The sequence below is a fragment of the Equus quagga genome, chromosome 7, assembly GCF_021613505.1.
Source record: "Equus quagga isolate Etosha38 chromosome 7, UCLA_HA_Equagga_1.0, whole genome shotgun sequence".
Taxonomy (NCBI): Eukaryota; Metazoa; Chordata; class Mammalia; order Perissodactyla; family Equidae; genus Equus; species Equus quagga.
The window spans coordinates 94,262,935-94,335,023 of record NC_060273.1 but is presented as its reverse complement, the minus strand read 5'-3'; the positions used below and the strand labels follow the sequence as shown (position 1 = coordinate 94,335,023).

General features: G+C 35.7%; 1 pseudogene; it reads left to right on the top strand.

Annotated features, from left to right (window-relative positions):
• Positions 1–71,087: 71,087 nt before the first annotated feature.
• Positions 71,088–71,940, top strand: LOC124242636 (serum response factor-binding protein 1-like; annotated as a pseudogene).
• The last annotated feature ends 149 nt before the right edge of the window (positions 71,941–72,089 follow it).

Below are 72,089 nucleotides of genomic sequence, written 5' to 3'. Positions count from 1 at the left end.
CCACTAAAAACGCTCAGTGATCCATAGTATCAAGATTATACAGAATAAATTCTCCAATTATGATGTAATGAAATTAGGAATTAACACAAGGCTATGTTAAAAATTCAGTATGTTTCGAAATCCAATGACATATTCTTAAACAATTTGTATTGAGGACATTATAAAGAACAGTAGAGATTACTAAGCCAACAGCCATTTCAAAGAAAAAACTGATGAAAGAATCATATAACTTTGAGAATTAGATGAAATGATAAACTCCTAGTAAACTATAAATTGCAGAACATAAAACAGGAGGAAACCAAAGACATGAACAGACTGATAAGCAAACAAAGAAATTATATTCAAGACCTGCTAGCCATAAATATCCAAGGTCCAAATGATTTCACAGGAATTCTGCAAAATTTTCGAGAGCAGTTAAACTATTGACATAAATGTTGAAGAAAAGAGAAAAAGCAAACCTTCCAAACTCATTTAAGGAGACTAGAGTAATCTTAATCCCAATAGATAAAGAGGAAAAGAAAAGTATTGGCTGTTCTTACTTATGATTGTACATGAAAAATCTGAAATAATGCAAGAGCTAAATAAAATTTAAAATGTATAATACATAATGATCAAATAATATTAACTACAGGAATTAAAAAATGATTCAGAAATTTATCAATGTAACTCATATTATTCTATGAATATATTAATGATCTCTAGGAGAAAAATGATTTGATATCAGTAGATGCAGAAAACGCTTTTGGTAAAGTTCTGTGATGTTTTGATAACAACAAAACAAATTAGTGATGCTTGGGAACTTATATATTATGTGTATTTGTAGATTGCTGCAGGCCTCCTGGAAAGCAGTCAAGCAATACTCAGTAAGATTAAATATTCATGTCTTATGAACCAGCAATCCCAGTCCTGAACATACAGCCCGAAGACATTCTTACAGAAGTCCACAGGGAAACGTGCACATGTTATTCATTGCAGTGTGGCTTGTGTTGTTAGCAAATTGGAGACTCTCTGGGTGTCCATAATGTCAGGATATATGGGGTGCACACTGTGGAGTACTACACAGATATACTAGACAATAGACTAGATGAAAACAACATGCTTTGTAGGAAGGTAAAAATAACTAGCTCCACAACACATTATATTTTTGTAAGTTGAAAAGAACAAAAACATTTAATTTATAAGACTACATAGAAATAGAAGTATACACATCAAACATACTAGAATAGTTTACAATTTGGGAAAATAAGGAATGGGAGTGGGGAATAGCTAAAATATACTAAATAGTTGAATTGAGAAGAGACTAATGGTAATAATTTGCCATGAATTAAGGTGCATAATTAACTTTTCGGAAGAGAGAGACAGATGTAATATGTAAAATATAAAAGTCAGTAGATCCTGTATTCAAGAGTTTTGTAGTCTAACATTGTCCAGTGCAATATACTGCTTAGAAGTGATCCTTCTCTTGAACATTTTAATAAATTTTTCAATGTTTTAATATTTTGTACTCTAATCACAAGAAAAGTTTTTAGAGCATGGATAAGTTAAAATAATCTCTATAAAAATTCAAATATCATTGAGGTGCAATTAAACCACAGTTTACAAACTGGAGGATAAAGGGGCAAATTAGAGCTATGGATGGGTTTTATTTGACCTGCATGATGTTCCTAAATATTATAAGTGACTGCTAAGACTTAATATTTTTTAAATTTCACATAAAAGTCAAGATTTATGGTTTTTCTTTAACAAATCGCAAGTTCTGGCAACATTGACTCCCAGTTTTTATGTGACAATGCTTTGGTAGTTGCTGAGGAGCAGCTGTGTCTGAATTTGGACCTATATTCTCCAGGTCAGCACATCCTTGCCTGATGCACTATATGCATTTATGTCAGCCACCCAGCTCCTATTGACATTTGGTTTGGTGACGCCTTAAAGAGCGCACATGGTGGCCCATGCACCCAAGGCTCAGCAGAGAGCATTCTTGTTCATCATCTCTATGACCATCTCAAACTTACCTGCCACATCACTAGCTTTTATCTTTCCGCAGACCTTTGGATTGTGGCACAGGACACTGGGCCATAAAGAGAGGGCAAATTGGGAGCCAAAGGACAATTTGGAAGGGGGTAGGGTCAAGAAAAGGAGCTCTAAAAATTATCTGTGTTATTCAAGACCAAGTTAAAGTAGAATAGATGAATTTTATTAACTATGATTATGTGGGTTTCTTTTTTTTGCTGTGATTCTGCACATATCCAGATGATTTTTAAACCTCATTGCCCCCAAGTTAACTTCTATCATGTTTAATTTAATTTCTTTGTCCGTTGCCCTTATTCAGACTGTCTTCATTTTTGATACTTTGAAATATCTTCTTTCTCTTTTTCCAATCTCAGATAATTGCAAACAATATCTGTCAGACTTGTGACTGGGAGCACTAAAACCATGTTATTATGGTATGGAGGCTGGTAACGTTTGTCTCATTTAAATATAGACTAATGCTATGTCTTACATAAGTTTACAAAAGTGTTTCTAGTCTTCATCTCCTCTTAAATCTGTATTCATTCAGCTCTTATCATGAGCGCTCTGACTTTAGGAATGGTATCCATTTTATTAAGCATTATTATTAATGTGAGTTAAAATGATTTTTTTCTAGGTATCTGTTTTTATATACCTTTCTGGCCGTTTATTCTACAGTAGTAAACCCTCCCCAGGTACTTAACATGATACCAGAGGATGGGGATGTCTGTGGGAATAAGGCCTCTTCTGTGCTCCCAGGAGCTCTCAGACTGTAGGAGAAAAAGGTAAAAAACAGGTGCAAAAGCCTATGCAGGCAGGGTGGTGCAGGAAGTACAGAGTGGTGGTTTCTACCTGAAGAGACTGACTAGGGAAGTGAGACGGAAAGTTTTTATGGATTCATTGAGGAAGTGACCAAAACAAGAGCTCTTCTCTGTCCCTCATTAACCCTGGGCCTGGCTCCCTCACTTGCTTTCTTTATTACATAATTTTACTCTCTTTTTTTCACTTGATTAAAATGACTTCTGAGTGCACTAAGCGTTGCTATAATCTAATGAATAGCATTAGTCTTGATAAAAAAAAAAGCACTTATAGAGAAACAAAGAAAACAAATGCTTACGCAGCTATTTTCACCGTTTCACTTTAATAAAAAGGATAATTACTTTGGCCTTGGAAAGTAACAAGATTTCCCTGTAGTTTTCATCACTGGGATTTCTTATTCCTGTATCATTAACTGCCCCAATAAAAGTTGTCTTCTTCAGTCACTATAACTTAGTGTCAGCATCTACCACAACAGCACACAGGGCCTGAGGCAATTTTAGCTGGACCCAGAGCGGGGCACTCTATTTTTTCTTCCTTTTTGAGCTACAAATGTACTTTAATGTCCACTGGAAAAAATGTGAGCTGCAATGCAAACATGCAGTTTTATGAATAGAATTGTGTTAGGCCAGACTAACATGTGTGACTAAGTAAAAAGTTGGAAAGTAACTGATATATGAAAATAAGTGAATAACTGCAAAAGTGGTACATGGAAGTGGAAAAATTGTGAGGGTGGATCTTAGATGACTGAAGTTTAATAAATCCTGGAGTAGGTGCTTTTTGTCACTTGGAACTTCAACGTTCAGTGCTTTTAGGAATCTCTTTCATTCTGGGTGACCCCAGAAACCTCTCAGAGACTCAAGTGCACAGGGGCACATGGGGCAAAGAAACCCACATAAGGACCTACTAAGAAAGCTCAGAAATTTACCTGAGACATAAATTAAGTCCCTTGTGATAATGAACATGGCCCCTAGGAGGTGCACTTACTCCTGCAGGGCAGGAGGGTTCAGTCCACAGTGAGCAAAAGTAAACTGCAATGGTTCGAGAAAAAGAAAGCTTCTCTGAAGGGATAGTGAGGCTCCTGGGAAATGAAACCTCTTACTGCACAGCTGACCTTTCCAGGACAGATCATGCTAGAGTAAATACTAAATCACTTCTGTTCCTTCCCTAGAAAATTGTTTACAAATCATTATCATGCAAAGAAAAAAAGAACAAAAAGAAATAGGAAAAGCCTAAAGGTCCATCAAGCAGTCAATTAATACAAATCTTACGTATGTAGATTTTTGTGATATTTGTCAGTTTTTTCAGTTTGTCATTTGGAATGATCCTTATTCTAAACAAACCATTCACTTTTGTGTTCAGTTTTTTGAGGGGTTTTCTAAAGATTAATATACTTTTCATGCTGTAAGCACATCTCTGAGATACAATTCAGTAATTTCCCTAGAAGGAAGAGAAAGGGGTGGGCTTTCCTCCCTCATTTTTAAAAAAATAGAATTTCTTTTATTTATGCATGCTCTTAATAGAAAATTTAAATCCTCATTAATTATATTACTTTAAAAATGTTATTAGAGCAAAATATAAAACCTGACATTTTAACTAGTTTTTAATGTACAAGTCAATGGCATTGATCGTATTCATGATGTTGTGCAATCATCATCACTGTCTAGTCCCAAAACTTTTTCATCACTCCAAACAGAATTTCTGTAACCATTCAGAATTTCTGTTTGGAGTGATGAAAAACTATTAAGCTATAACTCCCCAGTGCCTCCTCAACCCAGCCCCTGGTAACCTTGGATCTACCTTCTGTCTCTATTAATTTCCTGTTCTTTATTTTTCATATAAGTGGAATCATACAATATTTGTCTTTTTGTGTCTAGTTTATTTCACTTAGTATGTTATCAAGATTCATTCATGTTGTAGCATATCAGATATCATTCCTTTTTATGGCTCGATAATTTTCCATTGTGTGGATATACCACATTTTGTTTACTCGTTTATCTGTTGATGGATATTTAGGTTGTTTCTACCTTTTGACTCTTATGAATGATGCTGAAATAAACAGTAACATACAGATATCTCTTTCATTCCCTGTTTTCAGTGCTTTTTGGGTATGTATCTAGGAGTAAAATTACTATAATATGCTAGTTATATATTTAACATTTCAAGGAGCCACCAAACTATTTTCCACATTAGCTTCATCATTTTATATTCCCACTAACGGTGTATAAAGATTCCAAATTCTCTGCAGCGTAGCTAAGACTGATTTTCTATTTTTTGATTATACCCATTCCTGTAGGTATGAAGTGGTATCTCCTTGTGTTTCAATTGCATTTACCTCATGACTAATGATGTTGAGCATCTTTTAATGTGCTTATTGTCAATTTTTATATCTTCATCAGTCTCCTGGAGTCTTTTGCCTACTTTTTCATTGAGTTGTTTTCTGTTATTGAGTTTGAGGAGTTCTTTACATATTCTGGACATTAAACCCTTATCAGATACATGATTTGCAAATATTTTCCCCAACTCTGTACGTTGTATTTTTACTTTCTTGATAACGTTCTTTGATTAACAAAAGGTTTTTTTAAAAATTTTAATGAAGTCCAGTTTATCTATTTTTTCTTTCGTTGTTCATGCTTTTAGTGTCATATCTAAGAATTCATTGCCAAATCCGAAGTAGTGAAGATTAACTCTTATGTTATATTCTAATATTTGTGTGGGTTTAGCTCCTATATTTAGATCATTGATCCATTGTGAGTTAATTTTTGCATATAGTGTTAGGTAGGGATCCACTTTCATTCTTTTGCATGCAGAAATACAGTTGTACCAGCACCATTACTTGAAGAGACTTTTGTTTACTCATTAAATGGACTTGGTACTCATCAAAAATCAATTGGTCATAGATGTATGGGTTTATTTACAGACTACGAATTCTGTTCCATTGGTCTATATGTCTATGCTGTGCCAGTCTCATACTTAATTTTCTATTATTTTTTCTTAAAGTGGCCTCTTCACTAAATTATCTAAATACATACCCATCACAACCTTTATCTCCTGGTCATATTATCTGAGGACCTCTGAGGGTTATTATTATTTTTTTTTTCTTCTTCTTCTTTCCCAAAAGCTCCCCCAGTACGTAGTTGCATATTCTAGTTGTAGGTCCTTCTAATTGTGCTATTATTTTCTTATTTGTCTTGTGTTTTTGTTTCTGTCTTTTTTAAAGACATAAGTAATGTCATCTATTTTGTATTTTTCTGCATATGCATTTACATATTTATATAAATATTTATATACATCATTGATAATATATGAGGTCTTACTCTTTACAGGGTGCTTATCCTTAAGTTAGAAGTCATTCCTGGTCTCTGCTTTTCTGAACTGGACTCAGCAGCCCTCCAAGTACAATTTTTAGAGACCAACTGGAAAAAGAAAGAACTGAAAGCTTCTAAGAAACATCTGTCTTCAGAGGAAGGAGAGAGGAACTCCTGTCAGAGGTAACTAGGAGGCTGTACAAACAGAGAAGCGTAATGTAAGTGCACTGGCCCTTTCTGATAAAGGGCATAGGGGTCATAATTTTATCTGAAAAGTAGCAGCAAGAAAGTAGGCACTAGGGACCAGCCCGGTGGTGCAGCACTTAAGTTTGCATGTTCTGCTTCTCGTCAGCCCAGGGTTCGCCAGTTTGGATCCCGGGTGCGGACATGGCACTGCTTGGCACACCATGCTGTGGTAGGCATCCCACATATAAACAAAAAAGTAGAGGAAGATGGGCACGGATGTTAGCTCAAGGCCAGGCTTCCTCAGCAAAAAAGAGGAGGACTGGCAGTACTTAGCTCAGGCCTAATCTTCCTCAAAAAAAAAAAAAAAAAAGAAAAAAGAAAGTGATACTAGTCTGGGTTATCTAGTAGGTTATGTAACCTGCCAAGATCTGTCTAAGAAGAGAATAAGAGGGTTACTGAACACTCTTTGATAAAATTAAAATAACAGAGGGTGATAAAGGATAAAAATTACAGTGAAAGATCTTTCAGAATATCTTCATCTAGGCTAAAACTAGAAGATGTCATAATTATTCCATTCTGTTATTTATTCAAAAATGTATTTTGGGTGACCTACTATGTGCTAGGTGTCCTAGGAACTGGAGAGTATAATGATGAACTTAATGTAGACATTCTAGATAATGAGACAATCATAAAATATATAATTATAGGAATAATTATTTAACTATAGTTGGAGTAAATATTACAAAAGAAAAGTAGAATGTGCAATGAAAGCATAAAACAGGTGCCAAAATTAACTTTTGACATTGGAGAAAACTATTCTGAAAAAACGATGTTTATGCCAAGATTTGAAGAATAGGAGAAGCCAGGTGAGAAGGGAGAAGAGCCTTGAAGATCCTGAGGTGGGAAGGACTTTATCAAGTTAAAGAAGGGGAAGATGCTCAAAGTGATCGTTGTTTTTATCTAAAGAGAACTCCATAGCTGGATTCCATATAGTGCAAAATAGGAATAGATTATCCCTAATGTGAAAGGGAAAATTTGAGCATACAGAAACTACTAATCTAGTACACAATAGATGAGTGTGTGTGTATTGTGTTATATTCTGTCTATATTCAGTATATTCTATCTGTAGCCAAATAGGATCCTGGCATGAAAGTCTCTTCACTTTAATATGCTGTGTCCTCTTCAGGAATCTCTAACCAGCAGAGAGAATTCAATTTGAGCTGCCACTTTGGATCAGTCTTTTAATAGCTGTATATTTACGAAGGGTAGATTTCAGGGAGTTGTTTATCTGTGTCTGTGTTTCTCTACCTTAAATGGGCTATTTATTTTTAAAATATTATTTGTTATTACATAGGTTATTTGCTCAAACTCTGCCATTAAGTTAAGAAAGTTTAATTCTATTGATTGTTTAGTTTTCATTATATTCCATTATTTATCTAACTTATTTTTGTATAGAAAATCTTCAGGTGGGTAACAAAAAAAGTTGGTTATGTGAAAGTAGTTGTAGGAAATAAGTAAGGAATTAACTGGCCTTCAACAGACTTTACATGTTGGTGGAAGAAGCTCTCTGGCTATCGCCGTCTCGAGTCACTGCAGTCTACGCTTATTGGATATGAAGGAATTCAAAACACAGCTTTCTCTAAGCCTGTAATTAGGAATACTGCCTCTGCCCTGAATGCTATACCTTCTTATTAATAATATGCCTTTTAAATAGTTTGCATATAAGAGGGCAATTGTCAAGAGTTGCAGCTGTTGAAGAGATTCGAATCTAGGATAGTATTTTCTATCACTATGTCTTCTCCTAATATTTTTGCGTGTGTTATGGAAAAAAAATGTTTTTAAATCAAATACATTTGAGGAAAACTGTTATATAACAGTTTTGATTTTCTTAATTGTAATTTTCTGAGAATCTTTAATATGAGGATGTGTATGGTGGCTGTAAGAGAAGAGAATCTAAAATTAGAATGCAGGCTTTTCTAACTCAGATCTCAGGAGCTGGTCTGCATGGACAATTATGTAACACTATTTTGGATAATGCTGATCCAGAAAAATATATTTAGACCCTTCTAGAAGAGGAACAGATGTTATATTGAGAAGAAGAGAAGAGGAATATTGTGAAAACCCAGAAAGAATGACTTCAGGTTTTTTATAAAGGCAGGACACCCAATGATTATGAAATATGGATGGAATCTGGTCGAAAAGCCAAGAAAAAACGGAAAAACACGGGGGATTGGACCTAAACTGACTGATGATCTTCATGGAATTTGGACTGTCATCTACCTCTTCAGAAATAGAGAAAAATATGGTCCTTGGCCATGTGAATATCACCTCTCCTAGTCTTCCAACCTGCTGTGATTAGAAAGGAAGGCAAGGCAACACAGTTTCAAAGGGTTTTCACGTTGCATGAGTTTGGTTTGTCTTCAGGCAGGTATATTTAATGCTCATATATTTAGTTGCTAAATCTGTATGCAACTCCAGGATTAAAATATGTTTTGCATGAAAGGTTCAAATGAAAGAAAAGGTCACAGAGGGGTCTGGGTAGACACATTCTCTAAAGTTCTTTTGACAGTAAACTCAAAATACAATGCAGAAAAAAGCATAACCTCTGTGAGTTTAATGTAAAACTGGGAATGCTTTCAAGAAGGGCAATGACTTTGTTCCTGAAGTCCACTTTTGTATTGAATAAACATAGTATAAAATTTTATCTTACAGCTGCAAACAGTTTTTGTTTCAAAGTTTACTAATTCTAACTTAAAGATTTCAAAATAACTAATGAATTGCTCAAAATTTCAAGTAGGCCCCATGCTTCTCTGACTGAATAGTATCTAAAAACTTTCAGTGTTGTATTCTCTATGTCATTCAAAATTACAAATTTCAAGTAGGCCATAAAGCTAGCTTGTAATCCTTTTAGAATGCAAAATATTAATAGTTGCAGAATCTTTACCAGCTATACTGATATCATGATAAGTAGAGATAATAATAAAACACTTTTATCAAATAAACAAGTTACTTCTGTTGAGAAGTGAATTTCAGATCACTGTGCAAAATCCATTGATAGTGTTCATTGTCTTTTATTGCTCTATTATATGATTCAGTATAAAAATAGGATCTACATATTATAATTAACTGTTTTATAGGCCACGGTGTTTTTAGAATTTTTCCCTATGAACGCAGGGGGAGTAACAAAGAACTTAAAGTAATGCAGAAGCTTTTCTTTTACCATCCCAAATGTAACAGCTCAAAGTATCAGGTATTTTTACATTTTTTAATAAAGTATTTCTTTTTTTTAATTAATTTTTTTTTTGAGGATGATTAGCCCTGAGCTAACATCAGCTGCCAATCCTCCTCTTTTTTGCTGAGGCAGACTGGCCCTGAGCTAACATCCATGCCCATCTTCCTCTACTTTATATGTGGGACACCTGCCACAGCATGGCTTGACAAGCAGTGCCATGTCCACACCCAGGACCCGAACTGGCGAACCCTGGGCCACCAAAGCAGAACATGCGAACTTAACTGCTGTGCCACCAGGCCAGCCCCTTAATCAAGTATTTCTTAAATTTAACTGTTCGATTCTGGCATAATAAAACAATAGTGGAGTATAATAGTGATTCTCATTTGTCTTCTTCTTAATCAGTTTGGGAAGTAGTTAACCTCCTAAGATTTCCTTGCGTTTTTCTCATCTTAGTGGAGTCTCCTTCTCCAGACCTCTCAGACCTTGTGTCACGCTTTTCTTTCCTCCATTGGCCCTGCTATTAGGAATGGATCTGTAGTTCATAATTCAGCCTAAAGTGTAAACAAAATTTAACCACCCAAAATTTTATAGAGCATCAAACCAACAGAGTAGCTTTATTTTGGAGAAATTTCAGGCATCATCCAGGTCAGTCTAGGCATATATTTGGTAACTTGTCTCTGAAATGTTATTTACAAATATTTTATTTGTTTGCAGAATTCTACCAATTTTAAAGTCAAGACTGTAAGAAACATCTTATTTCTCTGATAGCTATTCCTATGGCTCTAATGATTTAGTGTTCACTTCTAAACAACCATAATAATTTCTAAACCTCAAAACATCATTTCTAGCCTTTTGAAAAGGTCTCTTCTCTCTTCAGCTTCTATAGACTCCAGTTCCTACAGCCCTTCCACAATGGCAGGCTGACTTCTTTTATGGTTTCATTAATTTACTAGTGGAAACTGTGTAAGCTATGAAAACCTGTTGTATTTGACTTGCATTTATTTAACACATATGTTTCATATTTATTGATTCTGGAAAAAAATCTTTATAAGTAAAAAGAAAAAAAATATTTCCTGTAGTTATGAGAGAAGCAAATTAGCCTTTTGGCCAATGTGCTTGGAGGCATGCTTTCTCAGCGCTCATGGTATCCTGGCTGGAGCACAGTGGAGAAAGCTCGTTAGTGGGAAGGAATTGAACTGGAATATAAGAAGCCTGGAAGCAAAGTCAGTTCCTTACACATTTCTCCTCCTGTCACTCATTAGCTGCCTCAGATCACTTTAGCAACTTTTCCCCTTCCTCTCCTGACAGCTCAACCTGCTTTCCTGCCTTGAGACACATTATCTTAGAATTTTAAGCATAAAGCGTAGAAAATGAGAACAAGAGGAAGGTCAAACTGGCTTCATTTGAAGAGGGGGTGAATGGTGAAGGAAGGAAATAGCTAAACGCTACTTTTCCTAAATTACTTTTTTTCTTCCTTTTTTCTTTCCTAGGCTTCTATTCACCAAAAACCTCTCTGTTCTTGATCAATACCTGTTTGATGCTGATGCCATTTATCATCAGGCATAATTTGAGTCTTCCTGCCTTCTGTTGTTTGGTGTTTATTTTACCTGAGGACTAGATTTATTCTTAATCATTTCCCCTTTGGAAATATTGCTTAGAAAGCAAAAGGAACATCTTGATTCAAATGGAATTTAATCTTCTGAGTTCTTCCCAGGCAATACCTCCTCATTACAGCTTGTTTCATGCAGACTCTGGGATGGCAGGTTGAACAAGTCAAAAGAGGTGGGTAGGCATCTAAAAGGTAAATGATCCAATTATAACTGGTTTATCCCAGATAGCTCAAAGCCTTGGGAACAGAGGCAAACTAGTCTAGTGGCACTTGCCTTGCTTCAGGAGATCAACCATGAGGAACAAAATTGTCAAGGGAAAAATAAAAGTTTTAGAAACAACATTTTAAGTCAATCAGGGAAAAATAGCAAATAAACAAATGATACAGTAATGATTTAATCAACTTTGGCTCCTCCGCTCGGGCTATTAAATAAAACATATACTGGACCTGAGGTAATCAGGCATCCATGGAAGCAGTGAAATTTTCTTTGTCCCATCCATTCTGTTTTTCATGAGAGTATATGTTAACAGGGTCAAAGCCAGGTTATATCCTTTGGCTGAATGAGTATACCTGGGTTTTTGTTAGGACGGTGAGGATGGAAAATTCTAATAGATTTGAGAGGAGGCACAATATAAAGGCAGGAAGAGGATTTTTTACTTCCTTTTGAGGAAGATTAGCCTGGGGCTAACATCCGTGCCCACCTTCTTCTATTTTATATGTGGGACGCCTGCCGCAGCACGGCTTGATAAGCAGTGTGTAGGTCTGTGCCCAGGGTCCCAACTGGCAAATCCCGGCCACTGAAGAGGAGCGCATGAACTTAACTGCTTAGCAGGCCACCTGGCAGGCCACCAGGAAGAGGACTTTTGAATGGAAATATACAAATTCTGTCTTTAACCAGTGTTTTCAATTTCACTTTCTTAAGCCAACTAAGGACCTGCAAAATGCTATTTTCCACTTACTTTAGCAAATGTCAGTCTAAGATTTGGTGAAGTTAAATGTGTATTCTCACAAGGTAACTAGCTGAACTGAAAGTGACACCAACCTACCGATCAAATGAGAGACACTAGGAACAATAATATAATCAAAATATCTTCAGGGACTCATTCCCTTTAGGCAAAGCTCAGAATATTCATAAATTGCATGTCAGACAGAACCTGAAGAGTGGGAAGCCATAAGTCACCATTAAACAAAGGAGAGAGAAATTGAAATGTCGTTTAGATTATAAGGTAAACGGAAGAGAAAGCCAAGGATAGAACGCAACTCTCCCCTCTCCCTTTCTAGAGTCCATTTCTCTTGATGTCTTGGGCTCAAGGAGTTTGGAAAAACTAAGAGCTGCTTCTTTGGTGGAAAGTAAACTAAACAAGTTAATTGCTGTATTTTTGTTACTTGGTAGAAAATAAAACATTTATCTCATGCTTATTTTCCTTTATTTATTTGTACAGTCCGTGCAATCAAGGTGTGCCTGAGTTCAAGAGATAATGAATTTATTAGTTGTATAAACCCTAGGCAAGTGATAATATCTCTTTGAGCCCTTTTCCACACCTACAAAATGAGACTCATCATACCTTCTGCTTAAGTTTGTTGTGAAAGTTATAAGAAGATTTTAAGATCACATATGAAAAGAATTTGGACATAGTCTCTCAGTAAATGCCATTGCTGAGAAGCTTCATTTAATTTTAAGGTTATAAACCTTAACCTTAAAATACAAAGAAAAAGAAAAATTCTCAGAATAATATAACTCGCTAGCACAATGGACCAATAAAATCTAACAATGAAATGATTGCTATTATTAATAATAAATTTTAGAAAGAGCCATTTGAAAAATTCAATGTATATCTGAAATAGTATTTTACTTTTGTAATTAGTTCATGGTTATTTGCAAGTGATATTAAATATATAAGCTTTTAAAGGGAATTGGCAAGTAGAGACACATTCATTTTATCAGATGACAGTCTTTCTACATAGGGTTTGGTAATTTCTATCAGGTCTTAAAAGGAATCATTAGAAATCTCATAAGCAGATAAAAACTTGTGACTTTTTGGATCATGAAATATCAGTTAGTTAAATATTGGAGTTATAAAAAAATATATATATATATTTTTTAGGACAGTGAAAATAGTCTGTATGATGTTATAATGATGGATATATGTCATTATACATTTGTCCCAACCCGTAGAAAGTATACCACCAAGAGTGAATCTTAAGAGTGAATGTTAATGATTACCTATGGACTTACAGTGATTATGATATGTCAATGTAGGTTCATCTTTGGTAAAAAATATACTATTCTGGTGAAGATGTTGATAATGGGTGAAGCTATGCATGTGTGTGTGGGAATAGGGGGTATATAGGAAATCTCTGTATCTCTCTCAATTTTGTCGTAAACCTAAAACTGCTATTTAAAAAGTCTTTAAAAAAACTCTCACATTAAATAAGGAAAAATTATGTTTAATGTAATTCTGATTATTCTGATGGTGTGATAGCTTCATCCATGCTATTAGACCACTAACAATAGCAAAAATAATAAGAAAAACTATCGGAGGTGTGATATTAATTTATACATAGATGTGCCTGCAGTTTAGAAATATAAATACAAAATTCTGTATGGCACATTTTCTTTGTTAAGTTGCTTCTGATCAAAGCTGCTTATATACCACTCAGAAAGTAATGTCCGTGGAGCTATTTTGAAATTGTTGTTTAGCAGATGTTTCTCATTATTGACTAGGTGGAGAAGGAGGACAATATGCAAGAAGAAGCCCATTTTGCTTCAGGAGCTCTCTGATTCATACTGTACTCAGACAGCCATACAGTGGTTTGCAAAATGTAGAGGTGTTCTGGATAGAAACCTCTGTCCAGTCAACAGTAGTTAGTTTGGGTTAGAATTCTTGGGACATAAATGAACATTGTAAACATACTGTCTCTTTGTTTGCAAATCTATGTTCATTTTAAATGTTGATTCATCTTAAACACATTATTTGGGAGTACCAGTTTGTAAGTAATTCCTTCTTGCCACGTTGGATGTTAGGAGAGAGAAAAAGAAGCTTGAAATACCTACTTTTAATACTGGAAGCAGAAACACCTGACAGATAGAATAAGAATGTGTGCTTCTCATGCCACTGGCATCATTATCAGCTAGGGACTTGTTAGAAAGGCAAATTTTCAGGCTCCACCCCAGACCCACTGAATCAGGAATTATGAAGGTGAGACCTAACAAATTGTGTTTTAACAAACCCTCCAGGTGACTTTAATGCATGCTAAAGTTTATGAGTGACTGTATAAAGGACAAGGATTCCATTATAATAAAAAGTGGGAAAATATGATTACTTGATAAATATTTGAAGTGTTGTAAAAGAAATAAAGGAGGGTGTTGATCAAATGAGAGAAAATTGATAATTAATGTGAAGTTCAGCTGTTACTTACAAGCCTTACGGAGGCTGAGGCTGGTTAAAATCTCAATATTGCTTTTTTCCTGTATCCATTCACTATCTGCTCATGGAATGCATGTGGTTATTATACAATCCCAACACACACACGCACGCACACACACTCACACGTACACACATGCACTACTCAAATGAGAGAATGTAAAACAAATTCAGATAGAAGGTACTTTTGACTCTGTGTTGTTCTGGATTAGCTGTAAACTCTTGTCTTGATTAGTAAAAAAGTAATTCCATATCAAATCACATCTCTCAAAATGAAATAAGTTAATAAACAAGAGAAAGAGAAAATTTCTAAAGAAATGACCATTATAACTTAATACTATGCATTTTCTATTTCTTTTATACAAAGAGATATTTTAGTTATCCCCAGAAATATTGTAGTCAGTTATTTAGAAAAAAATTGAAATATTGAAATATCCTTTCAAAAAATTCCTTTAAAATATAGTATGTAATTAATTTTATAAACCAGTTATACAATTCTCATTTGATAGGAATTTAGGTTATATGGGGAGGTCAAATTTCACATAAATTTTTAATAAATAAATATGTTTGCTGATTTTTTGTTTCTATGTAAATGTTTTAGATAAAAATAAGATTTGTGTTTTATATAATTTATCATTGGTGTGTCTTTTAAAGGAACAGAGGATTGAGTAAATTTGATTAGGTTGTTTTGTTAAACTGTTTAATTTGAATAATTTTAAATTTAGGGACACGTTGCAAAGATAGAACAGAGACTTCCAGTGTAGCTTTCTGCCAGGTTCCCTTAATGTCAGTACTTTATGTGATTATGCTACATTTATCAAAACTGAGAAATTAACATTGGTACAATGCTCCTAATTAAACTACAGACTCTATTTGGATTTCATCAGTTTTTCTGCTAATATCCTTTTTCTGTTTCAAGATTCAATTCTGGGGAATGTATTGCATTTAGTTATGTGTGCTTAGTCTCTTTAGATCTGTGAAAGTCTCTCAATGTTTCCTTGTTTTCATGGCATTGACATTTCTTAGAAGTAATGGGTAGATATTTTTGAGTCCCTCATTTTGGGTGGTTGTGATGTTTCCTCATGGATATATAATAAACATGAGGGCATACTGATATCTCTGACTCTGCTTACTCAGAAATCACCCTAGCCTCCCCCTCTTTGCTTATATGTAGCTTCTTTATCTGACAATGACAATGAGAAACAGACTCCAAATATCTATAATTTGTTTTTCCAACTGTAGTATACGCATAAAGTAATTCCAAAAATGCTGGCCCTTACCCCTGTGAGAAGCAAATTAACCATCTAGAATGCAGTGCTTGTGTGCAATTCTTTTTGTCTCTAGTCTTACAGCATCCTGTCAAAATATTGTTTGCCACAGTTACTAAATCAACCCCTTTTTACCTAACCTTTCCTATATTATGTTGTGTTGTTGCAACAGTTGTTTTTAAGGAGTAAAATAGTGATTCAATTGTATTATTTCAAGCTTTCTTTGGAATACCGATCTGTAATGCCAGCTTCCATGTACAAAGCTTCTAAATATGAATGGATCTCTTTCTCTACTTTGCCCATTGGCATATTTGTTTATCTTTATGTTAATACCATATGGTTTAAATAAAACTTTATAAAAAGTTTGATATCTGATATGACATGCTTTCCTTTCTTCTCATTTTTAGCTTTATGAATTTGAGGAACACTTTTTATTTTTTATGAGAAACCCAATTTAGATTTTTAAATAATTTTTTTAATGAGGTAACATTGATTTATAACATGGTATACATTTCAGGTATACTTGATTATATTTCAACTTCTGTAGTGGCTACATCATGTTCCCCACGAAGAGTCTAGCTTCCATCCATCACCGTAAAAATGTTCCCCTTTACCCTTTTCATCCTTCCTCCACCCCGCTTCCCCTCTGATAACCACCAAGCTATTCTATGTATCCATGTGTTTGTTTATCTTCTGCATATGAATGAATTCATATGGTATCTGTCTTTCTCCATCTGACTTATCTTGCTTAGCACAACACCCTCAAGGTCATCCATGTTGTTGCAAATGGCAACATTCTTTCTTTTACTACTGAGTAGTGTTTCATTGTACGTATACACTACATCTTTTCCATCCATTCATCTGTTGATGGATGCTTAGGTTGTTTCAAAGTCTTGGCTATTGTGAGTAGTGCTGCAGTGAACATACAGGTGCATATACGTTTTCAAATTAGTGCTTTTGTGTTCTTTGGATAAATAGCCAGCAGTGGAATAGCTGGATCATGTGGTAGTTCTATTTTTAGTGTTTTGAAGGATTTCTATACTGTTTTCCATAGTGACTACATCAATTTATATTCCCACTAGCAGTGTAAGAGGGTTCTCTTTTCTCCACATCCTCTCCAACACTTGTTATTTCTTGTCTTTTTAATAATAACCATTCTGATGATCATGAAGTGATCTCTCATTGTGGTTTTGATTTTCATTTCTGTAATAATTAGTGTGTTGAACATCTTTTCATTTGCCTGTTGGCCATCTGTATGTTTTCTTTGGAAAAATATCTGTTCAGATCCTCTGCCCATTTTTTAATTGGATTGTTTGTTTTATTGTTGTTGAGTTGTAAGAGTTATTTATATATTTTAGATTTTAACTCCTCATCAGATATATGATTTGCAGATATCTTCTCCCAATTGGTAGATTGTCCTTTTGTTTTGTTGATGATTTTCTTTGCTGTGCAGAAGCTTTTTAGTTTGATGTAGTCCCATTTGTTTATTTTTCCTTTGTTTCCCTTGCCTGAGGAGACATGTTCCAAAAGATACTCCTAAGACGGGTATCAAAGAGTGTACTGCCTATGTTTTCTTCTAGGATTTTTATGGTTTCAGCTCTTACATTCAAGTCTTTAATCTATTTTGAGTTAATTTTTGTGTATTCTATAAGATAGTGGTCTACTTTCATTCTTTTGCATGTGCCTGTTCAGTTTCCCCAGCACCATTGATTGAAGAGACTTTCCTTTTTCCATCATATGTTCTTGGCTTCTTTGTTAAAAATTAGCTGTCCATAGCTGTGTGGCCAATTTAGATTTTGATAGTATTAATTTTATGAATATTGTCATCTTTATTGTATAATTTACCATTCATTAAAATAGTATATTCCTATGTTTTACATCTTCCCAGTGTCCTTCTCTAACATTTTATAAATTTTTCAGTAATTCTTTTATGAGTTTTGTTAGTTGTATTCTCAGTTGCTCTACAGTTTTCATTGCTATTATGATAAGCTTGAAAACTTCTATTTCCCAAATGTTTCCTAATGGTTTATAGGAATATGATAAAATTTTGTGTAATAGGCTTTCATAAATTTGTAGAGCTAAAGTCACTTACTGGTTATAATAATTTGTCTGCAGATTCTCATGGATTGGTTTATGAATACGTACCACATTCAGTGAACAATGACATTTTTGTTGCTTTCATTCTAATACTTAAATCAGTCTTGCTCTCTCTCTTATTGTATTACCTAGTTTTCTAGTACAATGTTACAAGAATGATAATAGCAGGCATCCGTGTCTTGCTCCCATTTTTAAGAGATATCTTCTGACATATAACCATTATATGGGATGTTAGCTTTTTTTTTTTTTTGGTCATATATCCTTTATCAGTTAAAGAAGTTAAATTTCTTCCTTGGTAACTATGCTCTTTTAAAAAAATTGTGAATGGTTAAACTTTTTCCAGAATCTTTTAATATATGTGATCATTTATTTGGTTTTGATCCTTTATGGCTCAGTTTGCTGAATTACATAAAGTGATTGGCCAAGGTGAAAACATTTATTATATTGCTATGATTAAATTTTACCTGATAATGATTTCCCCAAATTATTTTTTATACATTCTTGGATTCATTTTGCTAATATTTTATTTATGAATTTTGTATAAAAATTCACGAGTAAAATTGGCCAACAATGTTTCTTTTGCTCTATATATCTGATTTCAGCATCAAGATAATATAGGTTTCGTGAAATTACTTACATTACTATCGATTTCAAAGAGTAAAAACAGACATCTTTAATTTCTTCTTTAAGGACTTAGAGGTAGGGAAAACAGGCACAAAACTAGAGTAGGAGAAATGTTACATGAGGGTGATATATTCCTGGCCCTAGTGCTTGGCATTAACTAGGCTACCAGAATTTAGATGCTGCTCCTAGAAAGAGAGAGAATAGTTATAAAGAAAATAAATAAATAAGAATTTTTTTATGAAGTTGAGTTCGTAAACTTAATGATCTATACCTGATACACAAATAATTAGAGGAGGGTGTATGTTTGTGCGTGAGAGAGAGAGAGGAGAGAAGAGCTGATTTGGGAAAGTATGAAATAAAAGATGCAAAATAATAGAAAGAGGAAGAAAAGATCAGGAGAGAAACAAAACAGAATTTATTCAACAGAATCATCCAGGAATCATGTTTAAGTAAATTATGAGTTTATCACCTACTGAAGGAATATTATAATGGAAAGAGAAAACCTATCATATCATACTCAGGGAGATACTGCATGAGACCGTTGAAAGTTATTCCTCCACCATGGAGTATAACTATCTCATAAAATAATTCAAAAGTATTTTTCGGTTAAATGTTATTTTTAAATTGTAGTTGTTGCCATTTTAGCACGCCTTGGCAAAAATAAATTATTAGCCCTTTGAATTTACACCTGATCAACTCCCAATGACTTTGCAACTATCTGCTTCTCCTGATTTGCTAAAGTATAGTGACTAAAGGATCATTTATCTTCCTTAGATAGCCACAGAATAAAATGAGGAGAATTAAAGAACGTCATTGCTTTGAAATATATAATGTGCATTACTTCCAAAAAGAAAACAAGGAAGGAAAGAAACAAGAGGGAGGACTGATGAAAGAGAGAAATAAGCTTTCCCCTTTGACTTGAAAATAATGTTTTAAAACTAAAAATTATAGATATATAATAATTATAACCAAGAATAAAGTTTTTATAATCTTAAAAATTCCATAGAATTTCTAAAATCATGATTTAATTAAATCAACTCTTGTCTATCATATTCTCATTATATACTCTTCTTGTAGATAATACATGTGTAGGAAATATTTTTGATTTTCCACCAGTAATTAACGTCACCTTGGCAATCAGAAAGGAACATTTGGCCATCAGAAAGGAACATTTATTCATATCAATTTGGTATGCAGTAGATGCCCAAAAAGCAATAGGAGGTTCAAATTCTGTCCCATAGTTCACAGTCAGATTAGACATTCACAATCTAGTCTTGCTAAGAATTTTTAGAAAATATAATAGAAGTACAACAAATACAAACAACGTTTGAAGGTCAGAGAATAAACTTCTTTTCTGTTATTGTTCTTTTATCTCAATCCTGTTATCACATTTGTCGTCTTTAATATACAACAGGTGTCTTTCACAATGAAGTGATGAGTACTAATAGCTGTTATTCACTTTCCTTTGAAACTTTAACTGCTTATTTCTGTTAGTGACTGGGATCCTTTGTATGTATAGATTGGGGCCTGCTGCAATGAAAACTATTTTCCAATATGGAATTTTTAAAGAAAAGGAATTGTCTGCCCTTTGGGAGTCCCTTTGCAACCGTGTGCCATTGTATGGTTGTTACGTATGTAAGGACAGGACATATGATATAAAGACATCACAAAAGAGCAAGGAGAAAGAATTAGCAGTCAACTTCTTACTAATAAAAATTAAAGAAAAGAAATGTAGCTGGGGGCTGGCCTGGTGGCATAGAGGTTAATTTTTCACATTCTGCTTTGGTGGCCTGGGGTTTGTGGGTTTGGACCTGGGGCATGGACCTAGCACCGCTTGTCAAGCCATGCTGCGTCAGCATCCCACATACAAAATAGAGGATGACTGGCAAGGATGTTAGCTCAGCAACAGTCTTCCTCAAGCAAAAAGAGGACTGGCTCAGGGCCAGTCTTCCTCACCAAAAGAAAGAGAGAAAGAAATGTAGGGTATTAGGTGTATAGGAGAGGAAGACAGTTCCTCTACCTGCTAGGTCCTTCTGGCTGGTCTGTGAATTAAACTGACATGAGATGGAATAACAGGAGAAAATCAGATAAAGTTTAATAACATGTATACATGGGAGAAACCCAGGAAAGCTGAGGGACTCGCAGAATGGCTAAAGCTGCCTCCTTAAATACCATCTTCAGCTAGAGAAAAAGAAGGATGCTAGGAGTAGTGGTTTGGGCCTTCAAAGCAGGGGAAGACAATTTACATGGAGATGGAAATGCAAATGGGTCAACTATAGACAATGTGACCTGAGAGACACATTTTACATTACACTACAGTTATGTTATAAGCTCTTCCTGGAATAATAGGCCTTCTATCTTAAATTCTTTTAGGCTGTTAGGAGGAAGGTCAAAGTTTCTGTCAGAGTTTTTTGTTCTTAAAAATAATCAAGGCCAAGAGACACATTTTGGGGTGGTCAATTTTGATTCTCCACATGTGTTGCATAGAAGAATGGTTTGATAAACTTTGCCTGCCCTACTGCAAAGAAAAAAACAAATGAGAGAGAAGTTAAAAATAAAGACTTTTAATATATTCCATCTTTGGTTTGAGTAATTGACTTTAAAATAAGTACCTACCTCAGATACTCCTGTGGTTTCTTCACCTATAATTAAAACACAAGTTTCTTAGTAACCTGGCTTGTTTGACCATTTCTATATAATAAATGTGTAACTTTTTGGAACTATAATTTCACAATGTTTAAGACATGGAAACAAAGGAGACAAATTTAACATTTTAAATGTTAAATATTAAATGGCATATTTTCACATCAAGAAATAGGGAAAAAAAATCGAACCAACTACATTATCTCATAGGAACATCCTTTTAAAACACAGAGGGAGCCTACAATGCTTTGCATTCTTGAATAATCCCCAGTAAGGGATGCCAGTCAAAGGACCCAAGTCAAAGGAAAATCGAGGGTTCCACAGTTCCACAGGACGGCTTTTCTAGTGCTTCAGTATAGGTTTGTTTACAGGCAACAACCTAAGAATTCGGCTTCTTGTGTATTTCTGTGCAACTTCTGGGTCTTTTATATTTCAGGATTGCAAGCTATAATTATCATTAGTTTCTAAAAATGTTCACATGACATAGCTTTGGTAAGTATGTAATAAGGTGACTAGCAGCTGTAAGGTCGGGTAAGGATAAAATAATGAGTTTCAAGAGCTTGTGTTATAATAGTTAGAGACCTCACACAGTAATCATATAAACTCTCACATATAAAAAGCTGTTCGCGCTTTACCTCTTAAGGAAAATATCTGTTATAAAATAACATTTAAACTTAACTGTCAAGTCTGGAAATATCTGTGAAAAATAAGATGCTAGACGCAGTCCTGTTTCTCTCATAATTTCTGATCTTTACTTAAAGACACTATGAGCTAGGTGTGCTACTGTAAATGAAGTGATACTATTTTATTTACTTTTATAACTTAGATATGACCCAGCTCACATCCCTTTCATCACATTTGGCAGAACACCCAATATTAGTAGTTTTTCAGGGCCCCTGCCCCAACACCAACATTGAAATTAATTAACGCAGGAAATTTGAGAGAAGATCTTCCATTGTTCAGTCTATTATGGTTACTGATGAGCTGTTCATTGCTCTTTCAAGGCAGACAGTCTCATAAACCTTAGTTCCTACTTCCTCACTGCCAATTGAGGCTGCTGGCTCTTGGCTGTAGCTTCCAAGAGTAAAGGGCATAGTGTTCAGACTGCAGGTATCTGTAAGTCACTCCCTCACAGTGCTTTCCATTCTCTGGGTGCAGTGGAGGAATTTTTTGATGGGTATCTGCTTTTCTAAGAACCTTCTAACTTCTTCCTGAGTCTTGAAATCCAGTTCCTCTTCTGCTTGTGTTTGAATCATTCCCTTCTCCTTTGAACTTTTGAAGCCATTCGAGTATCCCAGAACACCAACTACCCCTTTTAGGATCTAGGGGAGCCCAGATATCTAAGATCAAAAATGTGGCTGCTCTGAGAAAGCGTGAAAGAGGACAAAAAATATTTTTATGTACAATAAGAACAAGACAAATATGAGGTTTTCAGAATATATTTTTATGAAATTTAGTCTCCAAATCCTGCTTAAATTTTTTTTTTTGTAAATGATCAAAATGCTCATTCTTAGGACCTAGGTAAAGGTCCTAATATTCTTTCTAGAAAACAATGTTAACAATGAAGTAAAAAGATTCTTCAAAGGTGTGGAAACGAGAGGCAGAGTTCAGATTGCACCTGAGAGAAAATCCTTTTCTTGGTTCAGGCTGTTATAACAAAACACCTTAGACTGGGTGGCTTAAACCACACATGTTTATTTCTCAGTTCTGGAGGCTGGGATGTCCAAGGTAAAGGTGCTGGCATTTGGTGCCTGGGGAGAGCCGCGCCCTGGCTTGTAGATAGCTGCCTTCTCTCTGCGTGCTCACCTGGCCTCTCCTCAGTGCCTGCTCCTGGAGAGAGAGCTCTTGTGTCTCTTCCTGTTCTTATAAGGGCACTAATCCCACCACGAGGATACTACCCTCATGACCTCATCTAAACCCAATCACCTCCCAAAGGCCACCTTCAACTGCCATCACCTTGAGGATCAGAATGTCAACATATGAATTGTAGGGGGACACAAACATTCAATCCATAACAGTGCTTATTGGAGCACTTTTATTTAACACACTATTTTCAGGTTTAATATTTCACTTTTATCATCATAGCCATCATGCTGGTCACCATCATTCTGTTGACTTCTGTTATTTATGTGATATAGTATGAATGGCAGAATCTTTATCTTGACCTTGTCTCTTTTTCCCTGGAGTTATAATGTCATCTACATCCACCAACCTGGCATTTCCCCTAATATGTCTTGCCATGTCTTCAAATTCAATAAGCCAAAAACTGAACTTATCCTCATATTTGTCTCAAAACATCCCTCCTGGCATTCCTTTTTCTCTGATTTGGGCCAAGAATCAACCAGTCACTCACTCCCAAAAGTCAGTCATCTTTGAAGTATTCCTACATTTCACCCCATGTCAAGTAGAGTCCTCAAGTGTGGTATAATTGACCTTTGCTTTCTATTTCTATTGCCTTCTCTACTGTTATCCTTTCTAATTCAGGCACTTATTATTTCATGTCTAGATTACTGCCATTGTCTCCTAACTTTTCTTTCTATTTCCACTCCTAACAGATTCTATTATGGCCACTTGATTATTCTTTGTATAGCTTATCTTGCTTTCATGTCACTCCCTTGCTTAAGATTATTTATCTTTTTCTTATATTTTTATGAAAACACTTGCTTAAGTCTGGCCATCAAAGCCCTAGGGTCTTCACTTAGTTCAATTCCATATTCAGCTACACCAAAACCACTGCCAAAATATTCCTTCCATGCTTTTATTCCCTTTTCCTGAAATGCTTCCTGAGCTCCTTTCTGCCTATCAAAATGCTACCATTCTTTGAGGCCTATCTTTATCTCACCTTCTTTACTAACTTCTCCTGATATCTCAGCCATTAATTATCTTCCCTCATGAGAACTACTGTTACACATAATTCTTATGCCATCCTTTGGACGTGTAATGCCCATTGATTTGCATTTTATTTTATTTTGTTTGAGTTTTTTTTGTTGCTCATTTGTTTGCATCTAAAGCAGGTTGAAATTTACAATTGCAATTCAAGATATGCAGATGTGTAATTTTATTTATTTTTTGCACCAGAACTAGTGTTGCATGGAACTGAGAGAAGTTTGGGAGTTCACGTTTCTTCTGATGAAGGGTATATTGATTCTCAATTTGATTTTCAAGGAAAAGCCCCAGGAAATTTTTTAGATCTCCTCCATGACTCTCTGGAAGTGTGTGAGAGACAAGATGGGGATGGTGCTGTCATTGTATCGGCTGTACTATAGCTGAATTACAATGGCACACATCTATCCAAATGCATGGCTACTTCCTCTCAACTTTCAAAAGGAGGAAGTGAAAGAATAAACCAAGGGTAAGAGATACATCTTAAATGCCTTCTCACATTCTCTTGGCCTCTCCTACCTCCTAGAACTTAATGGCTTGCTTAGTCTAGTTATAGTCATGGCCTACCAATTCTGTGCATATTTGCCCAGTTCAACTACCTGTGGCTTAAGACTGGCTGCTAACTCAAAGCTCTTGTACCTACTGCCGCTTTACAACTTAGATGAAACACGACCTTACTGGGCATGAGATATGGATTTTCATATGTAAGCTACCAAAGTGGTTGGATGATGCAATTTGGAAATGTGAAGTAGCTATAACTTCCTATGGAGAAAACAGAATACTCTAAATTGTTCTGTGGATAAACATGATCTCTCGTCTTCCTTCCTCTGAAAAACTTCTCCAAAATATACTTTCTCTGTGGAGTTTGTCCAGAAATGTCCTTCATAGCTGAGTGGACACTTTTGCTGAGAAAACAGCTCATTGTGAAGCAGTGGCCAACATGGGGCCGTGAAGCAACATGAGGAGTTGCTTCCCATGCTTCCCTCCCTCACATATTCTTTTTCTCATTCATAGAGCTCTGAGGTTACACTTTACCAAGTCTTTTGGATATTCTGGTACCAATTTCCATGTTGCAGGGAGTAGTTTTCCCCACGACACCAAGAAATCCTTGGACATCAGCTGGGTATACCAGACTGCCCCTTCTCCAACACATACATATTTGAGACACAAGTTGCAAGTCCAGGTTATCACCTGTGCTTCTGACCAACCAGCTATAAATCAGAGGTTCCCACAACCTCCTTCTTCCTTGATTCAATTAATTTGCTAGAGTGCCTCATGGAACTCAGAGAAACATTTTACTTAGTGGATCACCAGTTTATTATGAAAGGATGTAATTCAGGAACAGCCAGATGGAAGAGATGCATTGGGCAAGGTATGGGGAAGGGGCATGGAGCATCCAAGACCTCTCAGAGAACATCATTCTCTCCACATCTCCACAGTGTTCACCAGCCAGGAAGCTCTCTAAACCCAGTCCTTTGGGGATTTTGTGGAGACTTCATTACAAAGCTGTGATTGAGTAAATCATTAGTCATTGTCAGTGAATTCAACCTCCAGCCCCTCTTCCTCTGACAGAGATCTGGGGAGTGGGATTGAAAGTTCCAACCCTCTAATCACATGGTTGGTTCTCCTGGTAACCAGCCCACATCGTTAGGTGCAGTCCAAAAGTTACCTCACTAACATAGCAAAAGACATCTTTATGGCTCTCGTCACTTAGGAAATTCCAAGGGTTTTAGAGCATGGTGCCAGAAATGGGAATGAAGACTAAATATATTTCTTATTATAAATCACAATATTACACCAAGAAAGCAGCAATACGTATTTCCTCCCTCAGACTGGTTTTTTAGCAAACCTTGGCTAAGTCTCCCAATAACCTGGGGTGCTGAACGTGATTGGTGGGCTTCCCTACTGCGCTCCAGGGTACAAAACCTGAAAGATCAAGTGGATCTGGCTCCACATTGAAGTGCAAACTCTCCTTCTCTTCTCTCTAGACCTCTCCAAGGCCCTCCCTACAGTCCAGTAGGGGTTTTCCTCTTCTTCCTTCTCACTCTAATTTTCATTTTTGTGTTTTGAACCTATGAATATTTTCTTCCTGTAATAAAATCTGGGTCTTGCAAATGAATGCATTGCTCTCCAGACTATTATTTATGACAAGAGCTTTTAAAAATCTATTTTGAAGGTCAAGTCCAAGCAATTAATTGTTTTTCCCTTAGGCAGCGCTTTCTTTCTTCTTGATCAATGGATATTATTGCCTCCATGTGTTCAGAGATCACATTGCAGCAGGAAAATTTTCTGGAAATAAAAACTTTGTTCAGTGGAAATCATCCAGTAGAGGAAGGAAAAATAAATTGCTATATGTATTCAGCAGCTAAAATGAATGAAGTAGATCTATCTTTATCTCAACATGGACATATTAATATCTAATGTTTAGTGAAATTATGTTTCTGAAGAAATACAATTTTAGCTATATGATGGGTTCATGGGCTTTTTTCCTTTTTTACGTTATTATCAATTTTCCCAATGTTTGAAAGGTGTCATAATATTTTTAAAAATAGAAATTAACATAAATTTAATATCCAAAATATTGGCCTTTTACACAGATTATATATTTGACTTGAGAACTAAAATTTTATCTCTTGAGCAGAATCTGTCTCATATGATTGACATTCTTCACACCACTAAATAGATGCCATGCGTGTAATAGTTTCTTTGTTTATTCATTCAATAAACATTCATCAAATGATGGTATAAAAATGCCAGATTGATAGTGTTGATATAGTTGATACGTTGATATAGTTGTACTTAGGTATATAAATGATTAAACATTCACTAATTCAATAAACATTTTACCTTGAAAAATATGTGATACAAGTTTTAGTGAATCTCGTTTTGTATTAATTTTTCTGCTCAATTTTTAAAGACCCTAAATCACTAATGCTTTGTTCAGAAATTTATGGCCTGTTGGAGAGAGTCAGTTTGCATTTAGTTGAGTTTTTGAAGGAGGAGGAAAAAGAGTATATTTCCAGGGAGAAAAACAGAAGAGAAGTAGTTGGTTCAGTTTTCACAAATAAATCATGAAAAGCATCTGCCCCAGTTCCCCACCCCTGTCTGACTCACTCACAGTCAAATCGTGTGTCTGCTTCATTATGTACCCATCACCCTGGGTAATAAATGCTAAAGTAAAGCTATAAGCAAAGCTCCTGAGTACTTCAGTAAAGAGAGTCTAATTAATTTTGTTTCTGCAAGTGAAGGAAGGCTTTTCAAATAGGGCAATATTTGCCCTAAAGATTGGGGATGGTTTTAACAACAGAGATAACAGAAAGTATGCCTCTCTCTTCCCTCCACTGCCCCCAGATGAAAACATGGCTATGAAGTTGAGTACTAAAACAGTGAGAGGATAGATGATCCATTTTCTTCATGATCATCATCAGGCCCCATCTTTCTTCCCACCCCCTCAGGATTCTTCTATAAGTGAAAATTGGTTTTGCTTAAAGCCCACTCAAGAGCAGTGATACAGAAATTGTGTCCACTCCGGTCCTTTCATGCTTTGGGCTGTGTAAACAATGGTGAAGGAAAATTAGGCAGAGTCAGGACTTACTGCATTGAGCTCAAATTGGCTTGTGGAGTGGCTGCTTTTGTCTAACTTTTTATTTTCTTGAAACCATGCATGACTCAGTATGTGGGCATGTGTGTGTGTGCTTGTCTGTGTTTGTGGTGGACAACTGTGAGTCGTAGAGCTCTGGGAAGGGCATCAATGGTGCTGACTACTTGTGCAGAACTGTTCAGGCCTGGGCCTACACCCCAACCAACTTACTCTCCCCACCCTCAGCCCCACACTTGTTCAATGCCACAGAAGAAAAGATCTGTTCATAAGGTAAAGTGTCCTTCTATTGTAGCCTTTTTTTCTTCTCAAATATCTATGAAGAATAGAAATGTGGCACTTTCTAAGATCTGACTCAATAAATCCATCATTTCTACTGGAAAGCCCTCAAATGACAGCTACTCAACTAAAGAGACTTAAGACATTTCTTTTAAAAATTTAGTCACGATATGCTAATCTTGGAAGAGCTTCCCAGTTCTACCACCTTTTATTGCCAATACTTTAGGCAAGAATGTAGTATTTTGTTTAAAGAGACTAAAAAGACTATTGAAGAATAAGGATCTAGACTAACCTAATTTTCTCCTATATCAGTTGAAGCAGAAATCACAAAATTCAATAATCGTGGTGATTTGGTTTCGTTTTATGAAAATGTGTAGAGGAAAACAGTGTAAGAACTGAAAAGGAAATGGTTCCAGTTTAAACAGCTTTCCCATGAAACACAGTAAAAGAATAACAGTGTAATTAACACATTTCTTTGACTGACAAACTATTATATTTGATTTTGTTATATAAATCCCAGCCTGCGCTAAGAATTTCTTAACATATACTCACGATTACTCCTCTACACAAAAGATGGAAAATTTTTTTTCATGAAAGTGCAAATTTAATTTTGGCCCAGGGCAATAGAATTTGCCAATCCTTCACTGTCAGAGAATTTTGATGTAATTTTTGGAAAATGATGATGGTGTTCTGAAAGCTGCATGGCAAACAGAAACAATCCCTGCATTTTTAGAATAAACATATCAATATCTGACAATGCAGGCTCTTAGGACTCTCTGTAACTTTTGTTAGAGGAAATTCTGTCAAAGCAAGCAATAGCCATAGTCCTGGTCTCCAATCATTCTAGGTAAATACATTCACAGCAAGAATCTATGACTTTATCTGGGGAAGGAACAAGAGCAGGTCCCCTTCCTTATTTGAAAATCTGGGAGCAGCTAGAGACCAGCCTTTCCCTTTTCCTAAGTGATCTGCCTCTGACCAGGCAAAACTATGAAAATATTTCTTCATTTTGACTTAAGAACAGGGATTGTAAAACTTTTTCTTTTTCTTTCTTTTTTTTTTTTTTTTTTTGCTGAGGAAGATTCACCCTGGGCTAACATCTTCCTCTTTTTATATGTGAGCCACTCGCACAGTATGACCACTGACAAACATGTGGTGTAGGTTCAGACTTGGGAACTGAACCTGGGCTGCTGAAGTAGAGCGCACTGAACTTAACCACCAGGCAATCGAGACTGGCCCAATAAAACTTTTTCTTTTTATAAAGGGCCAGATAATAAATATTTATAGACTTTACAGACCTGTTGGTGTCTATCCCAACTACCCAACAATATATGCTGTTGTAATGCAAAAGCAGCTATTGACTATATGTAAATGAATGGGCAGGGCTGTGTTCCAATAAAACTTTATTTACAACAGCAGGATGTAGGCTGGCCAGGATTTGCTGGCTTCGACTCTAGAGCATTGGCTTATCTTTTAGGTTATCTCTCAAGTTAGTTCTATAAATAATTTCCTAAGAAAACTGAATAATTCTCCACTACCCACACTTTATACTCCTTTTTGTAGATTTGATTTCCAGCCAACATGATAACAGCAAGCTGGGAAGTCAATCTGGCAAGAACCAGTCCCATATTCTTCCTGGGTGTGAATATGACTTAAATTTGAAAAGCAACTGTGAGATAAAGGACTTGAAGCTCAAAATATGGCTCAAAGAGATTGACTGTAAGAATTAGCTATGTTTAGAGCTTGCTTGGAAAAACCGTACAGAAACAGGGACTGAATCATTGGTACCAGATCATGGCTGATACTCATTACTTCAGTGTGAAGTGCCAGCCATAGACCTCCTTCCTTCAATCCTGTTTGATGGAGACAGGCTGTATACTAGCTTGCATATACTCAGGTGAAAGGCAGGCTGGCTCTCAGCAGGGGCCACCTGGGAAAGGAAATGGTTAGTTTAAGAGAGGACTAATCATAAGAATACTATTGTAATAATTGCTACTTATTGAACAGCTATGCCAGGCATTGTATGAACATAATCTCATTTAATCTTCAGAGTAACTCTTTGAAGTAAATATTGGGAGCCCCATTATGAGGAGAATAGAGGGCTTAATGATACCAAAGGCTGGGTCCCAATAAACCAAAAGGAGGTGATAAATTGGAGTTGCACCTGACTTACGACAAATCCCAAGTGAAGAATAGCACAATGATACTATTCAAAGTCTGACAGTGACTGGGACTGCAGCAGCAGTTAATCTGACAGGGTCTGTCATGCTCGCCAACAGCTGGAGGCAGAGAGAAGGGATCCTGTGGGAAACAGACTTAGCAAGGGCTCTAAGTTCCGAGAAAGAACCAGCTCGCTCAGCGCCTAGGCAGTTCCATCAATATTTGGGAGAGTCCATGGATTAGGGGAACTAAATGTTCCAAGTTGCCCAGGACTGAAGGTTTTCTTGGAATGTGGGACATTCAGTGCTAAAACTAGGAAAGTTCACAGCAAACCTGGAGGGGGGCTATGGATGTATAGGTGCATGGGGCTTACTGGAAGCTCCTAAGCAGTGCTATCCTGAAGCTACTTCACTCCTACTCATGAAAGCCGATTATTCAGTTTTCAGGAATTCTGCAAGGTATTTATTAAACTATCATTAAAAATTAATATATAAATGAATAACTAATTATTAATAAGTATTCAAAACTTACTGCTTTCTAATTTTTAGTCGTCTTAGCTATGATTTTGAAGTTATTTATGTTTATTGTATCAATCTATGTGGTGGAAATACTACATAATGATGGTCTAGTGTATATCTCTTCCCAATTCTGCATTCAGTGACATCATGCTGGTAGCTTGAAATTAGAAGGAAGGTGTTTTGTTGTTTGTCTAGAAAGTGAGGGGGAAAGTGTTAACGATGCAGATTAAACAAAATGTATGATGTCTGTGGCTGTTATCTTGTAATAGCACACACAAAAAAGAGAAAATATTCTTCAGCGTTTGAAAGTTGTCTTACCCAGTGAAACAGTAGCTCAAGTCATTGACAAATGAGTGAGGTTCCAATAGAAGTCGTCCTTGTTTCACTTTCATCTTACTCATTAAAGTAAACAAAGTATCAACCAACATTCATGTTACAGCCACACTGGTTTGTCGGTTGAAACTGTAAGTGGCAACAGATACAAGATGCTGGCAGCTATCAACTAAAACTTTCAGTGAGAATCCGTGGGCTTTATGGGAGTCACAATAATGAATACTTTTTATTTTACTATTATTTGTAAATTGTGTGCCATACATCCTTTATATTATTACAACTTATGATAAACAACTTATGATCTATATCCATATCTGTAGATCTATAGCTTGACACTTTTTTTTCCCAGAGAGTCAGTTGTTAGCTGTTTTCCAATACACCACTGCTCATAAATTATGGCATATATAGCAGCAGCAAGAAAAACCTGCACTCCAGTAGCTAGTGGGTTTGAAGTTGTAACGTACTGGCTGCTTTGTTCAAAACTGATCAGGCTGTAGGTGTAACTGAGTCTGTGCATTGCACGTGTCCAAGCAGAAAGGAATCTTGCAAAGAAAGTCCTGATAATAAATAACATAAGAGACAGCCATCTTTGTGGTGTTCATGCTCTTCATTCTTCCCAGTTTATATAATTATATTGTAAGTGGTACTTCATTACCTGAAAGTCTTCTGTGGTTAAGTTCATTGATGCCATAGCATGGGCCACTTAGGATGTAAGTTCCATGAAAAGAGAGGCCGTGATTATTTTGTTCATTGCTGAATCCCCAAGACACAATGTAGACTGTCAGTACTTATGCTTGGGGTGTTTGAATAAATGATTGAATAAGTGAATTCAATTTTATCATCTTTTCTTAATGCGGGAAACCTTGATCTCTCATTTCCTAAGCTTTTCTTGTGTGGACAAAGGTAATGGTAACATTATTTATACCATACCAGCATACTAATATCTGTTAACTTAGAGCTGGCTTCTCAAATGTTCTCCCTGCCTGTCTTTAAGGACAGAGCCAGGGGCTTGGTCTGGGCTTGGAAGTGGCCTGCTTCGAGGATAAAATTTCTTTGTACTTTTGTACTCACACTTAAAAATTCACATTGATGTTTGCATTTTTCTACAAAAGGCACCACATTTTTGTTACCTTAAAAGATATATGGAGAGCTGTTTATGAAGTACGTTAACTAACTTTTCCTCTGTAAATCTTTGAATAAGGTTGGTGTTGCAATTAAATATGCTTTGTTTGTCCTGTAAGAGCTTATTCACAACACTTGGCTTGTACTCCAAGGTTTCATGTAATCCTGTTTGAGAAGTTTTACATAGCTACCCATAAAATCTTCTGTGAATAATTTGTGTAAATAATAGAATATTCAGCTGTAAGGTTTTACATTTTAGGTTAAAAACAAATAAATGATAGATATTCCCTTCACCATCACTATGAAAAGATAATAAAAATACAAAATCTTTTAATGAAAAATCTATTTCTGAGTGTGCTTAAGAAGCATACTAAATGTGAATTATATTTTTCATTTTTTACTGTATTCAAATAAGTTAATTGTAATATTTTGAAGGATCAACTAGCTACCTATTAAAATAAGAATATTTTAATTCCTTGAATGCTTTACATTTTATTCTTTTTTTTTTAAAGATTGGCACCTGAGCTAACAACTATTGCCAATTTTTTTTTTTCCTGCTTTATCTCCCCAAATCCCCCCGGTACATAGTTGTACATCCTAGTTGCAGGTCCTTCTAGTTGTGTTATGTGGGAAGCCGCCTCAACATGGCCTGACGAGAGGTGCCATGTCCTCTCCCAGGATCCAAACCAGCGAAACCCTGGGCCGCTGAAGCAGTGTGTGAACTTAACCACTTGGCCACAAGGCCAGCCCACTGCATTTTATTCTTTACTTAATTTAATTGCTTAAAAAATAAAATTAAACAACTAAAGAAAGAATGTGATAAGTTACTATGATAATATCTTCCAGAGCCAGTTACTGATATTCCTGGTGATAAAATTAAACAACATTGCCACAATACTCTTACATTCTTTTCTTTTTGGTAATCATAATTTTCTCAATAATTTTTGGAAGCAAGTTGTGCCAAGAAGAGCAGATAAGTACTCTCAAACACAAGTGGCCTACATTATTTCTTGGCACAAATATTCTTTTTCTCTTTTGACTTGCTGGTGTTAAGTCCTAGATGTAGGCAACCATGTCATTTATAGCATTTCTATGCTATTCAGCAGAATTCCTTTTTAAACTTGTTTTTGGTGGCGTTTAAAATTTTTTTTTGACGTGCAAGAATTAATGCTGACTCATCATCACAGGACCATTGAAGTTCAAAGACATAAAATTATCTTCAGCTTTCTGATGAGTTCATGTGTATAATTTTAAAATTTCATCCAGGCTGTATGAGCATTTATTATCTTTTCATAATTCATCTGACTTTTTTCGACTGAAAGCTTGCCTGGATTCATGTTTATCTCATCAGATGAGCGATAAATACCATCTACCCTCTTAAATAAATTGCTTAGAAAGTACTGAAAACAATGGGAACCAATCATCTTTTAGCCTGGAGCAATTTCAATATCTGACATAAATTTTAAACAAGAAAAAACTAGATTGTAAAAGTCAAATGTAAACTGAAAGCTATTTTGGAAAATATTATAAAACAAAAATCCTTTCCATTTCTTTCCAAATGCTCAGTCCTAATGAAAACCATAGAGGAAGCATATATATATATATATATAATGATTTCTGTAAATCATAATTAAATAACGATTTCCAGAGCTATTTGTTGCATTATGAAATCTAGGGAGACCATTTATTTTTATAATTAATAGACTTTATTTTTTAGAGCAGTTTTAGATTTACAGAAAATTGAGCAGACTAGAGAGATTGCAGTGGCGTATTTGCACACTGGGAATATTTAACGGAAAACCAAGGGTTATTTCTTTGAAAATGTAAGAACTACTGAAACAATTTCTGAAACGTTTTCATTTGCAGCCTGTGCTGTTTGTTTCTCTGAACTTAGTTGATATTTCAATGACTATTATACCTGTTTACCATCATCACATTCTAACCACCATCTTTAAGAAGTGAACTGGATAATTTGCAAGAAATGTCACAAAAGGAAATCATCGCACCATTGAAGCTGAACTAATCTTTTTAAATAAAATTTATGATTCTGATTCTAAAATGTATTTATAAGGACATCACCAAAGCCAGGACACAGTGCAATCTGCCTAAAGTTAATGTGATGATTGTAAATGTAATGTGATGTTCCTTAGTAGTTGATAGAGAAACATTTGCAATCAACTTTTAAAAATACATATATTCTATAGATGTTTACAAGATTCTGCTTGAGAATCATGGTAGTGAATATTTGATTATTTACTTAATTATGTGTGTGTGTGTGTGTGCACGAGAGAGAGGAGGAGTATTTACACTATCTATAAATAATCGATGATCTACTTTTATACAAATGTTTTCAATAGCAGAATCAAGACTACCTTTTTATAATAAAATTCTCTTTTTGGAAAGTATTTTATTGTTTTTCCTAATTGGTTTAAAATATTGCAAAGTTTAAGTAATGCTTTATCAGAAATTTCCAGTTAATTTAAACAAATTCAAAGCAAACACTGTCAAATTTCATATTAAAAAGTTAATCGACTCTAATGAGGAACATTTAATGTACCCTAGCACCTAACTTCTTATCCAAACCTCTTTTTTATGTTTTTTTTTCCATCTCTAGAGTCAACTCTATTCAGGTCTTCCCTGTTCCTGCCCATTGCCACACCTCTCACCATCTAATCCTTTCAGACTGCTTCAACTTTGTCCTAAGAAGCCTCTTTCTGTTGTAAATGACCTTCTTTCCACCTTCCTCTTCTCCTTTTTACTCTCTCCTTCCTATGTTTCTGCTGCTATCACCAAGAGATGACTTAGGAGGATAGTCTTAACTCAATAATTAATGATTTTAGTATTTTAATCACCCTTCATCCTAATCAAGACTCCCTCCCCAAATTTTATGTGAATAGTCGTAATGTATCATGAGAACACAACTTTAAGTCCTTCTACCAAGATTTCAGGATAAGAATGTTATTCAAACTATATTAAATTCCAGAGCCGCAATTACTCTTACCCCTGCTAATTCCATTTCCCATACAGTAAAAGCCTAAATGAGGAGTCTTCTAACACTACCTTAGCTTCAGTGAGAAGTAGGGAGACTTACCTAACCTCACTGCCTATTAATTTTTAGAGTTCATGTTACTAAGACTTTCACAAAATCATTTCCTCTTGAAACAAGTCATCCCACTCTTTCTTAAGCTCTTTTCCAAGGGCTGCTGTATCTGTCTCAAACTTTTATTTCTTCTTGGCCACTTTCTGTCATCTTGATGACTGCAGCATCCCCACTGAAGACCCATAGAACATGCAAGTTTCACAATCTCTCTTCAAATTTAATGATACTTCATCTGAGCTATTTCAACCATTTGCCAGCACAGCCAACCATTGAATTTTATAATTACTTGATGGAATTGCACCTATAAATCTCAAAATCTTGATAATCACTTCCAATTTAATCCATACCTCTCCCATTCTTTTATTCCTCTCTTGTTGATTTTCTATCATTTTTTCCCCTACTTAGAATGTCCCATAATTTTCCAACCCTCTTCTGGGATTTAGGTCTATTCCCACACAGAAGATCTGAGCAGATGGCTCTATTCACTTGTCTTAACCTTCCCTAAATTTCTGCTCTCAACGTAAGATCATTTTGACTCATCCTACTCTTTCCTTGGCTAACTCCTCAAACTGTTCTCTAGCTTGTCTGCTATCCTGCACTTTGGGAAATTTTGTTCTATCAACACTCACTTTCTCTTGCCTCTTTCTCTTACCTCCTCTGGTATAGTGATCCTCAGAACTTTGCTATTCTAAAATTTTTGCCACAGCCATAAGTGATGGAAAAAACAGAACCAGAGAAGAAAAGATGAGATGTTTGTTTGGATTGTATGGCTGGATTTATATATCCCATGAGTCACTAATTTACCTTCTGGCCTAAAATCTGGTCATATATATTGTACAAGTTTTGTAAATTCTGGGAACGTGTTCATTAATGACAATTATCTATTTGGTTTCGTTTTTTTCAGTAAAAGCTTGTAGATGTGAAATTTTCAGGAATGAACTATTTCAGCATTACAAGCTCCATGAGGGCAGGCAGTCTGTTGATCTCGTTCTCCGCTGTATCATACAGACAGACACCATAGCAATATTTCCTTCTCAAATTACATCAATGAAAGGAGCTGTGGAAAGGACTTAGATTGAGAACAAGATAAATCTATTTCCCCATGTCACTCTGCAAGTTAACCTTAATATATTTGTCCTTTTATATCCACCAATTCCTGGGTAATATGGAAATGTATCAGTCTGATGCATGAGTCTTCTTCAGGGCCTTTTCTTTGACAACTTTGCTTTAAATATTCATTTATTTAGGAGATGTGCCTTAGGTTTTCCTGTGTTTGTTCCATTAATATCTTCTGGTTTCACAATGATACAGGCAAAGAAAGTAAAATGACAATATTTTTAGGATTTTTACTTATAGAAGCTTCAGACAATAATTTGAAAATAATTTCTGTGTTTGTTTTAGGTATAAACTTAAAATTGGAAAACAAATTCTCCAAGGACACTAATATCTTTGTTTATATTTCATAAATTTTCATTAGCCTTTTTGTTTTCTAGTTAAATACTATGTCAATTTTCTTTTAAAGGATTTCTTTTAAAGGATTGCATTTTTTCAATTGAATTAAGATAGGCATTTGGTTGGAAGCAAGCACAATACAATTTAACAAGCTTTTGGCGCAACACTTTAGATGTAATTGTGAATCCACAGATTATGGCACAGATACTGTCTTTATTTGCAAAGACACTTTGGATAGAGTTCAGTAATATGTCAAATGCTTCAGAAGGGAAAATCTTATAATCCTCTGTCTTTGCTGTAAATTTAACAATTTATCAAGGTATTAGGATTACTTCCAAAGGTGAATTGATTTTACCTTTAAAAATAGAAAAACAATGAAATAAGAGAAATGAATGATACTAGTATATAGATCTGAGTTCCATATACTCTGCCCCTTAGGGCAAAGGGAAATCTGTACTACAAAAGGTTTGTGATGGTGGCAGCACGTGTAAAGATAACTGAGTGTATGGGGTGAACTCAAAAGAAGGACAGAAAAAGACGAAAGGTATGTGGGCCCATGAGATGATGCGTTGAGACTCAAAAATGAGTGAGAAGCTGGATGAAATATTATGGGATTGAAAGTGGTATTATATAAAGACTTCGAGTTAGAAACCCTAGCTTTAGGTTTCTAACCTAGTAATAGGTTTGTCATGATGATTTGTAAGAAAATGATTTAGCATCATCCTTATGTGTTATGGGAGGCACAGTTGAGAACAGTGGTCCAAAATCACTTATTACTGATCGATGGGCACAATAGGAGGATTGAAGTTTGGGGGTGGTTGCCTGTGTTGTAAATATTTATATTTCACAATTTTAGATATTTCATAGTTCTTCATACACTGTCATAAAATTTCTGTTTTTTCTAAAGACCTCAGAAGTTTTCTCTAATCCATTGTCTCTTTTCACTTGAACTCAAATACCCTTTTCTTTTTTCCTTTGATTGGAGACTCACTAAATCATAGGAATGTGAGGTATTATTGAGAAATGCAAAAAAAAAAAAAAATCCTTCCTCTTATCTTTTCTCTAAAATTTTATGAAAACACTGTTTTTGGCCAGATGGAAAATTGATGGGAAAATCAACAAGTGAGCAAAACAAATGTAGGACAACAATTATCTTAGTCTCGGATAACTTGTACTGTTTCTATGGAAATCAGAAGAAAATAATATGCAAAGAAATAGCAGAATAGATTTGTGGAGATTATGCTAATGGAAAGTCATATTTTTTGAAGCAATATTTTTATTTTTATTGCACTCATGTGAATTTCCCTTTTGGTTTAAATTTGAACTGTATGTTCTTCCATTTCGCTTATATTCTTAAGCTATTTGTTAAAGAAAATAGTGCAAAAGTCATTTTTCATCACAAAAGGATAGAATATGCAGCTAATAAGGCAATAGCAGAGAATACTGTTTTCCACAATTGTCATTACAGAAAAGGTTATCTGACTCCGTAGCATTGATGCATACTTTTAGATGCATGTTCTCTGATCAAATCATTATAATGAAAAATTTATCATTATAACTTACGTATAGATTTTAGATTGTCTGCCTATAAGGGGATGAGATTTATATCTTATAGGATTGTTTTTCTTCTAAAATTTATTTGCTGATTTTTAATACTTTCATTCACTTTTTCTATCTATCTTAAAAACGGAATTGAAATTTTTGGAAAAAGAAAGGCTTGAAACTTAGTGGCTAAAAATGGTGAGGCCAGCTCACTTTTCCTCTTCTTCAACTCTCCATTGAGGTTCACTCTCTCTCGTTCCATATATAGTCATTTATATTTTACCCCCTATTTATTTTTTATTAATTAATTATTAATTTTCCATTAAAAATGTCAAAAGTCAGTCAGGGTGTTGCTCTGATTTTGAAACAAGTATATTGAAACAAGTATATTGACTTTTAATGGAAAAGACTTCCATTTTTGAAACAAGTATATTGTTTTGAAACAAGTATATTGACTTTTACTAAAAAGACTTCAAAAACTCATTTTAGGATAAAGTTTAACTAAAAACTACGTTAGGTTAAATCATTTAAGAGGGTTCAATAAATATGATTTTATAGAGCCTTTGTTGTTTTGCGTGGGCTGGCTCAAATAACACGGATTTGCGTCGGCTATTAAATTAATCATGAAGACAGGTATAAACAATGGATTAACTAAATATTCAAATTGATATATTTTATCTTTACGTATACTCTTTGGAAAATTATGGAGTAGGCAGAGGTGAAACATTTTCAAGCAATTATTAGAATTGTCCTTTAAAGAGGAATGATTAAATGATTACAGGATGCACTTTTGCCCACTCTGTATAACCTCAGCTCAACTCTGAGTAACCACTGTGGACAGTTAAAGGTGAGAGTTTTCCACATCAAGCTCCTCAATATTTCTGCTTCTCTGCCTGAGGGCTTTCTCCTACACTATGGAAGTTGTAATAAAAATGGCCCAAGAAAGCAAAACCATGGAATAATACTCTGGAAATGAATTACTCATCAGTCAGATGGAAACAAGGAACCTTTTTTGGTAGTAAGTGGGATCAGTGCTAATAACCATCGAGTGTGATAGCATCTTTCTTTCCATGAACCCCATGAGTGGTAATTTGGGATGAAGTTTAGATGGAAAAGTAATAGCTTATTTAATAGCTCTAGCAATTGAAAGATGTAGGGACAATGGTGATTGTGAGAACTGTGACCTTGCCTGGCTCTTATTAACTGTCCCAAAGGTTTTGGAGAAAGATAATAACAGGATGAAAGCAGCCAACTCTTTACTCAGAGCATGCTCTAAAAACCAAAAGACATCTATGGCAGCATTTAAAGATATTCTCACCTCCTGAAGTAGGAGAGAAGATTATACTAAAAATTACATCCAGGATTTGATTGTAAAGGTAGTGGAGCTATAAAGTAGTTGGAATGCATAGCCTTGAACATCTCTTACACTAAAGTGGAAGCCCTTATAGGGAAATAAATGAAAACCTAAAACATTTAACCAGAGAGGGAATATTTAGTACAGATGAACATTCCGGTGGCAGGAGCAACCTGTAGTGAACACTCACAAGCACTTTCATTGATGCTTGGGAAAAGCTTTTTTTCTGGAAAAACTAAAAGTGATTAATTTCCAGTTATAAGCTAAATGTGAAAGCCTGAAGTCCTCTTTGTAGCACACAAAGAGGCTAATGTCTCCTGCAGCAAGAGAGAATAGCAAGCTGTGAACCAGACCCAGGTCTTAATTATCAGAAAGTATAATTACCAAAAGAGGTTAAACTCTCAACAAAGACAGTGTCTGCTTGCTAAGGTCAGGACCCTGGTTGGGAAAGAATGGGGCCCAGATACATAGAATGGGAATGGATTGATACCCCCCAAATCAGGAATTCTCAGATTCCGCTGAGCTCTCAGAGCCTGCAGAAATGGTGCACCTTTCCCTGTGAAGAAGTATAATTTTCCATTGCCTTAAGATGGTGCAAATGCTTCTCCCCTGCAAGTCATGCGTGGCACTCAGGTTTAGTTCCCACCTCTCTTTCTGGCTACTAATCCTTACATTAGAGTTAAGTTATAACCTAAGCCATCCAAAGATGTTCTGGGTCTAATAAAGAAAAGGAAGTAATTATATCCTATAAGAATTGCAAAACATAACTATCATGTACTATCAGAAGCCAGTAAAATGTATGTGAAATTACATTCTGAATTTCTTTATTTGAGACCACTCTCCTAGGATATAACACTAAATCCCCTGGTAAAGACCTATGGAAAAACTGGTGGCTCATGTTAAGTGAAGTGGAAATAGCGGAATTGTAGTGACGCTTAGTAGGAGAAAGTATTAAAAGATTTGGAGAAGTGGGCAAGCTGCAGTGGGTATACTGTACAAGACTGAAAAACCTATTAGATGATGATGTACATGGAAAGGCCAAGAGGCTCACAAATTACAATGGGTATGATGGAATCCTGAAAAAATAGAGGCCACATAGGAGCACTTAACTTCTATAAGCTAGGTGGATCCAATTATCATAAAGAGTATTAGGAGAGGAGTTGCAACTAGAGGAGTTTGACTGCGGAGTGTCACAGAGATGGTTAACAGAATATGTCATTCCTAGGGGAGAAATAAATCAGCAGCCAACAAAGGTATTATTCAGTTTGTACCAGCTGAAGAAGGTAAGGATGGTCATCTTGGAGGATGAGTGCTAGCTTTCCGTTGAGAAGTCACTATGCCTTGTCCAGTTTCCAGACCTGAGCAAATTTCCCAATCCAGAACTCTCTAAGGTAGCCATGGTAGCAGAGAAGGAGGCTATGTACAGCCCCAACCAAATGGACTCCTTTTTACCAATGCTTATTTAGTACTGCTGTCACCATATAGTCCTATTCCTCAGGAATTCATATTGTCCACTTGGTGACAAGTTGATTCATTGGATCCCTTCCCTTTTGGAAAGTTCATATATTTATTCTAACAGGAAAAGACACATTCTAAAGTGGGTTTGCTTTTCATCTTCACAGGGCTCCAGTCAGCACCATTATCCAAACAGGGTGAGTGTTCCACCAGCATAGAATATCACATATCAAAACAGAACGGGAAACTTTGTTTCCCTCAGTGGAAGTATGGAAGTGCACCCAAGACCATGGCATCCACTTTTTCTACCACATACTGCACCACTCAGAAGTTGCCCAGATGGTAGAGTGTTGGAATAATCAACCAAAGATGTGGTTAAAATGCCAAGTTGTAGGCCATACTCTGCAAGATTAGGGAGTCTATCCTCCAGTATACAGTAAATAAATTGTAGCAAATACTTTAATACTATACTTTGTCTTTAATAGGAAGACTACAGTAGGTGGAGCGGAAATTGTGCCACTTAGCAATCACAACCAGTGACCCACTGGGAGACATTTTGCATCTTGTCTCTGAATAGTTAGAGGTCCTGGTCCCCAAATGGGACATCAAAAGTCCCTTTGAACTCTAAACTATGGCTGCTACCTGGTTACTTTGGACTCTGTGTATACGGACTAGTAGGCAAAATGAGAATCACTATCTTGCCTTTTTGGACCTCTGTGGTACAAATTATCATGGGTTGGATTTTCTGGAGCAGATGAAGTGGAGTGTGGAATGTAAGATGTTTATAGGGATTGAAACCTGTGAAAAGAGGAGGAGAAAAGCAGGGTTGGATATAGGAAGAAGTTGAATTGTGATGTATATCTTACAAAATCATGGCCAACTAGTGGGGAGCTTTGGAGCAAGTATTGCTTGTCAGAGTGGTCTGGCATCAGGCTGGGCTTTACACTACTAGCCGATTAAGTCACCAAATACTGACTATCCCAGGCAGATACTGAAACCTGGTAGCCAGGGTGTGTCTATTGATTGTACTTTCCAGAGTGGGCAAACAGTTCTTCCTTGAAGAGAGATTTAGTAGAACCCTTCATGTCTGCTTCAAATGTGATCCATCATAACATTGACTTAGACTCAGGGACCAATTTTATAACAAATTGGTCCTTCACATCATCTGGAAGCTGCTGCCTGAGAGAATATTGGGATGGTGTCTTAAAGCTCAGTCAAGGAACTCAAATAGGGATGATAGTCTTGAGTGGTAGCCTGAATGTATATTTGATACAGGATACACGGTGTGTGTTGAACCAATAGCTATTGAATGGTGCTGTGTCCCTAATAGTTAAAAAACATAGATTTATTCCTTCTAATAGAGCAGCAGGGAAAGAACCAGGTTATTGTATTCTTGGATGTAATCAACACTGATAATCATGAAGAACTAGAGACTGGGGGTTGGTAATAGCTATTGCAGAAAGTGGGGAGTATGTCTGGAGGCTGGAAATCACTGTGGTGCCTCTTGATATTTCAACAGTGAAAACCATAAATGTGCAATTGCAGCAATCCAAGACAACGAGGAGCTCATACTTCTCAGAGATTAAATCTAGGCCATTCCACTGGGTAAACAACCTCAATCAGTAGAATTACTGACAAAGGTTAAAAGGAAATCTAGAATAGGTGATAGAAGTGAGTTGATGAATATCACTTACTGCCCTGGAACCTCTTGGAGCCATAGAACTCCAGCTTGTTTAATAACAAACTCTAGCTTGTTATTAACCCTCTAGTTTTTTAGAGATTTTGGCTGGCCAATGGCTTGAAATATCAGTAACCAAATATACACCATGTAGGGCATGAATAGATGTGGGTAGTTCAAGGGATAGGCTGTAGCAAGCACTGGTAATTCCTTATTCTATATTCTGCTGAGTTCCTTGTCAAGCAGCAAGTGGCTGCATGTCTGCTTCTCTGCTTGGTGCTTTCACCGGTGCTGCAGGAGCTTGCTCAGCCCATGAGAAGAGCAGCCCAGAAGCGCCTAATATTCAAACTAGGGAATCCTCAACCACCACAACCAATTAGGCTCAGTATTCTCTGTCCCGCTGTAGGTTGTGAGACAATTCTATCCTTAGTTATCCATAGTGGTAACCGACAATTTATCAAACCTTAGTTGGCGTTTCTGTCTTCCCTCTCTTTTTTCACTTCCTCATTTGTGCTTCTTTCTTATCATTTCTCAAGTAAATCAGTTGTGCCCAATACCATGTCTTGGTGTTTGCTTTTTTTTCAGGAAGATTAGCCCTGAGCTAACATCTGCCACCAATCCTCCTCTTTTTTGCTGAGGAAACTGGCCCTGAGCTAACAGCTATGCCCATCTTCCTCTACTTTTTTATATGTGGGATGCCTGTCAGAGCATGGCTTGATGAGTGGTGCGTAGGGCCGCACCCGGGATCCGAACTGGTGAACCCCCCGCTGCCAAAGTGGATTGTGCGAATTTAACTGCTGTGCCACCAGGCTGACCTCATTGGTGTTTGCTTTTGAGGAATTCAGACTAATGATAACTTCCATGATTATGATTATTGCTAAGTTTTTGAGGGCAAACTGTGCTCCCAAAGCAAAATTATACTGGAGAAACTAAAAATAAATCGTAAACTATGTTAATACTGCCTCCAAGAAACAAAGGCTAATGAAGTTAAGCACACTCAGAGATGATCATTTTCATTGACAATTGTTTATTTGAGTCAGCTTATTAGCAAGTTACTTTATGTATTCAAGAATTTTGCATGTACATTACACATTCTGGCTTCCAAAGAAATTGTTTTATCTCTGCTCAAAGATGTTCTGTTTGAGAACTTCAGTAGAGTTCAGCCAGGAGTTAAGGTAAAAACTTGATCATACGTACCTTTAAAGAAATAAACTTAATGACATGCTTGAAATATTATTCTTTATTACTCTAATTTTCCAGGCTGAAGCTGTTGGTACTCTGCGTGTAGATCTGGCCTCATTCTGCACACTTGAACCAGCTCTCTTCACAGTCAGGGGTGTTTAAAGAGTAGTATGTTACTGGCCTGTCCTGGGGCAGTTGGGCACTGTTCTGACTTTGTACCAATCTCCACGAAACTTGCTGTTACTCTTCCTGCCTATAACCCTGCCCAGTTTCTTTTGTTAGTAGAACTTTCACCTCCCTCCCTCCACATACTCCTAAGCCACTGTGAAAAAATGACCAAAGCTGGACCAATCAGGTGATCCCTGACAAACCTCTAGCCTTGTTTGATTTTATACGAAGGTGGACAATAGAGTGGAGCATCAAAGGACCTATTTAGCCATCTCATTCTTAAGAGTGAAGGGATGTTATGTAAGGCCTTATTATATATATACTGGACCCATTATCCTCAGCTGTGAGACTTTAAGCAAAATTTCAAACTAAGAAGAGCAGTCTCATTCTATGTCCTGTTGGAGGGGAAGGACTGTGGAGTAGATTCCTGATGAGTTTGTGTCTCTGGTTATAGTTATTTGTAACTTTACTCCTGCCTTTCCAGGTTACATGGTTTAATAAGTTCTTTTTCTTTTCTTTTCTTTCTTTCTATCTTCTATTGGGATTCTACCTTTCTATTGGGATTCTGCCATGTGAAACAAAATAAAATTCTAACTTTTTTACTCATTTCCTGGTTCTTATTTATCAAGTCCCACTGTGTGCTCCACTCCAGGCAACATGTTTCTGTCATGTTACCTATCATATCCCTACATGATTCTTGAAGCTAAGATAAAATGGTAGTCAATATTGTTTTTAGAGTGTCTGACATATTAGGCAGAGATATAAAATTTCATAACTGCGAAATAAATATAAGGTTTTTAATGGATGCTTTTTAGAAAGGAAAATGGATTTAGCACTTACTTGAAATCTACTAGATATAAAAATAATGAGCCCTCTTCTTAGGTACTTCTGCATTACAGTAATGTCCACCACTATAAAAAATTCACTAAGAGCTCGCTCTCTCTCTCTATGAATATATTTTAATATTGATTATATAATTGTAAAAAGATAATAGAGGTACGTAAAATTTCCATTCATTAAAAATAAATTCAAATTTGATAATAAATGTTTTGGAAATTTAAGTGTTTTCTTGAAAATATCAAACTTGATTCTACAGAGAGTCCCATAAATATAGCTTATATTATGCAGTTGTCTCATTTGTTGTTCTTAGATTTTGACAAAAAGCTGTCTTGGACCTTGGAGCACACTCTTCCTTACCACAATCTGCCACTATTGCACTGGTACCTGTTGGAATTAAAGGATGATTCGGTTAGAGCACAGATGGCTGTGGTAATGTCGTCACTGGGGCCACTTGGGAAAATCAGAGCTATGAAGGCAAACTGTCCTGAAAATAAAATATTCTATGTAGAATGCTAAATTTACTACCCTTGAAGAAGAAACATCTTGAATCTGATTCTTGAATATCTAGTGTCACTCTTTTTTTTTCAATAGTTTGTTTGTATGACAGCTTTCACAAGGGGCAACGTGAGGCAACATTTAAACTAAATTTAAGTATTAGTTCTTATCCAAATGAGTGAATCTCAGAAACATTGAGTTTATTTGCCTGTCTCTTGCTTTGAATTTTACCATTATAGACAGATATCACTTATCTTCATGAATAAATCCATAAAATATTCTGGTAATTTGTTTGCAACCCATATAAAATCAGAACAAATTTCCCTTATGTCTAATTAAAACCATTTCTACTACAATTACCAAATTTTCTTCCTCTCAAAATTTCTGTTCATCTGGGTGAACTTCATTTTAATTCTCTCTAGGACTTTTCAAATTTTCTTAAACTCAATCGCCAGAAAACAAAATTATATATGAGTGAAGGACTAAAGAACAGTGTAAGAATTCTCTTATGTGTTCATGCAGTCTGTGTTATAAAGTGTCCTTTTTACATTATAGTATATTAAAAATGATTATATTTTCCAACATACTGGGGTAAATAGAAGAGACTGGTTACTGTTGGATGGATACAGTCCCTTCGGGGGTGTGGCTAGTCCAGCCCCTCCCTGAATACACAAAGCCAGGTGAGGCTGATAGCTCAGCATGGCTGTAAACCACTAGCACCATAGTAGTGAGTTCTGACACATTTGTTGGTAAGCTCTGCTCTCTCGCTTTAGAAGACTTGCTAATTAACCAGCTTTGCATTTTTTGACTTATGTTCGGTTTATGATCTGGGATGATTTAGGTGTATAGGGTAGTATTAAGTTTTTCATTTTTCACATTTAATGGAAATGGCCTATTTCTTTAAACGATATTTACAATATCAATTATTTCTCTGCAATGAGAAATGTTAAAATGAGCAAGTTTCTTCTTCCCCTCTTCTCTTCTCCTTTCATCCACTACCTGATATTAGATAATAACATTATATTTCTATAATGATTTCCTTGAAATTCTTAAATATATTAGTACATGTTTAATTTTTTAGTTGTAAATGGTATACTTTGACTGCTAACTACTACAATTGATGATAGTAGATTAACAACTGTTAATCAACAGACTTACTTTACCTCCAATAATTTTTCATTATTTTCTTTTCAAGTTATCAGTTCTGTCCAAACGCATTGTTGGAACATATAATATTTGTATTCTGTGTTGTAATTCTAATACTGATATTTGTTTTAGACTTAGTCCTATGCTTATATAAATACAGTGATCTTTTTCAATCCTTCTGTAATTTTTCAGGTTTTAAGATTTTCAAGTCAATTCTTGAGTGTCTAAAATTTATTCTTTAATTCTTGAGAAAGATTCATGAAAATGAAAATGAATTCTTACATGCTCAAAACTCTGTAACCTTTATACTTGAAGGACCGACAGCTGAAAATAAACAACTTGACTCACATTTTCTTTCCATGATATCTGTTGGATTGAATATTACTTTGTGGAAATCTGAGGCCATTCTACTTTTTCCACTTATAAGCCAGTGAATTCTTTGCCAGGTTACCCAAATAATGCTTTATCTGTAGATTTCACTAATCTTTTTTAAAGAATATATTTCAGCATGGACCATTTTGAATCACTTGTATCTAACACATAGTATACCTTTGAATATATATGTTCAAGTCTTATTTTCTTTTTTGTTTCTGGAAAGTTAGAAAATTTTTTCTGGAAAGCATGTATACCTTGTTTAGATTTTCTTTTGGAAGGAGCTCTAAATTTGCTTATGTTGGATTTCCTTTGCCTGTTTTCTCTATCAATTATTTTCTCCCTAATCCTTTTACTATTTAGTTCTATTTCTTTTTAGTTGGTTTTTAAATCATATTTGTGCACAGTCTATCTTTTTATTGTGCTGTCCAATATTTTTTTCAATTCTGTGAGATATTTGTCTTTTCATTTCTAACTTCTGGCAGTCTCAGCTCATCTCTCTGCTCAAAGCCCACCTTGTCTTGACTTAAAAGATCTTAGAGTCTTGCTTTCCTTTACCTCCCCGACTTAATTTCCTGCTCCTCTCTCCTCATTTTCTCAGTTCCAGGACACTGCTGTTTGGTGGTCTTGAAACAGACCAGGCACACTCTTGAGACATTTGGCTGTTCTCTCTTGCTAGAATGCTTTTCCCTCAGATGTCAGCCTTGCTAGCTGCCTCACTTCCTCAAAAGTCACAGTGAAGCCTTCCCTGGCTACTCAATCTACCACTTCGATATTCCTTACCTCGATTATGTTGTTCCCGCTAGAATGGAAAACTCCGTTTAAGGAAATTTTGTCTCTTTACTACTATATCTTTAGCACCTGACACAAATTAGGAGTTCATTAAATAGTGTTAAACAGATGAATAAAAGAATTACAGGTTTTCTTAACTTTATTTCCCAAATGTTTTATTTAAATTTTGTTTTTGCCATTGGATTTTTAACTTCAACAAGTTCGTTTTCATAACCCAATGTTTCCTTCTTATAGCTTTCTATACCACTTAATTTTATTGATGTAATATTTTCTTATTCTTTCTGAAGCTATTAAACCATTTAACACTTTTCTTCTGATCATTGCTTTGTACTGGTCTCCAACTTCCTTTAATTTGGTCTTTGTTTTTTCTCAGAAAAATGCACAGGACACCAAAATAGCTGATTGAAGTTTTTGTGCATGGTTGTAGCTTATGGAGTACTGGGCTTCGCTGTTGGATATTAGAGCTGGACCTTTTTTGATTATCAAGTATCCAACTCTTAGTGTCTTGAGGTTTTACTCTGGGGCTAGTAACATTTCCCAGAGAGGATTTATCTACTACAGGACATAAGAAGTATGACTTGGGCTGCCCGTTTTCTCAGAGCAAATAGAGCAAGGATATTGAATCTCACCACTTAATAGGAAGAATTGTCTTTAATTTCCTTTTTCAATATGGTTTCCAAATCCTCACTGGGAGCCATGTGTCTTTCAATCCTACGTCTACCCTAGTTCAATCTCTCCAGAGAAGAAAATTCTAATTTTCTCCTGCGTGGGGAAAAGTTGTTTTCTTACCCACAAGATAGGGCCAAGGATCTGTAACCCAGCTTCAGAAAGGTCTGTTCCCTCAATCTCCTTACCTTTTCTGTGATTCTTTAGTGTGAATTTGCCCTGTACTTCTTCCATGGCCAGTTTACAATTTGCTTTCTAAGTCTAAGTCATCTAATACTAATATGTCTGTCTTCCAGGTTTCAAATTTCATTTTTGTAATCACCTTTCCTCTTCTTTGTCCTTTTTGGCTTATCCTTTTTTGCCCTTAAATCTCTCTGGAGTAATTGCAGGAGGGAGCAGAGAAAATCACATTTCAATTAGTTCATTTAAAATGATAAAATTACTTTAAGAGTTCTAGTTTTGCATATTTAATGAACAATTTTTAGTATACTTTATCCATAATAATTTCTAGCTAAATAATTTAGAACAGCAGACAAATTTAGCCCATTTAATTTCCCGTATTTCTTATTTAGAAGAAATGAGTTATCATAATAGAGTAGAAAAAAATAATGTAATTTTAGGATCTCAAAAGGTCAGGATATGAGCTGTAACTGTGCCATTAAGTCTGTTCTTATATAGTTCTTTAACTTTCTTGGCCTCAGTTTCCCATTGCTTAGGTTAATAGGTTTAGGTAGCTGGTCTCTAAGATCATTATAGATTAATATTTTACTTTTTATTAATATAAAAAAGATTACATTGGTTTGTGTGATTTGGCATGGATTTCATTGAATCTGTGCTAAAACTTCCCAAATATGTAATTATCCTGTGCTGCCACTTAATTGAGATCATTTTTGACTCCATTATTTATTTCATGTATCGTGACTGAGCTCTGAAAATTTGCTTCTCCACAATTAGTATAGAGAATTTAATCAGACTCAATTAGCAAAATTTTGCTGTGCTTAGAGGTCCTATTGAAAATGAATATAGAAATCATTAGAGCTAGACAATTACCTAGAGATAATTGATCCAACCTCCTCCTTTCACAGATGAGGAAACTTAAGCCTCTATAGTGATATGGATTTCCCAAGATCACAGGGAGATTTAATTAAAAGGTACTGCCAAGACCTGAACTATATTATTCAAAATCCTGACACATTCAAGATTCTATCACTGTTGTTGTTGCAGTCATTTTCTTTTCTTTGTATCATTGTGTTTTTGTTCTTTTTTATTGGCTATGCACTACTTTTAAGTAGGGATCAATCACATGGAGTGATGTCAGCATCCTGGTGGAGTGAACTCTTCCCTTAGTCTCTCCCTGCCAAGATACAACAAAAAGGACATTCATAAACCAACAGAGGACAATTCATACAGCACAATAGCCCTCTTAGAGATCCACACACACACATACATCTGAAGGTGGGGGTGCTGGAGTTTGCTGGGAGGCAGTGCAAGGAGGTAAGCAAGTCTCCTCTCCCTCCCCAGTGGCAGTGATCCAGGCCATGGGACTTCACATGGTGGCCAGCATGTGACTCTGAGAGGAGAAGGGGGAAAAGGTAGCCCTCCATGGAATGCTTTCACTCTCAGAGTTGCCTCCCAGTCTGTGGGAATGCTCCACAGTGAGGTGGCTAAGTGATTGCAAGCATGTCCCTACAAAGCTGAGCAGCCCAAGTGGTCAGTGAGTACGAAGCAGGAGAGTGCAGGATAATGCATGTGAAAGAAAGCACCCCTCCCCCCCACCACCTAGCACATCAGCTTGGCCAGTTACCCAGAACAGAGGATCCCCACCAGAGCACCCTACACCTACATGTGTAGAGCAGCAGCAGCCAGTCAGCAAATGCAGACAGGCCCTGTCAGTACAACTTCTAACAGACAGGTACATCTTCCAGGGGTTGCAGCGGGCTCAGAAAACACAGCTCCTGCTACCTCCCCCCTCAGTGGTGGCAGGTAGAATCTGAAACCAGTACTATCACTGTGCGATGGCCAAAGTCAACCTCATCAAATAGCATGAAGAAGTATATTAATACTCCAGATCAGAAGGAAAATAAGTACCCAGAAATGAATCTTGAAGTCACAGAAAGTTGCAATATAAATGACAGAGAATTCAAAATAGCTATCATAAAGAAACTCAATGAGTTACAGGACAACTCTGAAAGACAGTTCAATGAACTCAGGAATAAAATGAAGGAACAGAGAATTCTTCACAAAAGAGATTGAAGCTATAAAAAAATTCAAAAATATTGGAGATAAAGAACACAATGATTGGAATAAAGAAAAATCTGGAATCCTTAAACAACAGAACTGACATTATGGAGGACAGAATTAGTAATTTAGACGACAGAAATATAGAAATGCTTCAGATGGAGGAGTAGAGAGAATTAAGAGTAAAAAGAAATGAAGAAACTCTCCAGGAAGTATCCAACTCATAGGAAATGCAATGTAAGGATTATAGGTATCCTAGAGGGAGAAGGGAGGGAGAAAGAGCAGAGAGTTTGTTCAAAGAAATAATTGCTGAGAATTTCCCAAATCTGGGAAAGGAGATGGGATTACATGTAAATTAACCTAATATAACTCCTAATTACATCAACATAAAAAGACCTTCTCCAAGGCATGTATTAGTAAAACTGGTAAAACTCAATGACAAAGAGAAAATATTAAGGGCAGCAAGGCAGAAGAAAATAAGCTTTAAGGGAACTCCTATCAGGTTTTCAGTGGATTTCTCAGCAGAAACTTACAGGTTAGGAGACAGTCAAATGATATATTCAAAGTTCTGAAAGACAGAAACTTTCAGCCAAGAATACTGTATCCAGTAAAAGTATCCTTCAGATACAATGGAGAAATGAAAACTTTCCCAGATAAACAAAAGCTGAGGGAGTTCGTTGCCACAAGACACCCCCTACAAGAAATGATAAAGAAGGTCCTCATACCTATGAAAAAAAAAAGGTTTAGAAAGCCTTAAGCAAGGAGATAGACATGCAAAATCAGAAAATTTCAGCTCTCTCAGAACAGGATAGCAAACACTTAATTAAAACATTAAAGATAAAGGGGAGAAAAGCATCAGAAATAACTATAATCACTTCATTTTAATCACAAACTTACAACACAGAGTAAGTTGTGACAATAATAACTTAGATGAGAAAGAGGAAAGAGATGGAATCTGCTTAGACTAAGGAAATAAGGGGCTGTAAGAAAATGAAGTATCTCATCTATGAGAGCTTTTATACAAACCTCACAGTAACCACTAAACAAAAAATGAGAACAGAGACACAAATGATAAATACAGGAAAGACTGAGGAAACCGTCATAGAGAATCTGCCAAACTGAAGTGGCAGGCAGAAATACATGGGATGAGAAATGAAGGAAAAACAGAATAACTGGAAAACAAGTGATAAATGGTAGTGTCAAGCCCTCATGTATCAATAATCACTCTAAATGTAAATGGACTGAATTCTTCAATCAAAAGACATAGAGCAGCTGGATGGATTAAAAAATAAGAGCCAAGAATATGCTGCCTCCAGGAAACACATCTCAGCTCTAAAGACAGACACAGGCTCAGAGTGAAGGGATGGAAGACTATATTCCAAGCTAATGGCAAACAAAAGAAAGCAGGTGTTGCCACACTTACATCAGACAAAGTGGGCTTCAAGATAAAAAAAGGCAATGAGAGACAAAGAACGGCAGTATATAATGCTAAAAGGGACACTCCATCAAGAGGACATAATATTTATAAATATATATGCACCTAACGCAGGAGCACCAAAGTATATAAAGCAACTATTATTAGACCTAAATGGAGAAATTAACAGCAACACAATAGTAGTGAGGGACCTCATCACCTCACTTATATCAATGGATAGATCATCCAGACAGAAAGTCAACAAGGAAATAGTGGAATTAAATGAAAGACTAGACCAGATGGACTTAATAGATATATATAGAACAATCCATCCTAAAAAGGAATCAATGATGTCCACTTTGACCCAGCTCTTACATGGTAAGTAGGCTTAGATTCTCACCAGTAGCCACACAGCTTACTCATTCTTGTAGACACTTTTTACTCATCCATTATTAAGTACTGATTCAATGCATTAATCCTTAGCTTCACTTCCTATCTTTTTAAGAGACTACTCAAATATAGTAAAAAGGAGCTTGCAAAAACAACAAAATGTTATCATCTGAGATTTTAGATGATAGATAGCTAAGGAAAATGAGAATCCTTGCTAAAACATTAAAGACTGTTCTCTTTTAGATTTGTTCAATAATTAGAATTGTAGTAAAGAAATATAATATTTTAGCATTTTTTCTCTCAAAATTTTATTTGCCAATTGAATGTAGTATAAAATGATTTCTTCACTTAAAGACTTTGTTTCTTTCAGAGCAAAAAGAATCTTCTTCAAGAGTAGATACTTTCAGTGGTATGATGGAAGCTAGTGGCCAGGTGTGGGGAAGGAGGGATTCAGTTTTACTTAAAATGAACTTCCTTTATGATGTAATTTACCAAAGTATAGCTTTTCTTTATAGGTAGGAAAACTCACTTGGGAGATTTTTTCTTGCCTATTTTTAAGCATATAATGAATTCCATCAAGAAAGTCCCTAAAAATGTTAGACTAAGAATTAATATGCATATGTAAACATAATTCATTTTCATTAAATGTCTATGAGGTGCCTAATTAGATTCTCCATGTTGGATAAGACACTTTCACATTTAGAATGTTTTTACATCAAAATTCTTAAATTTATAAATTATAAATTTTCATTTTGGTCATGACAGTAGTTCTCTTGGTGATGCATTCTACTCTTCAAAGTTAGGGAAAAATTCCTCAAATTCAATGATAGAGATGAAAATGGGGATCCTAGCAATCCTACTTTTTCTTTAAGGGTTTGCAAGCTAAGTGTTCATCTAAATAACTCTAATCGTAAATGAAACTTTTCACTAAAATGTGAAAAAAAGCTGAATAATTATAAAATAATTGTACATTTTAGAATTTTCAATCAGTCCCAGTGGGTTATAGGACTCACAAACTTATTATTGGCACAAAAAGTTATGGAACATTCTTGAATGTTTGCTCCTGTGATGTGGTTCAAGGGATGTGATTTGAGTAAGTCCTGTCTATTTAATTTGTAGTCACTTTTGTTCTTATGGTCTTGCTACTTTTGGCTTTGTAATAGTCATTTTTTTTCTTAGCCTTCACTATCGTGAAGCAGCAAACTTTCTCTGTTCTCCTTAAAAAGAAGTGATTTTCCACTAACATTACAAATCTACCCAAGTGGCCTAACAGAAATTGAAAGTTTAAAGGCTCAGAGGGACACAGAAAAAAGACGTGATAGCTGTTACAACTTATCCATGCTCAGTGTAATAAATTTCATATATATTGTTCAGTGGCTTTTCTTTCTCTAACAAATCTTTTTTCAGATGCAAATATAATTCAAATGCTACAATGAGGAAGCTTCCAGAGTGAGGAGAAGGGAAGATTGTTACTAAAGAAAATGAAAGTACAGAGTGATTTTTCTGGGTTAACTGGAGACTCTTCCCTCTGTTTATCAACAATTTTTGCCAGTGAAGGCAGCATCTTCCCTAGGGTCATGCAGGTGTGTGACTGTACTGATGGAGGGAGCCAGATTATGGAAAGTTTTTCACTACCCTATACCAACTTTCCAATTCACCCTCCAATAAAAAATAAATTTTTAAAAGACAGGAAAATTATGTGCATAAAAACATCAAAGGTAGCCTTGAGAGGAAGAGAGTTTTATAAGCAGTGTATGATTTGAGTGGTATATGCAGATTTCTTAATAATGGATTTCATGCTCCGTGGAGATCCCATTTACGTTTTTTAACCTCCATGCCCAGCACAGGGCCTGACTCCTAATTGATCCTCAGGAGCTGGTGTTGTTTGGTATAATTTTCATATATTATTTAGTACCACCTAGTTATTACAACACAGGGAGGACTGAGTCATTGCCCGTCACCTCATCTTTCTCATACAGTTAATTTTCACCTTCCAAAGTCAGAAGCCTGTGAGATTCCAGGAAAGGCTGTAAGTGAAAAAACAGACCAATGAGTTAGAGAGATCTATGGTGAAAAGATGAGTGATATGCTTTCTTTTGTGCTTTTCATATCTAAAAGACTTCTTCATAGAATTTGTCTTACTTTTTCTAAGTAGGAGAAAAAATGTTGTTTTATGTCATTTATAAAGTTACCCAGACCTATCAAGAACTGTTTAATTAAAATGGCTTTGCTGAGAGTCAACAAGGATACCTGGGCTTTATTGAATAAGAATTTCCAGGGAATGGACCAAGACAGCTGCATGTTTAGCAATCCTTCTAGATGTTTCTGTTATACACAAATTTAGGAGAACTAGTAAACTGGATAAAAGGACAAGCTGAATTCAGAGTTGGAAGTTTGGGCATGAAGAGACATGAGGAAGGGAAAACATTTCTGTATATTTAATTCTTAACAATATTATCCATTGCTTTTATAAATTTCTTAGATGAAGGAAAACCGTAAAAGTGAGGCCAGTGCCAGTGGTTATTAATAATTTGAAGAAAACGTAAGATTAGAAAAGCATGTATATTCTACAGCTAAGTAAGCTCTATATAAAATAGTATATATGTGAAACAGCAAATATGATATTTCCCCCAAAGAGTAATATACACCTGAATAAATTATATTAACCACTGTTTAACTCATAAGTCTGAAAAGATTTTCCTCAGTGAATAGAATGAAGTGACTAGAATGATAAAGGAGAAGACTGTGTGATACATAAATAAAAATGTGCACACTTTTACTGCAACACCAACCAAGGAATTTCAAGTTTCAGTGTGTGCGTGTCGGTGTCCTTGGGTCTATCAAGTTGAAGGCGTAAGAATGTTGAGCCAGCTAAATGCTGCCACGGGCAGGAAACTTTTATCATCATGATAGCTGTAGAGCTGGGCTCAGGGAATAACTTTCCTCTTAAAAATCTGTCTCTAAGTATGGTAATTTTCCTGAAATGTCATTATTATGTATTTGGGAGTTAATAAAAATGTTAGGGGTACTCACAGATGTAATAACTCAAAACATTTTTCACTTGTGTAGGATTGTTCAGTGATTGGGTCTGCTATTAAACTTGTCTTTCATTTTTCTTTCATGAGGAGTGAATATGCTGAGTTGTTTTTGCTCTGAAGCATTTATCTTTGTTCTAAAATACATTGGTAAGGCTCACATAATACTGGTGTATCTTTGCATTTACTGGGGATAAGTGAATGTGAAAATATATTTTAATGTAGCCATTTTTATACGTACATAAAAACAGAAGAAAAATCTGTGTAAATTTACTTAATAACTGTAAATATGTTAAGACTCATAGTTTCTCTTATGTGATAGTAGGCATAGGGAAGTGCCCTTTCTTTATCGTCATTCTTCTTTCTTCCTATTTCGCCTTCTTTTTTTTTTTGCTCTCTCTCTCCCCTTCGCTATCCTTGTCTATTGCAGTTCATCAGCTCAATAGAGCACATACTGCTCATTTGCAGTGGTATATTTTTTATGGCCTAGTGGCTAGCTAATCTTAGAGAAAAACTAAAAGAAGACAAATCTATTAAACCAGCTTACCTTGGACTGAAGCTTCCTGAGAAACTGGAATTTTATTTCTTAAACAGGGATAGTCCAGGGAAAACTGAGTCTTTTGATCAACCTACTGTAAAGATTTTGGAAAAAAATAACTCTTTTACTTAAAAAATTTTGCTGGAAAACAGAAAACTTTCTGTTTCCTTGAATACTTAAGTGAATGTGTTTACCTCTAATCATCATGTAGCACAAAGCACCCCGAATATTAAAGAAAGAGAAATGTTCACGTGAGATGAATTCAACAAATTTATCAGAAATTGGTATTGTGCTTAGGAAGAGAATTCTCTTAATGGAAATATTGCAAAGAATTATAGGCAAAACCCACTGTATTGGCTCAATATTTATTGACAAAATTTCTCATGTATTTAAAACAGTCATGCTTTTGATAAAACAAAACAAAAGAACAACAAAAGAGCATGGCAAACAGATTGCAGAGAATAAACAGATTACCAGTCGGCAATTAACCTTATCAAAGAAAAATTGTACTGGACTGAGTTAAGCAGGCAAGGAAGACTATTTGACACTATTGCAATAAGTGAGAGAGAGTGACTCAACTTGGCTCAAATGAAAGGTAGGAGGATTTTTGAGCCCTATGGTGAGCTAGTGGAAAATTAGTGGAAGAAGTTAGGAGGGAGGTTCATCAACGTTGGACTAGGCCATCTGTGTTTGCTATTTGGCACATCTCTAATTTAGGCTCCTACTCTTCACAGAGGCTAGCAGATAGGGACGCTGTCTCAGTCTCCTTGGGCTGCCATAACAAAATACCACAAGCTGGGTAGCTTAAACCACAGAAATTTATTTTCTCACAGTTTTGGATGCTAGGAAGCCCAAGATCAAGTTGTCAGCAGGGTGGGATTCTAGTGAAGGCTCTCATCCTGGTTTGCAGATGACAGCCTTCTCGCTCCTTCCTCACAAAGCAGAGGGTGGGGGCATCTCTGGTGTGTCTTTCTCTTTTATAAGGACATAAGTTCTTTTGGATCAAAGCTTCATCCTTATGATCTCATTTAACCTTAATCACCTCCTTAAAGGCCCTATCTCCAGTATAGTCACATGAGGGGGTAGGCTTCAATGTATAAATTTTGGGCGGACACAATTCAGTCCATAGCAAACACTATCTTCCTTGATGTGTACATTCAAAGAGATGGCTCCCAAGTCCTTGAGAAAAACATTTCTCACTTGTAAATCTGGCAAGAGACTGGGAGAAGATTTGTATCTCAAAGAGGTAGAGAATTACAATTGCAAGTTTTCTAGTAATGTTCTAAGAAAAGGGAGGTCAGGGACTGGAGTCAGGAATAAACTCGTCTAAAGTTCGGTCAAAGTGAAGGGAATGTTAACGCTGTTCTGGCCAACTGTTTGGTCGTCATTGCTTCGGGTACCCTCTAAAAAAGAAATCACCACAATTCCTTTATCTTTTCCTTCATTTATGGTAAAGCTGACATAAAATATTCTATGCATTGGCCCAGCTATGTCCTAGAGGACCTGGGACATGCTGCATAATGCAATAAGTGGTGACATTTAAATTTATGCTCCCAAATTCTTTTGCTGCTTGTTAACTAAAGGGGTAAAGAGATGAGGTCTATGTTTAATAATAAACTCTGTGTCCCTTGGGATCTCACTGTCCTTAGGCCAATTATCCAATTTTTTCTTCCTATATAAATGACAGCATGGGATGAAGCACCCAGTTCTAAAAGCAGAGGTCAGCCCTTTATGTATCTTTGAATCTAAGGGGCAAGATCAGGTTTGTGTAGCTATGTTTTAAGGAAAAAATATTAAAGGTATATAAAGAGAGGGGGGAAGTGGGAAAGGAAGGAAAAACAGTAAGAGGGAATGTTGTCTCTTGGATTGATATCATCAATATTAGCTATAGGTGCTGTTGTTGGTACATTGCCAAAGATTCTCTCACTCTGTCGAAAGTCAACTGCTCACAAAGGGGCTTTTCAATTTAGCTACCATGTGATGAACTTTTAATTGACTGAGTAAAGATTGGGGTGGGACTAGGATGAGGTGAGAGACACATCTGCCTCTGGGTGCAAAATTTAAAGGGACATCAAATAATTAAAATTAATTCAAAACAGGACCCATATTACTGATTTTTCTTCTGAGCCAGGGTCTAATATCTCTCTGTGAGACTCAGTTACTAATCCTGTCGCGATGGAAAATCTTGATATTTTGTTTCCCATGATTTTTTGCATCAGTTATGGTTTTAAAAAATACCACATTAAACATTATTTATCTTGGTTGCCAAACTTTTTTGGCATATCCTTGAATTTTGCAGCCAAGGAAGATGGCTCACTGTGTGAGCCTAGTCCCTACACTGCTGGAGAAAGAAATTGGGGCACTTCCTCGAGGTTTAGAATTTGTTGTCAGTCTTTCTAGTTGGTGTAGTAGGTTTAGAAAGTATCACTGAAGCAGTACTTTCCTCAGTGTGCATTAACAGAGGTGAAGATGGGTCTGGTTAAGGACAATATTGTTCATTCCCCACATAAGTCACTCAGACACTCGGGAAGGTGGGATTTTACCAACGGGGCAGTTTGATGAAGAGAACATCTCTGAGAGTATACAGATCGTTCAAAGCACACAATTTCATGTCACTAACAGAGAATTTTAAATGGATAAACCGTTGATTAAGAGATAGAATATGTGATATCTGATGTGACAGTTTCATCATATGCTTTCAAGTCTTTGAAACCTATCTAACCATCTTTAGTCTTCTAAAGAGGGGATTTATTCAGTCTACCTCTTGGCACTGTGAAGAGAAAATGAGTGTACTTTAACATGATCTATAAATATAAGTTCAAGTCCCTGTGGTTTAGGGGGATATGTATCTCTCACTGTTTACTTAGCTGGGTACCTGGAAACAAATAAATACTATGCTATTTGTTTAAACGACTTTTTTTCTTTTTATTAAGTTCATAATCATGCTATGTGTAATTAAAATATACAGCATCCTAATTTTAAAAGCAAAATAATCTGTAAACTATAGAATAGAAATGTATTATTTCTATTGGCTTAGAAGGGATGCTTTACAAAACTCTGACAGTTCAAATAACTCTTTTGCAATTTACATGGACCACAACTAAAGTAGCATGAATTAATGTGTTATATCAGTGTTGGCAAACTTTTCTTAAAGGGTAGCGTAATACCTATTTTCAACTTTGCAGGTTATATGGTCTCTGTTGCAACCATTCAACCCTGCCACTGTAGTAGGAAAGCAGCCGTAGGCAACAGTAAACAAATGGGCATGTTCCAATAAAACTTTGTTTACAAAAATAGGCAGTGAGCTAGGTTTGTCCCACAAGCCACAGTTTGCCTACCCTTGTGTTAGATGCTTCTACATACTTTATTGAAAACTATAAAATAGGTTATCTATAATAGTGGGCCATAAAGAATTCATGCCATTTATTGAGCTGAGTGTCCAAGCTATCATCTAGACATAAGTGAACCTTCATTAGTAATGACTATGGAATAGTTCATGTGTCTGTACTCAATCTTATCTCTTAGGATTCTACATCCAACAAGATTATTTAATGTTAGATCTTATTGCAAGGTAGATATGCCATCTCTCTTTTACCAGTATTTTTCCCTCTTATAAACTCTTTAAAAGTCCCGAAAATTTAGCACTTTATTGAAGGCCATGAAGCTTAAGGACATTTCTACATGAAGACAGTTTGTTTTATTGGCAGTAATGAACACTTCTTAATGGGTCAGTGACTCAGCTAAAACCACAAAATTGAGGCGGCCTAACGTGGAAAGTTGCCGAACCAGATATTTTGTTTTCAGTTGTGTAGGACATCTTTCTAATTGAAGGAAAATTTACTGTAGCAGTCGGGGCGGAGGTTAAGTGGTGCTGAAACCACACTATTTTTAAAGTGGGGCTGCATGTTCGGAAAAGCTGTTCTGCAAGAGAGCACTTTGCTCTGTGCGCTAAGCAATATCTTTGCTGTTTATTCCAATTAATGGCCACATGGATATTATAAATTACGAGCAGGAAAACAATATACAGTGATTAAAAAATTGGTGCAAACTGCATTTTATTTAGTAACTCTATCTTGGGGAGAAAGAGGTAATAAAGCAGTAGAATGAAATACTAGAATGTCCCTGGTTTGCTTTTCTAAAGATTATTGTATAAATGATATATATTTGAATTAAATTGCTGGACTATGAGATATTATTATAGCCATGCTTTTGGACGGCCCATAGCTAACCTCCATAGTTACATCTTGGATGAGGATAGGACAAACAGTGATTTCCCCCACAGAGAGTTTGAGGAAAAGTGGTTTTATCAGTCACATGACCAAAATCAAATGGAATAGCCAAGATTTCAAAGAACTTTCAAGTCATAATAAACTTCAGAGATTATTTGCTCAACTCTTTAATTAGAGATAAAGAAGCTGATGCCCAGAGAATATGAGATTTTGCTAAAGGTTACACATAATATATTGACGGATTTTCCGTTAGTGCTTTGGTCTGTTTTATTGCTGAGCTTTGCTCTTAGAAATGAACTTTCATCCACATTTAGGCAGTCACAGGGACTTGTAAGCGTGTGGAGACTGTGATCCCAGTGCCAGCATGCAGGTGCTACCAGTTAGTGTTTGTAATGTTTCTTTCACAGCTAGTTTAATGGAATTAGAAAGTTTGCATTTCCACTTATATCTTCTTTACTTCGTTTTAATTTATTTGTCATTAGGCTAGATAGGTTAAAATGCCTAGTATCAAAATCTGAGGTCAATCATAGTTCCTAGAAATTATCTTAATTTACAATTAAATGGGAGCATATTTGGCAGGTGTCATTTTAATGTAAGTGCCCTGAATTAAGGTGGATGATTTAATTTTTTTAATCTTTTGGTTACTTTTCTGGTTTCACCACATATGGAACAAGCTTTTGTCTCCAAACCTCTCTTTCATAGCTAGGACTATGGTGAGGCATCTCAGACACACAAATAAGGAGACTTGCACTTGCAAGACCCTGAAATTAAGCATCTTCCTGGATTTTGTGACCTAGGAGCCTCTCTCCTCACCATAGTCTCAGCCCTCTCTTTCTTTATTGATTTCTTCCCTGACAGTATATTGAGAGAATGACCAACAGTTTATGTCTGTAAGGCAATTTTAGCTCTGGAGAAGAAACATCCTACAGTATTATCATATTATCATTTGGTATCGATTCTATTTTAGTCAGAATATTTTGGACATAAAATATTTAAATTGTGAGAATTAACTCGATGTAAATATAATATATAGTTCAGATAAAATTCTCCTGGTTATGTAATGTAGATTACCATACAACCTAGGGCTCCTTCAGAAATATCTCACTATATAAGAAATCTCCTAATCTTTCACATTTAATCACAGAGCTTTATCCAGACTTCTACCGATGCTCCATATTTCCCATTTTTATTCAAATGCCTGCTCAAATTCATATTCCTATTTCCCTCGCTGAGTTTTATTCTTTGTCCTATTTGTATACTGTATAACTTAGAGAGAAAGAGTGGAAAGAAAGAGACATTTATTTAGCTTTCTACTTGGTGAGCCCTTTGCTAGATATTGTTCATCTAATAATCTATCTAATCATTGTATTTCTAAGGTGCCATGATTTATACTTTTTCCTATGAAAAGAATTATTAAGAGACACAGAGTCCACAACTCATGATAATAAAGGCTTTATTTCTCCCTCTTGAAAAAAATTCAATAATGAAGGTATTTTTTATAGTTATATATGTATAGGTATAAAACCTAAATATCTCTGAGCAAACCTCTCATTGATTTAACCCAACTTTAGTTCAAGAATAGTGTGACTCTGTCATTTTGCCATCAGCACAGGTTTACCATTTAATTCCAATGTTTATTGTCCATTGTTAGGATAAATGAAGTACAAACCACTCAAATACAGCATAGATGGAGCTAAAAGCTGTTTTTTGCTAGAACTTCAATAAGTTCTTTGCTGTACGTATTTTTTTTTAAGTAACATTCTAAATTAAATAACAAACCCTTAATCCTGACAGAGAATGAAATTATGAATTGATCCTAGGACACTCGTGAAATTCTTTTGTGTGTTCCAGATAACCGGTGGAGGGATTTTTGAGAGTGAATTGAAATAACTCAGAAAAAGGAAATAAGGACCATGGATTTCATTGCTATGTGTGGGGAAAAACAACACGTGCTTCCATTTTACCACAAAAACAAAAATGGTTATGCTTCCCTGGAGCAGTGTTTCAAAGAGTCTTGGAGCTTTTGGTCATAAAACATATTGTAAAGTCTTACTTTTATTTTTTTCCTTCTGGTGAACCAGTATAAGTGATCACATTATTATATGGAGAGCCTTAAGGAAAACTCAATGGGGAGGATCAAGTAAGTGTTAGAACATTTTAAATCAAAATAAATGCAGCAAATATTTTCTAAAAGTCACTTTCTGTTGCTATAATGAAGTAATCTCCTTGGAGTGAGTTATTGAAGTCATTTTCTTTTTCTTAAATAAAATTACTGGTTGAGTCCTAAAAAGATGTGCATAACGTGCATTTTGAATGTCTTCTTAGCTGAGGATTTTGAGTCTTGAGTTTATATTCTGAACTCAATTTAAAAGGTCAAGAATCCAAATTGTTACAGTTTAGTACCCAAAGTGAATAGAGTGATAATAAAAATATAATTTTTGGTAAATGGCTTTAAATCTGCATAATAATGGTATTTTTTAATTGACATTTTAAAAAGGAATTATATTTTTTAATTGAAGAGGATAATTCTAGACTGTAAATGTTAAATTTTAGAATGTGTTTTACTATTAATTCATATTATCCTAGAAGGTATTTTGAATATATTTAATACTGTTCAGAGGAGTTTATTTAATATTATGGATAGATCACTAACAAGAAATTTTTTACTTATGAACATGTCATATTTTAGCCTAAGGAAGTGATCATGAAAACTCAGAAGCTAAATAATTGTATTTCCTTTTTTCACTGAAAATATTCAACATGAAATCATTATTTTATTTTTGTTCTAGATAGACATAAAATCCTTTGATCTACGACCTTGAAATTTGTGAATTACAAGAAAACTGGTTATTTTACATTTATATTTTCCTTGTTTCCTGTGCATTTTCAGAGTTTGTTAACTGTCTCTTAAAAAGTCATATGTTTAAATATGCCTTTCCTGTATTTGTTGAAACTGTCAGAGCACTCCATTTCCTAATTAATCTCGTGGTAACAGAATATGTTCTTTATTTTCTAACATCACATTTTCAAAGAATTCAAATTTAGAAATTATTTTCTTCCGATATCATTTTAAGACTATTTTTAATTTAGTTTCCCACCACGCTACCAAAGTAACCAGTCAATTTAATTTAAGCAGTTCATTTCATTGAGTGTAAGATATTATTGATGATTACTGCTTACTGTTGTAAAGCTAAAATGATCAATTAATTAATTACACATTGTAATTTTTCCATTATTATTTTTTGATTTTCTAGGTTCAGACTAGTTTTTAAAGTATGTAAATGTATGTTGTGTTCTTGAAATAAGCTCCTGGTTCCCAAGGATTATTAATGTAATGGAAGAGGTGAGTCAGGTGACTAGAGAATCATCCAAACAAAACAAAACAAAGCAATTATGGTAACTACAGGAGTGAATCAAAGGGTCATAGTAGTATTTAGGATTTGGTACACTTTGTTTTTGGAAGACCCTAGGGACATAAACTGAATGTATAGAGGTATCCTGAGTTTAGTCATACATAGTCATCTATCCTGAGGATGTGTACATTAAGTAGGTCAATAGCTGAGAGAACCTCATTTTCCTTGAGCCATGTGGCGGAATCCTTGACCCATCTCAATTCAATTGCACTGCCACAGATTCTGATTTTTTTTCTTTTTCATTTGCAGATGGCCATGGTCCTTCATTTGTTACTCTACCATTCCAGTCCTATAGAAGTATCAGGGCAGCTAAAATGGAATACTGCTATGAAAATTCAACAAAATTGATAAAATGTGAAGAAATTGATTGGAATAGCTTTCCAGAGGTTAACTTGAATTATAAAGTAATAGTAGTTGTTGAATAAAGAAGAGCAGGTAATTGTAAGGCTTTTTCTCGCGTGTGGGATAGATGGAGGAGGAGAATTGGATTTCTTGGACTGTGCTTGAGAATTAAGTTAAGGATGGAGGTACAGAAGAGATGAGAGATGACACAAGGTATATTTCAATGGAAAAGTAATAGTTAATATGTGCTTGCTTCTGGGGATAACTGGAAGCCAGAGGCCTAGGAATGAATTAAGGAGAAAGAAAGTCATAGCCTGCATAAATTTACGAAAGTAAGAAAAGCTAACTAAGGATGTTCCTGTTATATTTCAATCCACGGAAGCGGTAGAGCTGATTCAAAGGATACACAAATTATGATAGAAGAAAAAAACCTGGAATTGACTCATAGTTTCTTTGTCCCAAAGTAGTGTATTTTCTTTTTTAAAATTAGAACTCAGGCCACTAAATTTGTTATTGTGCTAAAACTAGGAACAGAATTGGATTATCTCCTGGTTTTGACTTTCTCCTTGGGAATAAACTTTTACTACAAAGTAGATTGTGGCATATAGTAACGGTATTTTTATTGTACAGCTCGTTGGTTTGTATTAAATTCCCACCCCAAGATCTGCCTTCTTTTTACAAGGAAACATTGTTCTATGGGATTGTGTGTTTAGATATGCATTTAAAACATGTCTACCACCTTAGGAGAAAAAATAGCCTCTGAGATTTGGACCACACATTGTTGGTACAGAAGCTGTAGATGATGTTTTCATTTACCTCACAAAATGCCACGCTTTTCTGTGTTTAATTTCTATTTCCTTCTTTCCCTCTACTTTTCACCCTTTTTGCATAGTTAAATCTTCAAATCTGGTTAAAAAAAAAAAAAAAAACCTCAACCCCACTACATTTATTCTAAATTCACGAGGATTGTATTTACTTAAAAAAATACTTCTTTCAGGATTGACACAGTACTTCTGCTTTCAGTAAATCCAACAATACTCAGTGTTACTGGATGTTGGATGGTAGCTTCACGGCATTAAGAATGCAGCATGCAGCATGATGAAGATCAAAATGACTTACGCAGGCTTGAGCAGCTGTGCTGCCCATAGGGTCAGGCATTCTAGTTGGTGTGATGAAACGTTTATAAATTAAACCATTCATGTGCATTTTGTATTGATTTTCTAACATACAAAATGAGTGTCTTACCAGCAGAATAAAATACAATAAAATATGTGTTTTTTTAAATTGTGGGATCAATAATACGAAGAAAAATTCAGAAAAACAAAGAATAGTATTGATGTCATCGGGGAAAACTTCACTTAGACATTTGGACTTGAGCTTAACTTTGAAGAATTGGAAGAACATGGTTAAAAGAGAGGAAGGAAATATTTCAGCAAATCATGTCAGCGAGGGGATTGCCCTAGACCAACTAGAATCGCATTAACCTGTTAGCCTCTCTAGTACATATCTCATGCGAGTGGGCCTTTACTTTTATTTTTCAGTGTGTTCTTGTGGAGCCCTTGGCAGCTAAATTTCCAGAGGAGATTTCACATCTGCTTGTCATATAAACTTCAGCTCCGGTCTAGCGGTCTAGCGAGGATTAAAGTCTTCCTGAGATCCTGACTGAGTAGCATTTCTCCCGCTTTATTTGACATAGCACTCTATCATAGCGATGTTGGCTCCTTCCCCACTCACTGTGTGCTGTAAATCCACTGCACGCTACAAGGTCAGCTGAGTATTAGATGCAGGGTCCTGTCAGAAGTGCTGACAGCTCCATCTTTCTGAGGGAAAGGGAATGCTGGGTCCTGAAATTTGGTTGCAATCCTGGCCCAAGAGTCAAAAATGCTTTCATCTGAAGGATGTGATGATTATTATGGACTATGTTTCTATGATTGTTAAATCTCTTTCCAGACATGAATCTTGTGTTGTCCCTTCTTAAAGTTTTTGGAAGTGCTGAGAGGGAGAAGGAGCTATAATTGAAAATGGGCAGGAGTGGCAGGAAGAAAATAAGTCCAGAAAGTGACACAGAATTATATATATATTTGTTATGTATCTAGTAGTTACATTATGCTTCATTTTTCTGTAGTGCAAGATGGGAGATTTATTTTAAGAATATTCATTGCTTGTATAAGGATGCCTTTAGGATCATTTTCTCACTCTGCTTGTCCTGGTTAATTTTCATTTGAAAAACAGTGATTTCATTGCTTGAAAATAACAAGTTACATTAAAATAGAGAAAATCAAAAATTGCAAAATATCTTCTGGGTAAAAACCTTGTGGTAAAGCTATATCTAACTATCTTCTTTCCTTAAAACCTATCAAAATAAAAGTTAAAATATACTTTTCAAAAATAGTCACTAAAATTTCCCAGAAACAACCAAATAAGGAAAAGAAAACGATACCAGTTCAAAGAGGAGTGGCCAAGGAAAGAGATGGAAGATTCTACCACGTCTCAGGTTGCTTTTTTTTTAAGATTTTATTTTTCCTTTTTCTCCCAAAGGCCCCTGGTACATAGTTGTATATTTTTAGTTGCAGGTCCTTCTAGTTGTGGCATGTGGAAGGCCGCCTCAGCATGGCTTGATGAGTGGTGCCATGTCCTTGCCCAGGATTTGAACTGGCAAAACCCTGGACCAACAAAGCAGAACGTGCGCACAAACTTAACCACTTGGCCATGGGGCCAGCCCCTCAGGTTGCTTTTAATACTACCTTCACCACCAAAGCAGGGTTAGGGTGTGAGTGCAGGATAATGCAATCTTAAGAATAGATGAGTGGACTAACGAGACTGAGTGGGGAGATGGAAAAATATGGCAGAGAAATTAACCCACAAGAGGAAAAACCCTTAACTGTTTCCATTGGATCTCAGGCAGGGCTAGTTTGATGGGCATGACACTTGTGCATAGGGCCCCACATTTAGAAGGGCCTCATGCTTGATTTAATACTCTGCTGTCACATTCTTGAAATTAACAATTTTTAAACAAAGGGCTCTGTATTTTCATTTTGTACAGTGTGCCACAATTTATATAGCCAGTCCTGATCTCTGGGAAAGAACCCACATCTGGTCTCACAAGAGGGATTAGATGCAAGTTGGAAGAAAAATCCTTAAATGAGGCACTAGCTACCCTGAACACATATTAGAATCATCTGGGGAACTTTTTAAAAATTACAATGCCCAGGTCATATTCCAGACCAATTAAAAGGAGTCTTGATGGAGGTGAGGACAGATGGGGATAGTGGGGCAGGGTGGGACAAAGCACCAGTATTTTTAAAAGCTCCCAAGGTGTTACAGTATTCAACCAAGAATAACAAGCACTGAAAGGAAAAGGAATGAGAACACACAAATGTGGAACCAGAAGAGACAGGCACATTAAGAGGTCCGAGTGAAGCAGGCAAACTAGACTTGTGAATTACTATTGATGAGTGTTATTCTTTGTGTTTCTGTTTGACCTAGAAATTGTTGCTGGTGGAAGAGGATGAGAGAAGGATTTGAATGATTGGGATGATTTTCTTGGACAGAAGCTTTATCTTAAGAGATCTACTCTAAATTGGAAGAAGACAATACCACCTCACATCTCACGAGCAGTGAGTAGGAAGAACCTCAGTACAGGACATTTGAATTTCAGTAGGGAGAGCAGAATTTGTGTTAACCAGAATGTGGTGCCAGCTGAGATCTGTTGGTAACACCTACCTATCAAACTCCGGGTCAGGGAAACGCAGATTCCCAACAAGCTGTCTACTAGTCTGATTATAAATTAACTAATTGTAGAAGTGGAACTAGAAATAGGAATTTTCCACCTTAAATGGATGGACCTAGCGAGACAAAGCTTTATAAATTATGGTTTGAATAAGTTTAATGCTCCCTCATTGATAGGAGAAAGAAGGAGGCAGGCAGTCCCTGGTTAAATAGAGGTCTATAGGATTAGAGATTCTCAACATTCCAGGGAAGGCAGAACAACTATGAAAGTAGAAAAAGTGGGGGGTGGTATTCTAAAAGCCTGTGAGTTACCGCAGAAACTGGATCTTACTCTTTGGGGAGGAAAAGTACTTTCATCAGAAAGTTTTAGCAGATGCAAAAGTAGCAATATGAACCAATCTCGTACAGTAGTCTTCCCTTATCCACAGGGGATACGTTCCAAGACCCCCAGTGAGATGCCTGAAACCACGGATAGTACTGAACCCTATATATACTATGTTTTTTTCCCACGCATACATACCTATGATAAAGTTTAATTTATAAATTAGGCACAGTAAGAGACTAACGACAACTAATAATAAAATAGGACAATTATAGAAATATATTGTAATACAAGTTACTGTGGATCATAGCAACCTCAGCATGTGACTTTTTTTCTTTCCTTGCTAAGTCAAGAATTTTCACCTTTTCCTTAAAGGAAGCACTTTATGGCTTCTCTTTGGCATATCCAAAGTGTCAGAATCATTACTCATGCATTTGAAGGCTATTATTAAGTAAAAAAAGGGTTACTTGAACACAAGCACTGTAATACTGTGAGAGTCAATCTGATAATCAAGATGGCTACTAAGTGACTAATGGATGGGGAGTGTACACAGCTTGGGCAAAGGAATAATTTACGTCCTGGGCAGGACGGAGTAGGATGGCAGGAGATTTCATCATGCTACTCAGAATGGTGTGCAATTTAAAACTCATGAATTGTTTATTTCTGGAATTTTCCATTTAATATTTTCAGACTGTGGTTGACCATGGGTAACTGAAACTGCAAAAAGTGAAACCACAGATAAGGAAGGACAACTATATCCTTTTTCCTTAGGTTTCCAGGAGAGATAGTCATTGCGATAGTCATTGGCTTTGAGAGCCAACTGAGTTCAATTATGGCTCTTATTGAGTATGGTTAGGCATTCTGGGGTTGAACAATCCTGGCCTTGGTATCTTATCAAACCTTGTGAAGTATTACACTAAAATAAGCCAAAGTCTTTTACTTCAAACACAGCATTGATGCTTAAACTCAAGTGCTAGGAGTATCACCAAGTTACCTCAATCAATTTTCAGTTCTTAATTACTTTGGATCAGTCTAATCACCAGAGAGACAAATTCTTAATAGAAATGCATTGAGACTTCTGATTTCTCAAAATATAGTAAATGAGCATAGACCCACATTCTTCCTCGCACAATCCCCATCATGGACAGAGTGCAAAAGGCCTATGGAGGCTGATGGGTTGGTTAAACTATTGTAAAAAATGAGAAACATCAAGGATGAGAAATACAAGTTGGCTGGGTGACAGTGTGTCTATTGAAACAGCATCCAAGAGTGGAATAGGGCAATTGTATATGTGAGTATGGGTGAGGGAGAGATTGGTAAGTATGCCCTGGTCTTCCTTAGTATTTGATCTGTAAATTAGAAAAAAATCCCATCCAGCACTGGGCTGACTAGGAGTAGTAGGGTAACATCAGAACTACTCTAGGACACCCCAGCTGAGGTGCGCAGTGCATGACAACACAGCACAACAAGGGATAGTGATTACAACATGGAAAAAGAAGGATCAGGGCTCTTTGCCCTGGAAATAAACCCATCTCCATCCTCAAAACTTGGAGGCTAGGACTAGAACATTGGTCTTTCCACACAGATTCAAATTACTAGGCTAACAAACCACTATCTCCAGGAAAAAGTCATCTCAGAGAGAAAAATAAAAAGGTGTTTTAGCACAGCAACCACTCTAGAAGAAAGACAAAAAAATGGACAATCTGGACAAGTTAAAGTAGATTTATAGGACCAGGCAGAAGAAATATAGGGGATAATATTGGGAACATGACTCAAGAAAAATAAGACACTAAAGTATTGACTGAAAATATTGAATCTGAAAAATAATATCGCTGGTGAAAAACAATTCAACTAATAAGCTGAGCTGCAGAATGGACACAGCTGAAGAGCAAATGTGTGAACTAAGAGAAAAGGAAAAGTTAAATCTCCCAAAGCCAAGACAGTATATCATGACCAGGTGGGATTTATTTCAAAAACACACGTATTGTTCAATAATAAGCAATATTGCAGTAAAACTTATGATATTATATCCAAAGGTAAACCCATATGACGAATCTCCATAGGTGCTGAAAAAGCATATCACAAAATTTCACATCCATTCTTGATTTTCAAATGATTAATTAAAATTAAAATAGATGAATATTTCCTTAACATGATAAAATGTTTGTCTTGACTTAAAATACAACAGTTTACTTAGTGGAGAAAAACTGGAGACATCCCCTCTATAATCAGGAAAAATAGAAAAATGTCTACTACACCATTGCTGTTTAACATTTTATTTAAAATATTAGCTAACACGATTAGACAAGATAAATATGTTAGTGAAACAAGAATTGTGGATTAAGCTAAACATAGTTAACATATAAATCAATAATCTTCACATATGAAAGCATCTAGCTGGACAATATACTGAAGAGTACACTCCATAAACAGCAAAGTAAAATAAAATATTATGAACATACTAAACAAGAAATATGTAAAAGTGATAGGAAAATTAAAATGTTTCTGAAGAAACCGGAAGGAGGCTTGAAAAAATGAAAATACTCAATGTTTTTGGATATGCAGATTTAACATAAAAAAATGTCAGTTATCCATAAGTTAACATAAATGTAACATAAGCCTAATAAATATACCAACAGAGTTGAGAATTTTCAGGAGAGCTTACAAAGAGAGAAGAGTAGAGAGTTTGGGCTGGAACCTTTAGACATATTAGAAATTTTAGGAAAATTAAGAAATCGTAGCAGAGGGAAAGCAATAAAGTAAAAAAATCTTTCTTTTTTTTTTTTTTTTTTTTTTTTTTTTTTAGTTAAATGATTGACTTTATGAATACCTAGTCTTAATAAAATGAAATCCTTAAGAAGCAGTATGATACAGTGGAGAGAGCATTGGAAATTAAGTGATTTGGAATCTCCTCCTACTCTAACAATAATCATCTCTTGCACTCTGAAAGTAATTTACTTTGTTCATCTGTTAAATAAAGGCAAATAAATTGAAATCCTCAAGTTATTATCTGTCTAAAAAGTCTGTGAATCACAAAATCAGGTTTCTGCTTTGTCTTCATCTGGATTCAATGTTTTTTTTTCAAAAATGAAAAGAATGCTAAAAGCTGCTGTCAAAGTTTTAAAAGATGCAAGACAAAATGTTGCTGAAGTTAAGTCATTAAAGAATGCTTCAAAAGAAAATCACTCCAAAGACACACTTTGTGTTCAAATGATGGTGCAAGCAAGTTACAGCATGAAGTAACTATTATTAGTGAACAAAGAGGGAAAGAAGCCAAAATATTGACAAAGAAACCAATAAGTAATTCAAAAGAAAAAAATAGCTAAGATGCAACACAGACCCAAAGTAGTGGACTTTCCAAATTCATCAAAGCCTTCAGAAAAGGAATTTGTAGTTTTCCCTGAGCCCCAGAAGACATCTGGTGACCCGAAAATGAAAACGTTAAGTCAAACCAAAAAAAGCAAGGGTCCAATAGCCCTCTTGGTGGTAAGAGTGATGGGCAAGAATCACATGAGGAAGAAAGGTTTTATGAACGGTCTTCTATGTCTTAGGGTAGTGATAGTGGTGATGACTTCTTCATTGGGAAAGTCATTCTTCTGAAAGAAGGAAAATAGTTGCCATTCTTCAGTTAAGGAACAAAAAGAAACCCCTAAAAGTGTTATCCGAAAAAGATATACTTGAAATCTATCATCATATAAGAAAGGACAAAAACAAGTCAAGTACAGAAGTCAGGGAGTTTCAATCAGTGCTTTTCCATTCTTCATCTGGATCTAAAAGCTCTATAAGAAATTGCAGAGAACAGCAGGCTCTGAAAGGCAGAACTCCAGGTTTGCAGCAAAAGGAACCACAGATCAAGAATCAGTTTCTTTAAAAATACAAAACCCCAATTGCAGCTGCCCCTTCTTCCTTCATGGAAGCAAGCAAGAGGTGAAAAAAATAGCAATCTAAAATTGTTGTTTTAGGGGAAAAATTTACATTCAATGACTGATTAGTAAACTTTTTCTGCGAACATTTCCCTCTAAAAATTCTTTTACTTTCTTTTTTTTTTAACTAGCCTATTATTTAAACATGTATTTGACTAAGTCTCAG